The sequence below is a fragment of the Rhipicephalus sanguineus genome, chromosome 1 (genome assembly GCF_013339695.2).
Source record: "Rhipicephalus sanguineus isolate Rsan-2018 chromosome 1, BIME_Rsan_1.4, whole genome shotgun sequence".
NCBI classification, from domain to species: domain Eukaryota; kingdom Metazoa; phylum Arthropoda; class Arachnida; order Ixodida; family Ixodidae; genus Rhipicephalus; species Rhipicephalus sanguineus.
In genome coordinates this window covers 162991328-163063416 of record NC_051176.1, presented here as the reverse complement: position 1 = coordinate 163063416, position 72089 = coordinate 162991328, and the positions used below count along the sequence as shown (strand labels likewise).

At 46.9% G+C, this 72089-nt stretch overlaps 2 protein-coding genes across 4 annotated transcripts; both read right to left on the bottom strand.

Annotated features, from left to right (window-relative positions):
* Positions 1–1284: 1284 nt before the first annotated feature.
* LOC119387205 (uncharacterized) lies at positions 1285–4819 on the bottom strand. Its single transcript, XM_037654523.2, has 3 exons — positions 4576–4819; positions 3288–3480; positions 1285–1780 (listed from the first exon to the last, which is right to left on the bottom strand). Exons 1-3 carry the CDS (start codon positions 4776–4778, stop codon positions 1505–1507), a joined length of 672 nt encoding a protein of 223 aa, XP_037510451.1. The 5' UTR covers positions 4779–4819; the 3' UTR covers positions 1285–1504.
* Positions 4820–12889: 8070 nt separating this feature from the next.
* Positions 12890–42277, bottom strand: LOC119401479 (uncharacterized). Of its 3 annotated transcripts, XM_037668321.2 has the most exons (8): positions 42173–42271; positions 37260–37411; positions 32271–32439; positions 29499–29643; positions 24950–25047; positions 22174–22388; positions 15867–16048; positions 12890–13575 (listed from the first exon to the last, which is right to left on the bottom strand). In XM_037668321.2, the coding sequence occupies exons 1-8, from the start codon at positions 42220–42222 to the stop codon at positions 13162–13164; spliced, it is 1425 nt and encodes a 474-aa protein (XP_037524249.2). In that variant the 5' UTR covers positions 42223–42271; the 3' UTR covers positions 12890–13161. The 3 variants fall into 3 exon arrangements, with proteins under 3 accessions (XP_037524249.2, XP_049273397.1, XP_049273394.1); XM_049417440.1 differs by lacking the exon at positions 37260–37411 and having other exon boundaries at positions 42173–42277; XM_049417437.1 differs by lacking the exon at positions 42173–42271 and having other exon boundaries at positions 37328–37411.
* Positions 42278–72089: the final 29812 nt, after the last annotated feature.

Here is a 72089-nt window from a genome sequence, read left to right as displayed (position 1 = left end):
GTAATACCCACGTTGCATACGTAACCGTAAACAACTGGTTATATAACACATATGCGGCTCTGCAACATTATATATATATATATATATATATATATATATATATATATATATATATATATATATATATATGTGTGTGTGTGTGTGTGTGTGTGTGTGTGTGTGTGTGTGTGTGTGTGTGTGTGTGTGTGTGTGTGTGTGTGTGTGTGTGTGTGTGTGTGTGTATAAAATTTATACAAATCTTTAGCGTCATTTTGTAGCGTGTCGCTCAGTAAAAGAAAGTTACGCCACCGTCCCCTACCCGCCGCATGCTTCGCATAACATCGACTCCCATGGTACGTGGGATCTGCCGAATTTTTTCATGGTACGTTGTTTACACTATAATGAAAGCATACTATAGCATACCTATGCGTCAGCTTCATACCGGTTATTTTCATTCAGCGCATTAAACGATATTTCAAACAGGAACCACTCTCTATGCGCCTTCGCATTGCGTGTCGGACCGTAGCTGCTAAAATCCTCGTCAGGGTGCTCTATGTGTCCATCCGCTGGATCAGCTCCTTCCCTCTACACGAAGCATGGTCTTGGGCGAGTAAAAGGTTTTTACCACAGACTGCAGAACTGTGAGCTGACTTCAAGATTATGCACGTTATGCAACGAACAACCTCTTAGAAGCATGTATATTGATTATTGAAATAGACAATCTGTTTCTATCGGGAATCCAGCAGGAGGGTTAAACTTTTTCGAACAAAACAACGAAGTCGGCCATTTTTTCTGGCCCTTGGGGGGCCCCCTAAAACCGGAGGGCCCGGTTCATTTGAACCCTTTGAACCCTGGATAATCCGCCCCTGTTCTTATGTTTGGCCTCGCTTAATGTTTGGGTCGGATAACCCATAAAAACTGGCATTGCAATATAACGCAAGCCTCTGCAAAAAGGGCCAGTGGTCTTGAACCGCGAGATCTGCGACGAAAAGATAAAAGTCCACTAAGTCCGGTTCATGTGGAGTATTTGTTTCAATCTTGGTACCAGTAAGGCTATAATTTTTAAAAATTGCTCCTCCAAATGCATTAGTTGACTCAACTATAAGCATGCCAAAATTGATGACAATTTGCTAATCCTACAAATCGATGTTTTCGACGCCAATATACACGTTGATGAAGCGCACTGTTGCGACCCTTTATACCCTTCCATTTCGTCACCCTCACGGCCCAACATCGCACGCATGGGCTATTTGTCACTGCTACGGGAGAGCGTACTTCAATAAAAGCAGTAGTGAAGAGGCGCGAAATGGTGCTAACTGCGGCACCCACATCATGTATTCGTCTCGCCTACGCACATAAATAACGTTTTACTATGAAGTTTTATTTTACTGGATAAAACTGAAGTTGCACCGCCGCCTCCCCCTTTCCCTCGATGGTGAGCGTGTCGGACGAGTCCACGCGCTCGACCACCTCCCGTGCCGTTGGCGCCATGCCGGTCACCTCTTAACGCGGCGTGCCCAGTCTGTTACGGCGGGGCGTCGTCGTCGTCGTACGTCTCGACAAGCTCCTCTTCGTGCGTCTCGGCGTTCTCGGCCGTGGTGCTCGACTCGTCCACGTTGCGGCGGCAGTCGGTCTCCCCCGTGGGGGACGTCATGCTGCGCTCTTCTTCCTTGCGTGTCGTGGTCCGGTTGATGGTGGTCTTGCCCTGGATGGTGCGCTTCTTGGTCATCTTTACTCGCCGAAGTGAGCCCAACTGCAGGCGTGGCAACGCCGCACCCGTCCCTGGCACGTTCGTACTGTCCTGCAGCGTGTCATAGCCAGGATGAGGATACCCGTTCATAATACGGCCGGCCAACCCTTGCCCGACCAAAGTGAAACACCTACATTCATAGATGACCAATTTATCTTCATTTGGCCCTGCAGCACGAGCGGCCTACGAAACCCGCAGAAAATGGACAGGAGGAAAACGCAGCTACTCCACAGCGTACGCACTGATGTCGCGAAAGGATTACTCGTTCAAAACTTTTATGATACCTGGCAGAAGCAGTGTCTTCAACATAAGTAATGTATGGTGTCACGGTATTGCAGTGATTGCTCTTTGCTCATTAGTAGTGAACGATAAATTTACTCGTATTTTCTGGTAAAGAACTGATCAACTTCTTTTCAAATACGTTATGTTGAAAAAGTTGCTTTCTTTCGATTTCTTCAAACGGCCTGACTTTCAGCACCTCTTTACGATGTACATAAATTCGCAGCGCTACAAAGAGTGAGAAGGAAGCCCTTATTGAATAGCTGAACATGCAAGTATCTCCTTTAGACATTCGAGAGATAAAAATAATATTACAAACTTGGTCAGAAATGTCCTCTTAAGTGCTTTCTACAGCAGTGCAGAACTCATTGTTCGTCGTTAGTTTGAGCATTACTTTGGCGTAGGTCTTAACATTCACAACATTCATCCTTCATGAGCAAGACATTGGATGGCTGTGATTAACAAATTCAATAGTGTAAAAAGAGCCATATTTTGTTCTATCTTTTAACATGTTAGATTCGAACTTGTGCGACCAGGAAAATACCTTTATTGACAATTTCGGCATTGGTTACTAGGCTCTCATCAACAGTCTCGTGCAAAGTGAGAGTAAGCAGAAGCCTTATCAACAATAAGCTTTTAGCCGAAAGTACATTCCCAGAAACGTATTAGGTCGTTCCATATTTTTCGTCGCCTTTCATTTCATTTCACTTCATTTTATTATGCTGTCAGCCCCATTTGGGCTATAACAGGGGTGGAACAAACGTACATACACAAAAATAGGTACTTCCTACACAAACAACTATAGTACATAGGAATGAATGACAAGGATAGCCAAAGCACTTTGCTCTTGAGCACAGTAAATAAGCATAAAAAGAAGTATACATCTTTAAACACGACGTCATTTAGGTTTTCTTAAGAAAGAAGGTCTTGTAGAGGTTAGAACCAAACAATGTCAAGCAAGAAATTTTCAACTCCTCACACTATCACACAAAGCAACTGTGGCAACAGAAATATATCATTCGTCATAACCCGACGAATAAGGTCTGGATATTTTCAAAAGTATTAACCATGCATACTGTGAACGCTGAATTTGTCGCAGCAGGACATGCTAGTAGTGAGCAATCTATCGTCGATCATATCCCATCCGCCTCCAAGCATGAACTGCGAAATCCTGCTAGCTTCATGCTCCGTTACACTGTCTGTAAATGCGATTCTTTGCTGACCTATAAATATTAAAAAGCGACGCACACCGCACTGCATAATGTGGCACACCACTAACCTGGAAGGAGGATTTTTTACACTGACTCTCGGCAATGCGCTTCCGTTGTTCGTCGTCAATTTTCCGCGTGAAGGCATGCTCGTTGTCAATGGTTTCTTCTTCGAGCCGCTTCTCGATGCCAATCTTCACTTCGTTTACGTCGTCCAGGTCCAAGGAGCGATCCCCTGGTGTCCGCCTCAGCGTTGAAGGAAGTCTGTGCGTGGAAAAATGGAGGCGCTTTCTATACGCTATTTCTATTCGCACAACGCGTATGCCAATGATCATTCGGGAATGCGACAATTCTGTAAGCTCATGCGGTCTTGTACAAAATTCAGAGATGTACGTTTTTGAGAAAGGTCCTAAATGTTAGGCCTCAAGGCCAAGGGTCTCCTACCTCTTCGTGGTGGCATCGCAACCCACACCACCCGGACCTCCGGACGCAACAATACCACGTAGTTGCGATGCGTGTGCGTAAAGTGTATATAGACAACTATGGCGTGGCACTTCTAACTGCATCATTGCAGGTTCAATTCCCGGCAAGGGTATATGCCTGCGGGATAAAGCTGAACAATTCGGAATACATTAATTTTGCTTTTCTTTGCCGGTTCCTATTGTACGTTGTAAAACGGAAGCAGTTTCAATGTATTTAGCCTTAATTCAATCGAGTTAGCGCTTTCCATGAAGGCTAGCCAAGTGTATACATCACAACGGTTCGTTTAATAAGCGTGGAACGAGATATATTGCACATTGCATGTCAAAGAAGACAACGTCCTGCTTAAAAGTCATCACCTGCCACACGGAAAGTTTACACAGACTTCAAGAAAAACATTCAAGTTAGCTGCTTTCGTCATTTTTCTCTCCTAAGACGTCGAACTCCATTGTGCCTGCCTGTCTCACGTCATATGTCCGTGCAGTGAACGCGAGTACCACTACACTTCCATTGCTTTCTTTAACCATGTGCACATCAAGTATGTGCGTCAGTGCTGCAAGTTCACTCTGATAATGCAGGCATGGGAGCCTTACGTACGCGAGTCTGCCTTTTTTTTATGGAATGAACTTGAAGTATCTATAAAATATAATTACGTAACGAAAACTACATCATGATAGTTAAGGTTATGGGACCAGAATATACCCATGACAACATTTTAAAACTGCTCCCTGCTTTGGAACATACAGCTTACGGGCACGGTATGTTTACTGTGAGGTCATGTAACCTGTCACATGTGTGGATCACTTGAGCATGCAGTGCCCTGCATACGGACGAGCAATCACTATCCGTGAGCGTACACTCGCAGCGCGGAGAACTCACCTCTGCGGGGGACGCTTGAATTCGGGAAATGCAGTCTCGTACTGGCCGAGCAGCATGCGACTGTGGTCACCTTCCGGCGGCCGCGACCTGCTCACCGTGTCGATGAGTGCCCGCAGCTCGGCGTTCTCCTGGACGTACGTCATGTTGGGTTCGGATGCCACTTTGGCAACGTTCTTGGAGTCGTCGTCGTCAGCTTTAGCCATGAAGTCGCTCCTCTTTCGTGGGACCGCGCTGTCCGCACGGGAGCTTCAAGGCGGACGCCGACACCGCTCCTGCGGCTGCATGTCGTCGCCACTTCGTTGTCTTCGCCTCCCATGAACGTTCTTTTGCTCGCGAATTGCTTGTTCTGGCGATGTGACTGATGGGAACGCGTAGGCGGAGCTCACTGTTGAGTTTCAAAGACGACTCCGTGAGCAATATTAATTAGAACATTCACTCCAGGCTAAGCTCGTTTCTTCAAAAGCGAGCTTAGCGCTACACTGCTCCTGTACTATGCCAATGACATTCGTCTTCAGCATTATCTTTGTTGTTCTTGGCACTTTCTCTGCTGTGCAATATTGTTGTCCTTTACGAATGGCTCACACCCATTTCGGCGGATTGGCCAAGAATCAGGCGAGTTAAATAATTTGTAAGATCTGAACTGTACTGATAGTAAGCGATTTTGGATTGATGCAAATAAATGTAATGGAGCACTTTGACAATTTAGCGACAAAATCATTCACATTTGACTAAAACTTTTCAGGAGTTGCGCACTTACTCCTATGACAATGTCCTAAAAGGGAGATCTCTCGAAACTAGCTCGGGAAGCACGTTCACTTTCTATTACAGACTGCATTGCTAAAGTAGCTATACTGCGCGGCAGGCTTAAACGTCGCCAGGGTTTAGGTTAGGCCGCGTTACGCTCTCGCGAGACCTCGAACAAGCAGAAATGAAAGCGCATGATGGCTGCAGTGGGCAGCAGCGAAGCCGATCGTGTGTACTTCACATTGAACGACCATGGTACCATGCCGGTGGAGGTACAAACAAGCGACACGTTCCGGAGCCCCGATTAGTGGCAGGACATTGCCTCACATGTAAAAAAAAATCCTTAAAAACCATTCTGGACAGGTAGTGTGCGAGAACATGTCAATCTTTCCGTCAGAACACTCGGCAAATGACTCCCCTCACACCCACTCCACAAAAAAAAAAAAAGAAAAGAAAGAAAAGGAAGTAAGCTTGGTCGGTACTTTAATAGGCGTGGGAAAACAGGGGGCGGGGGGGGAGCTGTTGTGAGAAGCAAGTCATCACGTCATTTCACTTTTGCAGTCATTGCAGACTTTTTTTCTTTCCGACTCGACCAACGAGGGGCGGGGGGGGGTCATTGCTGTGGAACTTTGCCCCCCCCCCAAATGGGGAACCAGATACAAGTAGCTACTTGTAATTACTGTTTGTAGATGGCGAACTCTACAACACTAGAACGAGACTATAGTTCTACGCTAGAACGGACTATAGTATAGGGATAAACTCAGCCTCATCCACGGCCGCGCTGAATCGATAGAACGTTGCGTTCCATCCAGCGTGGCGGTGCTTCATCTAATGCCTTTCTTACATAGTTCGCGCAGCTTGAAACCTGTGTGCACACAGTAAAGCTGAACACACACGGCGAAGGTCAGCACGCGTAGCCAATGCACCGAAGAACGACGTTAATGCACACAGCCGACGCCGCGGCTCGACTTGCATGTTTGTGGCAGTTTTCGTGGCCACCGAGATTTCCGTCGCGCAGGTCACAGTTACTGGAACCCAGCATCCTTCTGACGTCGGTGGCGCTAGGAAGCATTCTAAAAACATCTCGCATAGGACATCTAGTTGACTGAAGCGTATCACGACGTTAAACTAAAAGTGTTGTTGCGAGCTTCGCCTGCAGCGCACGCAACGTATAGTGCACTGCGTACGCAAGTTCCGCGCACACCCTAATAATGGTGTCTATTGGCCGTCTTAACTATAGGTTTCTGTTTTCAATATTTACTAGAGTGAACACTGGTGCGGCGATCGTTCAACCAGCACGGGAATGATGGGTAGTACATGGATTTGCTTAGTCGATGTGCTTGCGGCTTCGTACACACTTGTGGCTTTTATTGTTTTGGCTTATGTTTCGGGTAAAAGAATGGCTCGTTGTTAACCTCGTGAGGTGATTTAAATTGGTCAGCCTGAAAGCCTCAAAGTGTTGAAGTGGGACTGCTCAACCTTTGCTGAACTTCGTCTTGCGACAAAGCGCCTGCAGGCCACGGGGAGCCGAAAGAAAAACTTAAAGGGACACTAAAGCCAAATATTAAGTCGACGTTGATTGTTGAAATAACTGTCCATAAACCTCGTAGTGCTACTTTTGTGCCAAGGAAGTGCTTATTTTGAAATAAAATCACGTTTTAGTGGTCCGCATCGCGTTGGCGAACTTCAAATCACCCGCCTGAAAGCGGTGTTTCTCACGCCATGGCTGCCGTGCCCAACGTTCCCCGCCTTTACTGCGCGGCGGCGCGCAATGGAGGCATGCGCCATTCGGGCATCCAGCAACGTCACATTCATGCGGCATTTTGTCGAACTTTTTGTCAGAGCGACTTTCACGAGCGTGCAAAACACACGCGGCAGTACGCGATATCGAAAACTAGAGCACTGCACGGGCCGATTTTTCCGGCCCGGGCCCGGCCCGGCCCGAAAACACCATGCTTCGGCCCGCCCGAGCCGGGCCCGGCGTTCTTAAATGTGGCCCGTACCCGGCCCGGGCCCGAAAGGTTTGGGCCCGGCCCGGCCCGGCCCGGTCAGTTTCGGCTAGTTATGCCTTGAGCATAAAGGAGGCACTGTCTAACCTTCGTATTGTGAAGATACCTGCCGCACACAAGACATTTTCTAGAGATTGTTTTAGGAACTTCTTTCAGTGTCACGACTTTCACTGGTACTGTGTATACTTTCGGTGAATTACGCGCGTAATACTCTTGCGAAATGATTGCAGGGCAATATAAAATATAATTGGAGTCATAGCTGGCTCTTTCATGTACGCACGCCGCGTGCTAACGACGCAATCTCATTTTTGCATTTAAAAGAACAACTACAAAAAAACGACAGGCCTGCGCTGAAACCGCAGCACAGTCACAGCGAAAGCTGGAAGAGCGGCGTTTCTAGAGCCCGTTCAAAGCTGCCTTGGGGCTACTAATACAAGTTCACTAGAAAGGTACCCACTACGCCATAAATCACAATTTTTGTGAACTTGGGAAGCAGCTGCTAAGCCGTTATTCGTCATTCTGCGGGGAAGCGGGGCACCAGGTACGCGTCTGTAAGGCATTATGTGCCCTTTGTTGACGCGACGACTGATGACGATGAAGAATTATGGCTCAGCCCTTTGTAATGGGTTGGAAGCTTTAAACGGCCAACCAGTTATGCAATTTGCATTGGGTGACGCCCGATCGCTATTTCCCTCTCCCGTCATACTGTATAACATACGTTGACGTGGGAGAGAGACGGGGGGGGGGGGGGGGGGGGGCGAAGAACTTTACTGAGACCCCGAGGAAATGGATCATGCGCTTATGGGCTTCCTTGGCAACCAATACAAGTGCACTTGCGAGGAACCCACTACGCTATAAATCATTGTAATTTTACTGAGACCCCGAGGAAATGGATCATGCGCTTATGGGCTTCCTTGGCAACCAATACAAGTGCACTTGCGAGGAACCCACTACGCTATAAATCATTCTAATTTTTTAGAAGGGCAGCAGGCACTGTGCCATTTTTCGTCATTCTACGGAGAGCCGTCGTACCTGCTAAATGCATGTAAGACATTATGCGCACTTTGTTGATGCTGTGCCTGATGACGATGAAGAATTATGGCAGAGCCTTTTGTAATGGGTTGGAAGCATTCAACAACCTACTCGTTGCGCAATTCGCATTGTGTGATGCCTTGTGACAGAATTCGCGTTGTGCGTCGTTTGATGCTTATTTTACTCTTCTATCACGCTATACTGCATATGCTAATGTGGTTCCTTCCCGACATGAAGCCTGTATAGGACCTTTTTGCAAGGCAGTTTCAAGCACCGGCATGGCTCAAAACATTGTCACGCCTCATCGGCTCGTAACTTGATGACCAAATAAAGGTAGCAAATATTCGGTGAAACTTCTGAATGTAAACCCTGGAACAATGTAGTATTTGCAGTACGTAGAATAATTTTGTTGCCAGGAATAGATTGCATGCTTTAGCTCTGCCAAAAATTGAGAGGTTATGGGGAATAAACGTCTGGGCGTAACGCTTTAGGCTGGGTACACGTTCTTTCCAATAATGTGCGCTTGACTTATATGCATCCAATGGAACGCCAAGGTATTTCGGTGGCTCACAAGACCATGAAATACCCTCGAAATTCGTTGGTTTATAAGCCCACGGGCCAAACCACAGTCCTAAACTTTTAGCAAAGTTCATTCGTGCACCAGAAATGGTTCCGAATTCCCGAATAGTGGACACCACTGTTTTTATACTGGAAATGTCTGTACAAAAGAACGCCAGGTCATCCGCATACGCTAATACTTTCACCTCAATTCCGTAAACACTGAAACCATGAACATTGCAAGATCGAATCACGCTTAAGCACAGTGGTTCCAAATAGAGGGCAAAAAGCAGTGGCGACAACGGACAGCCTTGCTTCACAGAAGAGTGAATCGACACAGGTTTTGACAGGTGGCCATTAACAATCAAACGAGTTGAACAATCACTGTAGCATAGTTTTATACCTTTGAATATAGTGGAACCAATGTTAGCATGGTCTAGAAGAGAAAATAGAAAGGAATGACGAACCCGATCAAACGCCTTTATCCGCTGCTTCGAACATTTTTACAAATGAATCTCGTCGATGTTTTACCAAGTTTAGTGGTATCTGCTAATTGTGCCTCGCCTCCCTATTTGCAAGGATTCATGCGTGAAGTGTATGAATCAGTGCGGTTTTTGACAGTAAGATTCTCTAACGACTATTTATTCTCTAGTTCACGAAAAGATCTATATAATGCCATATTAGATATGTTGTTTCCTGCACCTTTGTACCGCTCACTATATGCTGGATTGCCTGGACACGACGTGCTTGTGCGTGTGAAGAAAATGCCGATTTCACCAACATCCAAGACATTCTTCTACAAAGTGCATACACAGACGCTGCCTGTGATGACCTGGTTAAGCAGCAAAGGCATCTTTGTATCTTCAGTTAACTGTCGCCTCTGTGAAGTTCCGGAAACTATAGAACATTGCTTCATCAGCTGTAAAGACGCCATACTCTTCTGGGACGTTCTACAAAGGGCTTTTAAAAAACAACTCGATTTAAATTCGTATAGCATACGTTATCTCATGCCACCCAAAAGCCATTCTATGCCTGTTGACATGCTATTACTAATTGGTATGCATAGTTTATGGAAAACTCGCATGTTAGACAGGCATGCGGAACCCATGGTATCATCGCGGCTGCATCTCATTCAAATGGCTCTTCAGCTAAAAGACTTTTACGAACAGTTAGAGTTTCAACCGGACTGGTATCCACTCTTCATGAAATGTATAGCTTTAGTACCCTTTTAGGACTTCTGTGTAACGCTTGTACGCTGGTAGAGGCCGCCTTGAGTTTTTTGTTCGCTATGTATGCTAATTACACACATTTGTAATAAATACCATGAAAGAAAAAAAAAAGCACCGGCATGGCTCAGAGGTTGAATACTGGGCTCCCACGCAGAAGACCCAGGTTCGAACCTCGTTCCATCCTGGAATTTTTTTTCTTTCGTTTTTTTTTCTTATTTCGAGCGATAGTGGTTACGTACACCGGCGGCGGCGGCGGACAACTACGGCGCCGAAAACGGCCGGTGAAATGATCTCATAACAGCTTTCGCTGTAATATAATACCTGCATAAAGTGGAGAAAAAAAAGCATGACATACATTTTTAGGTTGAGTCTACATCAACTGCATACGAGCTAGGGCTGTTGAGTAAAAGTAGCAAGTCTCCTGCAAACTTCATCTATTGCACAATGTAATGGGAAAAAAAAAACGTTCTCTAGCTGCTTCTGGGAGGAATATACCAGGCTGGGCAGCGTTACATAAATTAAAGCTGTTGTGTTGACTCCTCGACAGGCAACTGCAACCAACCTACACTACGTTTTCGTGTTCGAAACAGCAAGGTTCTTTGTCCCACCCTTCTTCCCCGAGTCACCGCCACCGCAGTGCCATAGATCTGTCAAAGCGAGGCACACCCGTTAACGAGCGAGCCACCGTCCTCGTGTCAGACGTGCGTACGGTAACGGTGTGTTGAATAAAGGGTGGTTTAAATAAAACTAATTAGTCTGTGTGTTGGGTATTCCCAGAATCCCGGATCGCTTCTCTAGCCTCATCACTCCAGTTGTGAGCCACACTCGGGGAAACGAGTGTGTCTATGGGCTGGCGCCTCACCACTAGTAACGAGAAAATCAACAACGGCGTTCGCCCTGTGATAAGAGTCGCTCTGCATCTTGCACTTAAAATGCACGAAAAACAGCTCCTGAGATATTAATGACTCACAAGTCGCGTTGGCCAGTCTACGGGCATGTGAGCGTAGCTGCATACTCGAAATATTTCCCTAGATACAAACGCGCACATCTTATATACACTAATCAGGCAGTTTGCCGTTGCTTTCCTTACACGGTACCCAAGAACGTCTTTCACTCACTATAATGGCGGAAACTTATATTAGGCGCGTCTTGAAATCCCATGTACCATACCGTAGGAGCAAAATTGTAGACGTCTTGTACCATGCAATTTCTGTGCACGCCAATGCACTCCAGGTGGTTAAATTACCCGGAGCCCTCAACGACGGCGTCTCATATAGCCTGGGTCGCTTCGGGAAGTTAAACCCCACAAAACAACGAAAACAAAGCCACACAACGTACACACGCAATTATACATATACATATACGTATGAGACCCGTGCCTAATACGGGCCTGGCTCAGGCCCGAGCCCGACCCGCGCCCGAAGATCACGGGCCCGAGCCCGATCCAACAACCCCTTACCCGGCCCGGCCCGGGCAGTGCTCTTCGAAACTACCACTGAGACGCGACCGCGTGAGCGAAGCAGGGCGCCGGGCGAAGCGCAGTTAGGCGAAAACGAAACCTTTGAACCACGCGCGCCGTTCCCCATGGCAACGCCAAAAAGGTTCTTTTTTCCTGAATCAAACAGAAACGAACAAGAAGCATTTTATTACGTCTCTTGATGCACGGAAGGTTCTTTTTTATTGCAGCTAGTTTGATTGCGAGTGATTAATTGTAGTCGAACTCACGTCATCGGGATCATTTCCAAAATGTGCCGCTCGTGGCGCTCATCGTGTGATACATTTAGCTTAATTTCTCTGTAAGTAGGACACTGCTGTTGATAATATTGCCGTTTTTGGACGTTGTCATACATGAAGCTTTCGCTATGACAAATTATTTGTCTTTAGTGTCCCTTTAAATCTATGTAGTACCCATCATTCCATGCTGGCTGAAGTGCGATGCATTGCAGCTCCCATAGACACTGGCGCCAGATTTCCCTCTAGTGTACTATTACGAAACTATGCTTCAGCTCCCTTAGAATGACTACTACAGGTACAGTATCGAAGTGAGCACTGCGCCATTAATAAGTTTACGGAGTAATCATTTTGCTAATTGGAAAATTAAAAATAACAGTCCCTTTTGTAAATTATATATTTCAGCTCTGTCCATGTTTCAAGCTTCTGAAGGTGCCCTTCTCGCAGGCGTATCTCCACAAGAGAGACTAATAAGCGTTGGCGCCAAGCTTCACAATGCCTAATGGATACTGTACCACTTGCCAATGATCAAAATGCAGACATGCTCCGCATGCAAGTAGAAAATGAATGGGCACAACGGGTAGGCGAAGGAGGGCACAATGTTTAATAGGTGCAACAAATCAGTGCCTTTTCAGTGACATCCCTACATACGAGCGCGGACGGCAGGCTACTGTAGCATCAAAACGCTGAATTCTCGTTCATAACTGGCTTCAGTAGAAGTTTTGTAAGAAGCGCAATGACCGTTGAATGTTACGCTCCCGCTGGAAGCACTCGGCAAGTGTACAATTAAAAGCACGCTTCATATACAAGCCTCGAAAAGAGACACGGCAGTAAAAAAAATAGCTAAGAACGCGTAAGATAATGAAGGGGTGCAGCTGACCACATTATGGTGGCGACAAGGCGTTTGTCCTCATTACCCTGAGCAGCAGTGAGAAATTTGCTTATGAACGAAGCTTCAGGTACACTTCGTTGAGAGTGTTCGAAGAGAGATTGGCTATTTTGACGCTGACGGAAAGTCAAATTTGGTTTCAAAGGCGCACAATCCCACCATTGCAATAGTAATCGAAAAAAATTGTCTTGGAGGACGAACACAGTACACACTGTCACAGCACGCTGCACATTACAAAGTATACAGGACATGCACGTAAAATGGACTCACTGAGGTTTAAATCTACAAGAGTGATAAAAGTGGATGGCATGAAAAATAAAAGGGAGACAAGCTTCAGCTTTTGCCTGCGTCGCTATCACGCTTCTGCGAGAAGGCTCTAGAAAGATGACGGCGCTCAGAGGCTGTGCTCGCGCTTAAGCGCGGAATTAGTTGCAGCGCCTCTAGGAGGGGCAATTGCACCAGCGCTTCGCCGCACGCCGATTACCCGGTCGAACGAGGCTAACTCCATAGCAACTGATCTCTCTGTGTCCTCGGTGAGGCTGTCCCAATAAGCGTCAATGCCGACTGCACCCTCGCTGGTGCCCTCTTCGTTTGCTCTGTATGCAGCGTTATAGCGTGCCGCAGGGTCCCCGGTGCCGTTCGTGTCGTGTGCAGACAATCCGGATGTCCGCGAACTTTCTGAAGCCTCGACGTTGGCCACGAAATCCGGCAGCGGCCGGCCTTTGGTCTCTGGCCAGGAGATCAACACCACTGCCGCGACCAACATGGTGACCGCGTAGAAGATAGCATCCCAGGTTGCGTTGTTAAACTGCAAACGCCAGATCGTTGGTCGAAGGAACGTCAGAGAAAGCCGCTTTTTCTTGGCCATATGCATACGACAACGGCCCAGCTCTGAACATAAAGCCCTAGAAAGTGATGATAATCAGCTTAGACAGCGACATACATTCGCCAGATTATTTTCTTTTTTTTTAATATGCAAACGTTTCAAGTAGAACACTTGAAATCTGCCGCCTCTGCCTCAGTATACGTACAAATCGGTGTTACCGTCTTTTTTTTTTTTTTTTTTGGCAATGATATTTTGTGAGTATGAGAGTTTATTTCCCTAGTTTTTCGCAAAAGGGAAGCGCGAGGATTGGGTAAATTTTGTTCAAGTTTTCATTGGTGAAAGTCCACGGGTACTTCCCGCTGCGGTAACGTGCGACTGTCACGATTTGCATATTAGCTGGTTCAAGATTGCACGAGGAATACAGAATAGCCAGTTCAGTCGTTTTGACGCTGTGCCATATAGTCGAGCAAACGCAACTGTCTTATGCGTACCGGCTGTGCTTTTCTGCAAGGCTAGCACCGCTGATTTCGACATTACGGACATTCGAACTGCGTAGATCACGTCGCAGTGATCGTGTCTGCAAAGTGTTACATCGACTGACACCCACAAATACAGCTGAAACCTAGACGAAATATTTTCAAAGGAGCCATTAGGCCTGCGAGACATGTTCAATACGTTTTTAGCAAAAGTAGTCATCCCGGCTCGAATTTATAAACGGCGTAGTTCTGCACATTAGACCCCTCAGAACAGAGCACATTCACTTGCGCTGCACAAATTAGCGAGTTATATGCAACAAACTTTAGTTACGTTACAGACATACTCTGTCGGTCCTGATTTGGACCGAGAAAGGAGTGGCATTGCACAACTGCAAGCATTACAATAAACAGTGTTGGTTTTATAAAAATATACACAAGGTACAAACTGGCAACATGCAACTTAAAACTAACAATAGACTTACATTTGTTGCACCAAATTGGAAGTTCCGCACGGTAACTGAACATAATCAACACTGAGAGAACACTTCTCTATATTCACAACATTTCCTAGAATCGTAGTCTTACCCCGTTTTTCTACAAGTCTTAAGGTTGTTTGCTGCAACATGCGAAGCTGTTTATGTATTGGCTTCTGTTGATGCTTCTGTTAATGCATAGTTACATAACGTAATATGAAAGAATGAGCCATTCCTGCTTCCATCGTGATTCGAGAGGGGCTGGATTGGCTCTCTCTGATAAGTGTCGAGCGTATGCCGACGAGCGTGCGCTGAGTGAACATTGCATGCTTTCGATCACATTAGGCTGTTGCATTAGACTGTTTTAGGCCTTTTATCCTGCTTCGCGCGACAGACTCGTGTGATGACGTTTCTATTTACATATTTGGATTGTATAGGTCAGCTAGACAAACTTTAGTTGCACTTCGCCTAAAACAGTCATTCACCTTTCTTGCAGCTAAATTCGTCACCTTATTGTAGGACGACGCGCACGATGAAAGACTACCAGCCAGGGGCGTAGCCAGAAATTTTTTTCGGGTGGGGGGGGGGGGGGGTTCAACCATACCTTATGTATGTTCGTGCGTGCGTGCGTCTGTATGTGTGCGTGTATATATACGCAAGCAAAACTGAAAAATATCGGGGGGGGGGGATTGAACCCCCCCCCCCCCCCTTGGCTATGCCCCTGCTACCAGCGCACGTCCCCGCCCAAAAGCAAAAAAACTTACCATCTGATTTTTTTTTCTATTCAAATATGTTTGCTCTATTGTCGGCCCCTCTCCCCTCCAGTATTTCTCTTCGCACTGCCTCTCAAGCAGAGTAGCATGTCAGCGATTTCTATCGCCGGCTAAATACTCTGCCTTTCATCAGTTTCTCTCTCTCTCTCTTTCTCTGGGTAGTTTCTACGGTAGCAAGGGCACAGGTGGTTCTGCCTTCGCGCCATCCATGGCGAGTCAGAGCGAAGAAGCAGCAGCCGTTAAACCTTCGCTTGGTTATGTGGTACCGCAGCAGCGAGGCTCCGAGTAAACGCGGCTGCGACACCTCTCCACAGCGTCACCGAGATGCTGTGAATGACCTTGAGAAACTGAGCAGTACAGCTTTCTCTCTAAAAAGGCAAACTTTTTGCGGTAGGCACGAATCGTAGGCAAGTGAGCCCTCGCACTGTCGTCGTCTTTCCGTGCTATTTCTTGCTTGTTTTTTCGTTAAGATCACCAGATTACATGCCGTCTCTGTAGCCCATAACAAACAGTTTCCAATCGAAAGACTGATCTCCATTCAAAGTACTCACGGGGTGATTAACGTATGGCTGGATGACACCTCCGACTCCGAACACGGTCTGGGCGAATCCAGTGGCCAGGGCCCGGACACCGGTGGGAAACATCTCGCTTAGGTAGATTATGTTGATGTTAATCACATTCCCAATGCACAACCGTCCGGCAAGCATTGTTATACTTTCGGCCATCTTGAACTCTGGGCGAGAGACAGAACATATACTTCAAGCAAGGACAGCATACGAGAGAAGGAAACTGCAAGTGACTTTCCCAAAAAGTCTTAACGTTACTCGCTGTGCAAATTTTGCGCGTTGTCTCGTACAATGTGCTATATATACTTTGAAAATTTTGTGAACTACGCGTTAGCACGTTCAAACTTATTTTTATCGTGTTTGGTTGGGATGGTCCATATTTGCGATGTACTGTACCTAACAGACGAATAGCGGGTGTCACGATATCAACCTCTCCTACATACATTTAAATTCTAAAAAAGCAGTACACCGTAATCGTTATGGCAGAACACCTGTCGCGAAATTCTCTTCAGAAACAAGTGCGCAGACGGCAGATTAACCACACTCGTGTAAATAATGCGTATGTGATCTATTTTTCGATGGTGCACTCAAAGCAGTGATCTTAACTTCCGCAGTTTATGCCGCAAAACCACGATATGATGATGAGGCACCCCGTGGGGGATTCCGGATTAATTTTGAGGGTTCTGCAACACGCGCCTCCACAGGTGTTTTTTTTTTTTGTTTCTTTTTGCATTTCACCGTCAACGAAATGTGACCGCCGAGGCCAGGGATCGAACGAGCGCCCTTGAGCTTAGAGCAGCGTGGCATTCAACGAAATATAAACAAGACGAGTTCAGGCGATTTCGGAGGCTTGCAATGATGAGGAGTACTCGAATACAGAATGTGACTGGAGCCATCGTTTCAACAAGGGGGAAAAGGCCAGGTGCACTTGCCGAAACAATGGCTCCAGTGAGATCTCCTTTTCGACGTGTTGTATGTTCAACGAACAATTTAACGCCTAGAATATCATCCGTGGGAGTTAACCAGCCAAACTGCGGGTCACTGCAACGCCTTATGTTTCAACCTGGCTTCTTTGTTTTCTTTGCCTAGTCTTAATATAAATCGAACCGGACCACGGGTCTTCGCGCTGCGTGGGAATTGTCTGTGAAAAGCCCACATGTTCATCCAGGAGGGCTGGTTTACGAAGATCAAGATCGAAGTGATTTTGAACATGCATCGGAATACGCACTATAAAAACTTTATAAAAACTTGATCACTATACACTCTAAGCCGCAAAGGACGAAAAGGGGTCTGTGGTTCGTCCTTTTGGGGGGTAACTGCACTGCCACAACCATTACTCCCTAAAGGATGAACGATTCGTCCTTTAGGGAGTAACTGTCAGGGGACGAACTGTTAGTCCTCAGTTGTTTTGAGGGACGAAATGTCGGGGTGTAAAAGTTACCCCTTTTAGGGAGTAACTGATTTATTCCTCTTTTTGCATGGTAGCTGCGTAGGGACGAACTGTTACCCCTGATGGGACTAACAGTTGCTCCTTCTCGATAAAAAAAAATCAGTTTATTACAGTTCCTGGTTGAAATACCGAGAATTTGGAGGTTGATACACGCATTTGACGACATATACAATTAATAAACAGAAATAAATTCAGAAGTAAACTACAGAAAATTCACAACAAACACACAGGATTCGAACTCGTGACCATTGAATCAGCAGTCGCGTACGCTAACCACTATACCACACGCCAGTACGCAGCAGAGTGAATATTACCGGGGCTATATATGTACAGGCACCGTCTGGAAGCTGCGCGTTCTGCCATGTTAGTCAAAGTAGCAAGATTCCTTATATTAGACTTCAGCCTTCAGTGTTTCGCAAGCAACCATTCGGTGATCACGTTCATGAAAATGCAAAATGCGTTGGATTGGTTCTTTTGCGCGCGTGTTTCGAGCGAATTTGGGCGCTTGATGAATGTTTGTATATATAAACGTTCTCATGTACGCTCCCGTCGACGTGCCAAGCTTGCTCGCTTCTCACTGTGCAGAACACCGTTGCATGGTTATATCGTTCAGCGAAAATGTCTGTTTAATGACAAAAAAAAAAACGAAAACGTCTAAAGAAACAACCAAGTTTATTCAACGACTCGTGTCAATTCTGCAGCATCGTGCGTACACATAAATTGAACAACTTTGTTGAATACAGAAGATAGGATGGCTTCCCTGCATTATAGGAGAGACAATGAAAAGTGCAATGTTTTATCCGAATGGATGCTGTCCAGCCGACGTCAGGAAGTGCAACAGCATCATAGACAGCTGCTGAGAGCGTGTTCATAGCTGCAAGATGTTGAAGACGTTTCTCAGGAGGCGCAACGCTCTCATTCATCGATTTCCTGAAAAAGTAATTGCAGAAGCATTAATATTTCCGGCAGAACTGTTCGTGCACTTGCAGTTACGTCACAAGGCGTCTGTTAGAAATGCTACATGCGTAAAAATTAGACGAAAACTGCTCTTTCACAGAACCTGTCATATAGTGCAATGGAACAGTTCAGAATGTGTTATGAAGTTCGAAAAACCCGTCCTCGGAGTTTAACGTTGCACGCTTTCACAGCGACACGCTAGTGGGCCCACTTATTTATCAATAAAGCTTGCTATTCATTTGAGAGATAGAAAAATTAAATGATTCCTAGCATCGCTACAAACGAGCGAAATCAAATCGCCGATGCCGTCGCCGACTGCCCGTGTTAGCTGTGCTAAGCCTTTAGCTAGACATACTGTTTTAACAGCCAATCGTCACAGATGACTTGTTTACATTGCAATAGAAGATATTGTGCGGAGTTTACGTGAATTTTCTTTTTAAAAGTCGCGAATATTTCTGATAAACAACGCTTATTTGGGCAGCACTGAAAACAAAACTATTTTTCAAGAGCTTTGCTACCGCTGAGGTTACCGAGCCTTCACCGAGGTTACCATGTTTCGATGGCCCAACCATCATGCTTGTAATTCTATAGCAGGCGGGGCAGCAATCGCGACGCTGTATCGCGCGAGCTCATCAATCATGCGTGTTTTGTTCGCGCAGAACGTGAATGTTAAACAAGCGGTGATCATTACATATCAACTGCACACAGGTAAAATCACGCGGAATGATGGCAGCCTTGTTTACACTCACCTCTCAGGCGATGTCCCAGTCGACGCGTAGCATTTCGATAGGGTAGCACTTCATTCCAGTAGCAGATCACCTTTACCACAACGCGAAGATGATTCAGTGCACCACAAGTGACAGCAGTCGCAACCACGAAACGAGAACACATCCACAACACACCGCAAAACCGCCGAGTCTTAGCTTGCCGTGCATACGACGAGAACACCACGCCGCGCATTGATACAGCTTGGGCGCGAGCACATTTTTTTTTTGTGTGTGTGGGGGAGCTTTTTCACATTTGTTTATTATTATGCCATATGAACGATACTAATTTACTTCTGCCGCAGTTGCCGTAGTTGACAAGACCGTTTACCCTTAAATAAACTGTTAACAGTTCATTTCTTTAGCGGACTCTTTGAATACGCGCATGCTGACCATTCGTTCGAGGCCGCCACTGCGCCGGAAAGTTCCATGGGAGTAAACGTTGCTCCCTGTGGTCTAACATTTCCTCCCTCACTTTGCACACGGCACCCTCGTCTTGCAGTTAATCCCTCCGGGGACGAACTACCTGTTGCGGGGACGAAATGCAGCACTTACTCCCATTTCGCACCTTTGCGGCTTAGAGTGTAGGTACGTCACAATATAGAAAGAGACCAAGCTGAGCGTTAGCCTACCCCACCTTATGGAAACTTGCGCATGAATAGATATGCCGTTATACACGCAACACAATCGTGATATAACATTGTTTAGGGGGGAAAAATCAGCTTTTCTTTCCAGACAATAGTTGTTCCTAAAGAAGCTATATGGCGGCCAGGGAGCGTGATAGAAGAAACGAGGGCCCGAAGACACGTAGCGATCGACGATGACGCCGAAAAATTTCTTATTGGAGATCACATCACCTATAGTAGACATGCAGTGCACTACATGCTTGCATGTGAACACTACACACGCACATTCTTTCCCCTGAGGCTTCTAAGCACTTGCCTTGCCAAGTTTGCGCATAATACTGGTGCCACTTTATTACCACACACGATCCTTTATGTTTTCTGTTACCGGCCCATTGCACGTGTAGCTGCTGCCTTGCGCAAAGCGCGTCATAATGTCTGAGAAGATTCCAAATTGTAGTAGATCATTTTGTTAAGATTGCGCACATGATGCGAATAGTCAAGATTATTCCAGAGCTTGCGCGACCACCAGTGATAAGGCTGGAAAGTTCCATGCGTGACGTATAAAAGACGGCGCATCCCAGCGATGTTCAGTTTTTCGACGGCCGACGCTCTGTTCGCCGCTATCAGTGTACAGTGTGTATTGCTGTAGTTTGACTTTCGGTTTCCCGGCCGCGCATTTGACAACCGTATGCTACAGAACGCAGGAGAGAGGGGAGACCATGGGGAGACGCCCATGTCGTCTGCTCTGGTGTTCATTGGCTGCGGGTGCCGCGAACGCCATTTCCGCTTTGGTTGAAATTTTTCGCACGGTTGCCACGGCAATGGCTGACTGATCACCGGCGTATTCACAAAGGAAGTGTCTAGCGTTACGTGTAGACGTAACGATAGGAGCCGTTGCAGTTACGTCTGGACGTAAGAATAACGAGTCTTAAATGTTACCTCCAGCGTGACAATACAAATGCAGCCCGTTAGACCTACCGAACCGATTGGCCCTAGTGGCGCAGCGGTTAACGTGTCAGGTCGTTGGTCGTGTCAGGACGTTGGTTCGAACCTCGCTGCTGTCCCGTTTTTTTTTTCTTTTTTTTTCTCCCGGCAGGGTTCTGTTTGGTGTTGCATTAGTCTGTTGCCAGGCTGAGAGGCACGAAGCGGCTCGTGGGTTACGTTCGTCCCAGTGACACGGGCACACCACGGACGCTGGCACGGACGCGCGCCTGCCTCGAAGAGGCAGGCGTGCAGGCTAAACAGCGCGTGGCCGTGACAGCGGCCAGTAGCGCGTGACGGAGACCCAGCCAACCGGCCATTGAGCGTTAGCGAAATGGCCGCACTCGCGAAGCGAGGGCGAAGCCACGATTAGTTTTCCGCGCCGGCCTTGACTGAGCAACAGGAAAATTTCTTCGCGCTTCTCAGTCTGGCAACAGACTTCTGCGACACCAAACAGAACCCTGCCGTGGGTTACGGACGTAACGATAGCGGTGACTACAGTTACGTCTGGACGTAACCCTAGCCACACCCATTCACAAAACACCACACAACAGCGGCTCTCGTCAACCACCAACGTCGGCATGCCAGCCGCCTCGGCTGCTGGCAAAGCGTAAATGGCGTTCGCGGCACCGGCAGCCAATAAACGCCAGAGCAGACGACATGGGCGTCTCCCTCGGTCTCCCCTCTCTCTCCTGCATTGCGTACCATACGGTTGTCAAATACGCTTCCCGGCCACAAGTTCGACCAAATAAAGAGTTTCATCTTGCACCCGCCGACTGCTGCCTTCGTCGACGTCACGACCCCGTGACATTATAAAGTGTTCGACGCAGTGTTATGTCAACAGCCAAATGTAGTTGTCTGCGTTAGTTTGAGACGCTACTATCCATGTTAATTGCGCTAGTCGTACAAGGGTGAAGTTCGAAAGAGTGACTCAACCGGTAATTATACACGAAAATATTTTCTTGTTTTAATTTATCCAAAGAAGAGCAAGTTGACCTCTATAGAGTGACGCCATGCTGTGCTTAACGGAGAGCAGCCGACACTCCGCAGCGGAGGTTGACGCAACGCCTGTTACAGACTCCTCATGAACATAGGTTGGCCAAAAAAATTGGGAGCTCACTCAGACTCACTCAAAAAATATATTTTTCTGTGAGGGCTCACTCAGGCTCACCAAAATTTTCCTCAACTGGGCTCACTCGGACTCAGACTCACAACTTTTTCTCAACCTGACTCACTCGGACTCACACTCAACGCTTGACCTGAGTGAGTCGACTCAGAGTCCATCAGCGTAAAATTTGCTTTTTCGATCCTGGTGTCAATGCTCTTTAACGCCAATAAAACTCATAATCTGTGTTCTACGATACGCCTTTTGGTCTACCTTAAGTACGAGTTATCAGTGGCTTCAATCCAATAAGGACATTTTTATGAAATACACAACTCACTCGAGATATCTTTATCAAGAACTTGTCAGAGATTGCGAAGGAAGGTAAAAAAATGCAAAGCTTGAGACAAACCTTTTGGTAAGCAGGCGTGGACTAGATAAGTGGCCATGGTGAACACCAAAAAGAAGATGGTCGAGCTCTTGCGTGGCAGGTACAGCAGGATAAAGTGGCACATAGCTCCGCTCACCCCCTCGATGAGACCACCCACAAAGAAGTTCCAGTACGGATTTATTGGCAGCAGCTCAGTGTCCAGTGCCAGTTGGTACCGCACAAGAGCTGTGCACAACCTGCGAGAATAGCAAAATATCGTGGTTGCCAAAGCGGACTGCCAAAGGAAGACCTCCGTGTGGCGCAGCCGCCAATTCCAGTTACGTTGGGAAGATGTCATCCTTGTGAGCCGACCACACCCGTCTGGGTGTGTTAATGTACTGGGCTTTTTCTTACACGTGAAACACGGAGCACGCAGACACAGGCGACGCTTTCGGGTAATGAGTACTAGTCGAGGGCAGAACGTGATAACAGTGTCAGTTTCCCATATTAAGTGGACTGACGCAGCTTTTCTCGTGTTGGGAAACATGAAGGAAAAAAAAGACGACAAAATGGGGTGTACTGGTCATCTCTTTTGGGGAGCAACTGCTACAACTACTAGTCCTTTTGGGTAGAAACTGCGAGGAGGCGAACTGCTACTCACCAACTCGTTACTCCTTCCAGGAGTAACTTGCCTTTTTTTCAGGCGCTCCTCAAAGGAGGATTGGCTGCTCTTCACGGTGATCTCAAACGACCGTTTAACAAAAAGCCGTTCATACTGTAAATTAAAAAAAAAAAAGCTTTCGAAGAGCCAAAACATGGGTGATATTTACAGATTCTAAAGCAGCCCTACAAAGTATGTGGAACAGGCACAAGCATGGTAATCATCAAAGTGTAACATCTGATATCGCCTATGTTCATCACAAGGCTAAGATTGATGGACATTACATTAAGTTCCAATGGATACCTGACCATGCTGGTATTTCAGGAAACGAAAAAAGCGGATGAAGCAGCCCGAAATGGACTCCAGTACCGGAATTTCAGAAGAATATTTTTTACTAAAGTCGACGCCTCGAACATCGCAAAAAATATGCCTATCAAGAAAATGACCGCCTCTGGAATCTGCCGCTCCAAAAAGATAACTGTGCGTTGCATTGACCCAGAAGTGAGAGCGAAAATTTCCCCAACACTTCCTCGCCAACTTGAGACGCTGTACCATCGTCTTCGACTGGACGTGGCATACTGGACTGGACGTGGCAACAGTTATTTGTACCGCATAGGGCGCACCACTAGTCCCTGCTGTGATAACTGTGGCAGCATAGAGACAGTAGAGCACATATTACTGGACTGCTCCGCGTACCGCGATGAGAGAGCATTGAGAGACAAATGGACATGATTTGTCACGATCACTTAACGTTGCACAGCATATTAGGCCCAGTGTCCGGCCCTTCTCAACAGCGACGGGTTTTACAGTCCCTGTTTAATTACCTGTCAAAAATTGGCCTAGTAGCAAAGCTTTAATGATTGCATGATTATTTCATACAGCAAAGGCTTCACTTACCTGACACACTCGGTGTAAATATTTCTATCAGGTTCACTTGCGCATTTCATTTCTTTATATTCTTTCTTTTTATTATTATTTCCTTGCTTCTCTTCTTTAGTCTGTCAATCCCGTTCCCCATCCCTACACAGAGTAGCATGCCAGCGGTATACTGAGGCCGGCAAAAATCCGTTTTTCTAATAAAGAGTCTCTCTCTTCCGAAGAGTATAGTTCAAACTCGACCTCTTGATCTGAAGTCAGATGCTTTAGTTGTTACACCACGGCCGTTCGATCGGTTGTTGGGCCAATGTAGCGGAAGTATTTAGTGCAGCTCAACGCAGAAATACAATATGTACGCATTATTTCGCTTATTCTACGTGGCGAGAGGCTTGCTTTGCAGCCACATATGCGGCTACGAAATGAGAACTGTCCAATTCCTCTTGGCACGACTAAACCTGGGACAGTTGTAGATGTGCAGCATAAACACGGTACTTAATACAACAGAACACGCCCATTTTATGTGCCGCCTTTGCGTTACGCGTAGCTTAATGCAATACCATCTAGTTTATCCGTCTGTTTTGAGGCGCACGTATGTCCGCGTAAGAGCAGTGCATTGCGCTGCTAAGAGCGCATGTTCGATTCGCGGCCACGGTGGCCGCATTTAGGCGGGGGCTAAATGAAGAAACATGGGTGCACTTATATTTAGGTGCCGGGGTCTGACGCTACTGCGTGCCTCAATCATTTCGTATTTGGCACGTAAAGTCCCAGAATTACAGCTCAGGTGGGTACGAATGATTAACTTGAGTTCGCACATTGCATACACCAGGGGTATTGCATACAACACGCGGCTTCACAAGGAATAAAATGCTTGTGACTGCTAAATGGTACTCGCAATATTTAATCGCCCTATCAGATTATTAACGTTTTGTGCGGGTAAGCTACAAAGTCGGGACTGGTCTCGAGCATTTTGTTTTTTGTGAGGCACCCCGTGGGGTCACCATGAATTGAAACATAACCATGGAACAAAATCTTATTTCAGGATCAGCGTCCAGATTTGAGTCATTCTGTAGATAAGTATCTATATGTTTCTCGCATATTGAGGCCAAATCCCCTTAAAAAATTATCCATATATGAGATATGGGAAATGCACTTTCATTTTGCTCATGACATTATGCGGCACTACTCCTATACCACGCCTGCGTCAAATTTATGCGCTATCACGTGTATACCTGATGTAATTAGGTACGCGTGCGGAAGAACAGATCTGTTCGACATACTTACTGAAAGATGGCGTTGGTCGCTGTAAAGTTGATCATTGTTCTTGAATTGAACAGGGCCCGGATTCCAGCGCAGCCTTTCGCTTCTCGATTCCTATGTTGCTGCAGAGCAATTGCACACACGCAGCTGAATGAGCGTGAACTATTCTAGCGGTGATGCATTTCACATTAGTTCACACGTCTTATGTTGCTTCTTAACATATTATAATATTTTAAGCTTATGTCCTCGAGATAGGAATAGGGTTTTTTTTTTTTTTTTTTGACGCTGAGGCTGTACCCGAGATCCAACCTTACAGTCCTGAAGATATAAGAGCCTCTCGCTTTATGTGCAACTCAATCCTATTACTGGTTCTCTGAAGGTGGTTCAACTTGCTTTTAAGCTAATTTGCCTCATTCGAGCATGCACTTCACTTGCGAAGATTCTAAATTTATAGGTTTCACCACAAACAAAAGTCAATTTGAATAATAGGGGGTCTTGATGTCCCCCAAAATCTAAGTCTATGCACTCCTTAAAAAACCGCTGTATAACGCGTTTATAGTTAACATTCGTAAATGAACTTTTATTGTTCGTAATTGAACATTTATTAAGTATAGAAAATGTTGAAGTTATTTGGCCCGAGTTGCGAACTTCAATATAACGTTGGTATAAAGCAGTCGCACTATAACGAGCGATAGTTTGTGGTTGTGTTTACGCAGAAATGCTGCTTCCATAGGCATGAAACTTCAAATCGCTTGTAATTGAGAAACAAGTGGAAAGAATAACGGAGGACACCGTTTTACCAGATTGTCTAGTCATTAAGTGCAGAACATGTGCGTCACGCTTATTAATATTAAGGTGAGAGGGAGTACACTGCAAAGAGAAACGTGAGGATAAAATAGAATGCGGTGCAAAATAAAACAAACCGCTTAACACAAGTCTTGCGGAAAGATCGTGCATTTTACAGCCATTGTTTTTCGGGCACACTTCCAGGGAATACGTATGGATTTGTGTCGATACACACTGCCCAGGACTGCATATAAGTGAAACACGGCGAACAGAACATATGACTGGACAAGAAATATACGAAAAGCATGGCTGCGCGACAACCAATTCTAATCGAAGCCGCACAGAAATATCAGGCATACGAAAGGCATATGAAGCAGATATACTGCTGTGAAAAATATTTGAATGAATGAAAGATCGCACATGACATACGAATAACTTGTGCCTTAACCCTGAAATTGGGCAACTTCGCAATTAATTTAAATTAGAAGACTACACGCAAAAAAAAACGTATTGGCAGCTGAAGCGAAAAATATATCAGATTGCTTTATACAATTAAAAAAGTCGCTGATGGTATTCTGTTAACTTGCGGAAAACACTGCGTTGGCTAAAATTCGGAAAGTGGATTAAAGAGTGGATACGAGTAGCCGCAGTGGATAGCGAGGCTACATGTATGCATCACAGTCTGCAACATATGTGGTTCGCTAATATTTGATGACACACGGACAACTGTGGCGCTACATTCGGTGTACAAAATTCCTTTGAAAGGAGCAGCTTGCATAATTGCACCACCAGCGAATTAACCTATCAGCTTTTACAATTTTACTCTATCTGTTGTCCCTCGGACCATTGCCGTGCGTTCAGCCTTTATTTGTTAATTTCCTTTTGTGATAATACGGTTTGTCATGTTCGACTTCACTTATAGCCTCACATTTAGGGCTGGTTCATTTCCAGAGTTGTCCTAAATTGTTATTTCCAAGTATATTTGTAAGCCTTGTGCAGGCACGGCTTTTAACCCCGCGGAGCTGTTTGAGCTTTCCGTTGCGCCGGGTAGTGAGAACAGAAATTATGAACCGGCACGCGCTCTCGTCGTCCGATTCTTTATCTTCTCTGCTCCCACAACACGTGTGCAGATTTCTCCGGCGTGGGATGCGATAACTGATGGGTGAGAGAGCGAGTGCAAGCAGTGAGAAAGGAAGAGATAGAAAGAGAATGAGAAATTCTTGGCGAAAAAATTTCTTGGAGAGGCGAGGTTCGAACCTGCGTACCCACGATCCGAAGACGAGAGTCATAACCTCTCGAGTATCCAGGCACGACAGCAGAGCATAGCATCGTATAGTGTAATATAGCAAGAGGTGGGAAAGGTAATTGAGGGTGAAGAAGAGATTTTTACGGTGGGGTGGAAGGAAAGAAGGAGGTAGATAGCATAGAAAGAAAGAGAAAGAAACGGAGAGAGGAAAAGGAAGTACCATAGCCACACACAGTATTGTATAGCAAGTGGGTCGGAAAGGGAAGGGAGGGTGAGAAGTAGGAGAGAGGGCGAGGCATAGAATAATTAATAATTGTTGTGGTTTAACGTCCGAAAACCACGATACGATTATGAGAGACGCCGTAGTGGAGGGCTCCGGAAACTTCGCCCACCTGGGGTTCTTTAACGTGCACCTAAATTTAAGTACATGGGCCTCCAGCATTTTCGCCTCCAACGAAAATGCGGCCGCCGCGGCCGGGATTCGATGCAGCGGGCCGCGGGCCGCGGGTCAGCAGTCGAGCACCTTGACCACTAGACCATCGTGGCGGGTGAGACATAGAATAGCCATGTATAGTATATTATATGAATGGGTGAGAAAGGAGGCTGTGGAGGAGACAAAGGAGGAGGGTAACGGGCGAAGCATACCATAGCCATGTATAGGATATGTATGGGTGGGAAAGAAGTGAGGGTGAGAAGGAGTGACGTGACGATGAGGAGATGAGAAAGGAACGCCACCAGCTCCGCTGATTTCTCAGTCTTCGTACCACTAGTGTGTAGCTACCCCGATATTTCTTTGCGGCTCAGAATAAAAATCATCTGGTAGCACAGTTCCTGCTGGCGAGTCTCGACCTGTAGTCTCCACTGTTCGCCTTGTTGAACATGAGCAAGATAGCCAACCTTATAACTATAGAACCGTCGTACATGGTCGTGTATGCAGTGCAAAGTAACGCGCGAGTGCACTCCGCGAAGCACGCTGAAAATTTTAACACAACTACTGCGACTCAGAGAAGCGTCCACTCAAGCAGGCATTACAAACCTCGCCTACCGCGTGCAGTGTACAAATCTCCAGCAGCAACTTAGGCGAACAAGGTAGGTGCCTCATAAAACGCTGATCGGGTAAAAATCACCGTCGGTGATATTCCGCGCAGGGAGAAGAAAATCAAGATTGAAGGTGCGGATCGCGATGTAATGACTGTCATGCGTGTCCTCAGCACCGATGTGGGTGGAATGTCGCTTGTGTTGTCCGTGTATTCACATTTCCGGTGGAGCCTGGTGAAGTGTTAAACTTCGTGCGTCTGAATCTTACGTTAACAGCTAGTGAAGAGTTAGTAGACAGTTACAGTTTAGCGTAAGCGTGATAGCGGGGGTTAAGGGAATAGCGTTACCGTGCCGCAAACGTTGGTTGCGGAAAGCGTGTTTTAATTTATCGGGATAGCGTTTACGTGTTTACGTGCCCAAGCCGGGACGGTGGCGCCACCTAGCGAAGGGTGAATGCGTTAAAAAAGTGAAAAGAACACAACCGAGAATGCTCGCCTGTATAGACGAGTTGCAAAAAACAGCGCCATCTGTACATATGTACAAGAAGCAGCCAACGGCCGCCATTGTGCATGAGGAGTCCTGTGCGTTTGGCTGGACACGCATACCACCTGGATCACACAAAACGTTCACATCCAAGTGAAACGTTTATCTTACGTTCACACTTCTTTTCACTCGCACGAGCGCCTCGTTCTTGAGTGATTTTTATTTGTTTTCATGCACAATGGCGGCTCAGTCCAGTGTTGCCTGAACACTTTGGGGCTTTTTACAGTGTTGCTGGTATTTATGCAACTCGTCTATTCCCGCACGCAGCAATATTACTCCTTTTTTTAGTGACAGTAACAGTAAATAAATATGAACTACGCAACAAAAGCGAAAATTTTCATGTTGCAGACTTGTTTACACCGATCTTCTAGATAGGCCTACGTACGTTCGAAATGGGAAGCGATCTCAAAAACTACGCTAAGTTATCCGTAATACCGTGTCGTCGAAGCTACCTGAAGGCAAGCAAAGCCATTTCGCACAGTCGTTTGCTACGAAAGAAGTGGATCCGTTCACATCAACGCTAAATTCAGTTCGACGCGGGCGTCCAAAACCGCCGCCATGTTTTACGTACACTACGTTAACCACGCAAACACGCTAACGCTAAATCTGAAAAATAGCGTGCGTACGGTAAACGCTACGGGTCGTTTACGGTACTGCGCATGCGCACTTCGATCCCGCTTTTTCGGTAGGCCCGCTATTCCGTTAAACCCGCTTAACTATAACTGTCTAGTAATGCGTGGGAGGCAGCAGCTGCTAACTTTACTATTGCGGTTAATTTTGAAGGGCATGCAAATGCAACCTGAGAACAAGGGCTTCTGAGGCATATTACCATGTATTTTAACTATTACACAAAAAAGCAAACAAGAATACTGCATTCACTATTAAGAGGTATACCTCTTGAAGCACAGTTATCGAATGATTTTTCAGAGGAGGAATGAATTTGCAGAGTGTGAGCCATACCTCCTTGTACCGATTCTTCAGCCTATTCAGGTCTTCCTCGACAATGTCCTTGCGGCCATTCATCTTGGCGATCTTCCTGATGGCTTCATCGGCCTCCTTGTACTTTCCAACTGTCAAGAGCCATTTCGGAGACTCCACTATGTACCTGATATTTGCAGAAGAGGCGGAGGTGGGGAGGCTAGGACTTAGCAAAGTCTGATTAATAATATAATAATATCTGGTGTTTCATGAGCAAAAACCCCGATATGATTATGAGACACGCCGCAGTGGAGGGCTCCGGAAATTAGGACCATCTCGTGTTCTTTAACGTGCACCGACATCGCAAGTACACGAGCCTCTACCATTTCGCCTCCACCTAAATGCAACCGCCGCGGCCGGGATCGAACCCGCAACCTTCGGGTCAGCAGATGAGCAAAGTAACCACTGACCTACCGTGGCGGACGAAAGTGTGGTTAATACAGACCATGATATGCTGTAGCAAAAACCTTATGGTTGGTGGAATTAATCAACTGGTTGATTCTCCTTACGAAGAATTGACTTGTGTACGTGGACTTGGCGAATTTCTACCCTTATTAAAGGGTAGTAATGCCACTGAGATGCGCAAGTTTTTTAAAGTAAGTTATTTTCCTCATGGTTACGTACTATAAGGCCGTGCTAACTCATGTTCTTACATATGTAAATAATATCAGTTACGGAAGTTGGAAATAGGCAATTGGCCGCATCATCTGTCCTATAACGTCTAACTAACAAATTAAGGAGGTTCTCGTAATGCAAATTCAAGTAAGCTTGCGCTACCGCAATTTGTTTCACGCCTTGGACATCGCGCAAAATTATTTGCGGACTATTTACTTTTGCCTAGTATAAGGCTTCTAGGAACAGTGAGACCTTGACTTGTTGCAGCCCTTACAAAAAAAAAAAAAAACACTTTGACGGTCGATGGAGCAGTTGAAACACAAACACAGAATCGCCGATACGTTTATTCATTCCAGGAGCCATCAAACACTTACTTTAATTCCAATACATTGCTTAATAGTTATCGGTGCTTTACGTCCCAAAACTACGCTGATTATGAGAGGCGCCGTAGTGGAGAGCTGCGGAAATTTCGACCCCCTGGGGTTCTTTATTGGGCACCTAAATCTAAGCACACGGGCCTCTAGCATTCCATCGAAATGCGACCGCCGCGGCCGAGAATCGATCCCGCGACCTTCGGGTCAACAGTCAAGCACCATAACCACTGCGCGACCGCGGCGGGTACGGAACTACAAACATATCCTGACAATTATGACAAAGCGGAACAGCAGGAAAACGCAAAGTCACCTGCGGTAAGACATGCACACTGCCTTCGTGGTTAACATGCAACGTTACTCTGCCTTCAATATTTGATAAGCAGAAATTTGAAAGTTCGAACTCCTCACATTTAAGAGCGGATTAAGGGGTTACCGCCACCTTTAAAAGTTCGTACTGTATCGTATCTGATTATTGGAATATCTTCAGCAGCCTTCTACACACAAGTGCTGATTTATAAGAGGCGACGAGTATCTATAGTGTGCCCTCCCTGTCCACTTGAATTTGTATCAAATCGACACTAACGCAGCGACCATGAACTGCGTCATAAGCAAGTGACTTTAGTTATTCCTCCTTGAACATCTGATACAATTGGCCATTGAGTACTCCCATTCTGCCGCAAATAAACAACGTATAGCTTAATACAATTTTCTACGGGTATTCAACGCAGCACGTTTTCTTGCACTGCGTATGATCCATGATTGATTAATACAATTTTTGTTAGTATTCTAATTAAGTACATCTACTTCTTACACACTGGATGAAGGTCATGAAATGAAAAATAGTCACAATTAAAGGAATAAAGATCGGGGAAATGGAAGAAAAACATGGCTGATCCCTCCGTCATAGGAATCGGTATAACATGAAAATGAAACGTATCTACACAGAAGTAGTGCTTATTCTGTAATGATATGTGAGAGCTTGTACAATGTCTGTGTTTGGCAGCTATAGCACCGATTGGCGCGGATTAGGGTGCCTTGATGCCCGCGCGCTCCTCTAGCGTAGATGCACACATGCTGACGCCTAGTTCGTAGAGGTTCTTAGCTTGAGTCGCAAAAGCGTGCGTCCTGCAGGTCTGTCTCGCTCCACCGAGGCGCGACATTCGCCCGTAGAAATATATAGCATTTGCCAAGCTAGCTTATTTGGTTTAGCGTCGGGCGCTTACCGTCGCGGCCGCAGCGTCGTGGGTTCGATTCCCAGCGGCGGATGTTTTTCTTAGTTTTTTTTTCTTTCTCACCCGTTGGCGCCCATTTCATGAACGTCATATCCGGTAACGGAAGTACTTGGTGGACCCCGGCATACAAAACTTTCGCGTTAAAAGACATGTTTAAACCACTCAGGACCAATGTACCCATTCCCGAGTAATGTAGCTCAATCAGCTGCAACGTAATAGCGGCCAAACAAGCGTATATTAAATTGTGCATTAAATCAGGAGTCGGTCGCTGATCGAGTTTGTCGCTACGTTCACGAGTTTGCTCATGAACGTAGTTATAACGTGCTCATTCGAAGGCGTAGTAAATTTCTGAATATTCGAGAACTGTTGACGAAAAGTGGTTCGGCTTTAGCCTGCAGTCTTTTGAACCAAAGCGAGAGAGCTATGCAAGCTTTGTACTGCATTTAGAGTTCGAAGGTATGAATTGAGCCACGTGACTGCAGAGCTGAACCAATACTGTTTGGCCCGCGCATGACTGTTCATCGGTAGCTCACCTCCAGAGCAGCAGTGGCAACGCGTACATGGTGGCGAAGACTGCGAGCTGGGACTGCCATCTCGGCATCGCAGCAACAAGGCCAGCCAGCACAACTATGCCCACGCCCCAGAAGACGCCGTATGCAACCATGGCTCGTCCCCGATAGCCTGGGCCAATGCTTTCGACATCTGTTACAGAGGGCGTCGCAAAAAAAAAAAACAAAAAAAAACATGCACATGGTTAGCATATTCCTTGTGTCGTGGTCGTGTGGAACCATCTCATTTTTGCCCTCGGAATGCTAAATGACCAAAGTCAGGATTAACGCGTCAGTGACTTATGCGCCAATAAATTCTAAGCGCACAAACAGACGAGGACAAAGAGCACGTATGAGACAGAGGCGCTAGTGTGTCATACGCCTGTGTAGCGCCTGTGTGCCATACGTGTTCTTTGTCCTCGTCTGTTTGTGCGCTTAGAATTTGTTGGCCATGTCATACCAACACGCCCAAACCACCACAATTGTGAACTTATGCGCCGTTAACTAGAAAGTAAGCTGTATAAATATGCGGACTGCCCACACGACAATGGAGCCTGTGTCAGAGGGAAGAAAGTATTCCTTATATAAGACATAAGTGTAGCTGGTCTCATAAGGGAGTCAACAGGTAGCAAAAACAATGACCCACAAGCGGAAGGAACGCTTAGTGCGATGTTGACCATAAATTTGTTACAAAAATACGCCTGAGTTACCACACGCTCACTACATTCATTCAAGCGCAAATATCGACACGGTGACCCTCGCTATCTACGGCCACCTGTATTTCACTGCACAGCGCTGATTCCCCGGTCAACTTGTGGCTCGCTTTAAGAGCAAGCTTTAGCTTAGGAGCGACACTGCTTGCGATACGAGTTAAATGATTTTATGAGAACCGCCCTACACGCTCGTCAAACTGATTAAAAATATAAATTCTTGCGACTGCACGCAACAAAGTTCCCATTTCAAACATGTATTTTTTACGGAGGTTACTGAAACTGGATAGTCCCAGCATTTGAAGCACGAACTTTACACATACATCTAAAGCTGGAAATATCGATACATTAACTGACAGTCTATACAAAACTGCCGCGACGTTGACAAGGATTTTGCTAAAGTACTACTCGCAAATTCCGAGGTCTTGGTTAGGTCCTCACTCCCGGCGAGTTTCGTTGAGTTAATTTCACTTTATTAATAATTACATTTCAATTAAAAGCGTCAAATAATGCCCCCTATGCATGCTTTAATTGGCCTCATTGTCCGTTGGCTTCTTCAGGTTGTGCTTTTTAACACTGAATAAGAGATGTAAACATACTATCTGAGGGTCTCTTTAAATTCTGTAATTATCAGTAATTTTCGTAAAAAATGTTGCAGGAAACAGTACGGAAATTTCGTAAAAAATGTTGTAGGAAACAGTACGGAAATTCCTCGATATGCACACGACCTATTCGCAACTGCACTCCAATAACATGCGAAACTCCGGGGAAGATGCTAATAAAGCGTCGCTTTATCGCTCTTATACACATGCGCACCTCAGTTCTATGCAACGTGCCAACTGCTAATAACTCTGTTCGCGAACCGGTTCTCAGTTAAGTTGTACTAACACAATAGTGACTACGCGGGCGTCCTTATTAAAAAAAATTGCGGGAAGTTCACTCTAAGTTGCGCGAAGCTTGGCACAGCGAAGCTGGTTGATCCTCAGCTCGTCGTGCTGCAGCACGGGAATCACAACGCCGGCGGCGATTGAATCCAGCGTGCTTGGCCGAAGAAGCGGCAGCCAAGAGGCGGCGATGGGCGGATCCGGAGCATGCGCAATGCTTGCCACTCTGAATGTGCTGAAATCGCTGTCCCCTAGTCACGGTGAAAGAAACTGTGGCGGTTGCTATGGTGACGGCTCTGCGGTGGCTGCTCCTCGGACCGGCGGCGGCTTGACTATTTTAGATGCGAAGCAGCTTTTGCTCGGGGCTGTGTCCGGTGGTGGCGTCCGCGCTCCACTGCGCATGTGCCTACTCTCTCTCCCACTCTCCTCCTTTACGCAGGTGTTCGATCGCCTTCTCTCCTCTCCTCCCCCGCGCTACAGCTGCGGCGCAGTCTCTCCTCCCACGTGATGCAGCCGCGCCGCTGTGTGTGTGTGTGTGTGTGTGTGTGTGTGTGTGTGTGTGTGTGTGTGTGTGGCATAGCCATCTGAGCGCGCGCTCGCGCCAAGGAGGTCTTCCTCTTGTTCTTCGACCGCCTTGATGACGATACGTGCAGAGCACTTTAGGGGCCCGGGCTGCCGTATGCTGTCCTAGCTTGGCGTAACGCAGACAAAACCATGTGTGCTGGCACGCGCTAGCGCGTTCGGGCCTGTGTAGCCTGTGTAAGGGGCTGGGTAAGACGCTGTGACCTTTCCCCTTACACTCATCAATCATGTGATGGCGTCGGGAAACGAGATTCTGCAGACGCGCGATGAACCAACGCGTTGAACCCTAGTCAGAACGCGCTGGCGCGCGCTAGCGCGTTCGGGCCTGTGTAAGGGGCAGGGTAAGACGCTGTGGCCTCTCCCCCTTACATTCTCAGCAATCACGTGATGGCGAACAGCAACAGCAACTACAGTGTGCTCCACTTGCAAGGACGCGTTAACATTGGGCAAGGTGCCCGTGGTGAACGGAACTTAAGTCGACCCATGCGCTGCTTCGCATCCCCACATGGTTCCCTTTAGTGGGATGGGAGATGGTGTAATTTTAGATGCGGAGCAGCTCTTTGACTAGCCTGTGTAACGCTGTCCCTCCGTGCGTCCGTACGAACGCGCCGCAACGCGCTCCCCTCGCCGCAGGTGTTGGAGCGCTTCCAAGTAGGTCACGCCGCAGCTGGGCGTTGACGTCACGCTTCCCTCGCAGTGCGCGCTGACGTCACTCTCTCCCTCGCCTGCCGCGCGCTCGCCGCAGCGCCCGCAGCTGCCGCCTCGTCCGTTCGCCCGCAACACCTGCCGCTACCGGAACGCTACAACGTTCGGCGGCGGGAGGAGTCGCCGTTTACGCTCGGAGTCTGCGTGCGCTACGCGCGTTTAACGTCGACCTAGAAGAACGATCCGGCACCTCTCGAAGACGCTCCTGCTCCGAGTGCGTTGCCGTGCGCGTCGGCGACGTCGCGATCCTCGCGCTGTACCTCGCTCCCAACCTGCCGAAGGACCAGGTTCAGCGCTGTCTGGAGGAGACACGCTGACTGATTGGGGCGAGGCGTGTCGACGCGCGCCTCTTAAAGGGACACTAAAGGCAAATATTAAGTCGACGTTGATTGTTGAAATAGCGGTCCAGAAACCTCGTAGTGCTGCTTTTGTGCCAAGGAAGTGCTTATTTTGAAATAAAATCACGTTTTTAGTGGTCCGCATCGCGTTAGCGCGCTTCAAATCTCCCGCCTGAAAATACGACTCTCATACGTCACTGCTGCCGTGCCCAACGTTGCCCGCTTTTACTGCGCGGCCGCCGACACTAGTAGCAGCCGAGCGGAAGTAGCGGGACCCACAGTAGCAACAACGGCGCTGCGGCAAAGACTTGCTCGGATGGGCACATTCAAAGCCGTCACCAAGTTGCGGTTGGTCTCGTAATCCTCAGTACGAAAGTGCAGCGAGCACACACGCAGAGGTTTTGACTGTTTAGCACACTGGCGCAATGGCATGACACTAAGCCACTTCGAGCGTAAGGGTTCATTCCGCGGCACCCAGTGAAAAGACACACCGGTTTCCTTGCTGCAGCACTGGCGTTGTGCACCATTCGGGCATCCGGCAATATCACACGCACGCGGCATTTTGTCGAACTTTCTGTCAGAGCGACTTTCACGAGCGCGCAAAACACGCACGGCAGTACGCGATCCCGAAACTACCACTGAGACGGGCGAGGCACAGTTCGGCGAAAACGGAACCTTTGAACCATGTTTGAACCACGCGCGCCGTTCCCCATGGCAACGCCACGGAGGTTTTGTTTTCCATGAATCAAGCGGAAACGAACAAACAGCATTTTATTACGTCTTTTGTTGCTCGGAATGTTCTTTTTTTACTGCTGCTAGTTTGATTACTAACGATTTATTGTAGGCCGACTTCCCTACGTCATCGGGATCACTTCGAAAATGTCCCACTCGTGGCGCTCATCATGTGATACATTTAGCTTAATTTCTCGGTAAGTAGGGCACTGCTGTTGATAATATTGCCGTTTTAGAAGTTGTCATACATTGGGCTTTCACTCTGACATAAATTGTTATTTGCCTTTAGTGTCCCTTTAAGTCGCGGGGGACTTCAAGGTTGACGTCAGCGGAGGAAGAGGAGAATGGCTCGTCGATTACATGCGTGACGTGCACTCGCTGAAGTACGTGTGGGCGGAACGGAAACTACCCACCACGATAAGGGGAACGTGCATCGATCTGGTCTTTGCCAACTTCGACGTCGAATGTCTGCAGGAACCTCTCAGCGTGCACTTCACCGATCACAAGGCCGTGGTACAAGGCGAAACGCGCGCCAGCTCCGGTCCAGCGCCCGTGTCCACTCTGAAGAAACGACAAGACCTACGCCAACCATCGCTTCAAACGAATCTTCCAGCGCTCACCGCAGCACCCGCGTTAGCGCCGTTCAACCCGTGACGCCACCCGTGCGCAACGCTGCTGCTTCGCATCCCATCAGGGTTCCCTTTGGGAAGATGGTGTTAATTTTTTTTAGCACAGGCACGGCTCAGCAGGAGTTTGTTAGCGGACGTCTTACTGCCAGCTTTAACCGCTTCGCTGTTAAAAAATTAAGCATTTATCAGGTGATCTTGACTGCACCGACGACATCCATCGCAGTTTAACGCAAAGCCGGCGCAGGAACTCCTCTAATTGAGCGTAGTGTACAAAAATCGTAGCTCAAGACTATTGCACACCCGTGTTGCACAATATGCTGAAGTTTTACTTAGAAACCGCACGACAACCATTGAATTGGTGCCGTAGTCATTGTTTACAAGTACACGAACTTACAGAGGGCCAGGCTGTTGTTCGCCGCGGCTACAGCAATGGCGTTCAAAAAACGTAGCAGGCAGAATAACCAGAAAGAGGTGGTCACGGCCAGGACGTACTCCAGTATTATGTAGCTCGCAATGCCACACAGCATAACCGGCCGCCGGCCGTATCTGCAAAAAAAAAAACCGGCATGGTATACCGGGTACCCATAAGTCTCAGCGCGGCTTAAAACACATTTCTTAAGATGCATCAAAACTGACTGCCGCATAAAAAAACGTACCAGATGCTTCCGCTGTAGAGTACTCTGCGACCGTGCTGTCAATAGGGTGCCTCAATACACATCTCTCCGTTCAGGGCGTATACAGACACCGCAACGGCTGCTAGTATATTGGGTCAAACACGCAAGACTGCGCCAAGGCACGCGCTCAGATTGACACTTATTTTTGTGTAAGGACACCATTCTATTTTTGATTAATTTTTATGCTCGTACCTAAGCGCGAATTAAAACTTATTCCTGCATTAAACAATGACAAAACTACAACCATCAATTCCTTGCGTTCTTTGTCTGCATACTACCGTTGGGCAACTACGATATTTTGAAGATCAGAGTGAAAATTCCATCGAAGTTTCGTTGATGTCAGCGTACTTCCGTCATGCGCATCACTTATCCTATCGACGATAAGGCAGAAATAAGAGTTGCGTTGGTTCCGACGAGTTAGGTCTTCCCGTTGAATCGTTATTGAGAGCTTTTTTAACAGCGAAGCTGCTTAAAGGCCAACTCCGGTGATTTTTCGAGGTCGATGGATCTCAATGAAATTCGCTGGGTACGTTCCTTTGCACGTTTCCGTCATTTATGCCAAATTACAGGCTTGAGACATGCGCAGATTGTTTGCAAATGAATTTTAAAGATTGTCTGCAAACGCCCTCCTGGCTTCCCACAATTATTGGCAACATTGCGTCCGTGACGTCAGTATTGGTAAGGCGGCGGAAGTGACACAGCCGAGGGCACCGCTTACTTCGGCGCTTCGGCCGCTACAGCGAGAGTCTGCTGTGCACAAGGCGACAGACAGCGTTGGTTTGGCCGGCGCTTCGCTGGTCGTCCCGGCTGTCACAGTTTTCATACTCCGCGCCGGCGTCACCGGCATGCCTTGCACGACTTCCGGTTCGTTCGTAACAACGTCTACGTCATACGTAGACAGTACACTCGGTTGGGTTTCGGTTTCGGTGTTGCGCTTTTTTGCTTATTTAAAATTATTCTCCAATTTGCCGAGTATTTCTGCTATCGGGCCCGTAACAGGAGCGTCTCAGGAACATAAAAGCACCATTACTTTGACATGGCCAAAAAATCGCCGGAGTTGGCCTTTAAGCCGACCGTAAAAACTTTGGTGTGTACAATGTGAACAGAAAACCATCATCATGAACCGGCACGCGCTCTCTTCGTTCTCTTCACAACGAAGCTGTTTAAGCTATCCGTAACTTGTGCTCCGTCGTGCAAAACTCCTGAGGTGGGTATGCGCCGCAGGAATTGGACAAGTCCCACTACCGAGTACAGTAGGTGCGAGCGACCTAGAAGCAACCTAGAAAACACCACAGCTAACCCTTACAAAATCCATTCAGACAGTCTATAGACTGTCTAAACCCGTTTTTAGAGTGTCTATAGACTGTCTTTATATATTTATGAAAGGGAAGAGCCTAGCAGCTACGTAGAAGCAACCTAGCATCACCTAGCTAAAAGCCTAGCAACAACCAACAACCTAGTATCACCTAGCTAAAGCCTGGAAACAACCTAGAAACAACCTAGTATCACCTAGCCAAAGCCTACAAACAAAACCTAGAAACAACCTAGCATCACCGAGCCAAAGCCTAGCAGCAACCTACAAGCAATCATATTAGACTTCAAAATCGTCCAGCTTCACTGTTTGAAGCCTTGCGCGACTTAGTGCAAGCTTCGTTATTTTTTTTTAACGTAATATACCTTGAGCAAGCACTACTGCGCGAAAGTGGCGTAAAACTTGAATATAAAAACTAATAGAAAGAGCGAATATTTTGAGAACATATGTCAGCGTATGTGGTGCCTAATAAGTAAACTGCCGAACTTTCATTAACTTTCAACACGAGCTTCGATCATTGTATTACTAAAAATACAAGCAGCTGGCAAAGCAAAACGAACTGGTTACATCATGCACAGATAAAACAGGCTTTACAGCGGAGCCGGTAAGCTTTTCGTTAGGCTGGTTCGCGTCACCAAAAAACTCAAGCAGCTCCTAGCATAGCATAAAAAAAATCTTGGTTTGAAGCGGGAATCTAACCAATGCTGCCTGCATGGTAGGCAGGTGTTCTACTGCAGAACCACGCCAGTGCTTGAGAGTGCTTCGAAAAAAAAAAAAAAAAAAAAGACCTTATACATGCTTCCTGTAGTGCGAGGTGGGAAAGGGAAGTGAGGGTGAGGAGGAGTAATCAGAGGGGTAGAAGGAAGGATGTCCTCTTTGCTGTATATGGGTGCATTTTAGTGAAACGTGCATTTCGCTGTATATGTGCATCTTATATCTTCATTTTATTTGTCTTGTTTTGTGTAATACTTCTGCTATTTTAATTACCAAGTTATTCAAGTCATATCGCTCTATCTTTTTTTTTTCGGTAACTTTTTTTTTCTGTGACTATTTCGCTGCTGTCTGTACGGTCGCCCAGGTCCCTTTCAAGCTGTTTTTGACAGCTTTTTTGCCTGGGGGAATTTACGACTTCTTTGCGTTGGGAATGAAGTTCGAAGTTGAAGTTCAAGAAAGGAGGAGGTGAAAGGGACAGGAACGAGTGCGCGGCACAGGAAGCGGGTACGTGCCAAGTGGCTCATACCGTAGCGTAATGATGCGTAGTATATTATAGCAAGGGGGAGGGAAAGAAGTGAGGAGGGGGAGTGATGTAAGGGTGAGGAGGAATAAAGGAGGACGGGCCCACAGAAAGCGGGTATGTGCCACAAAGAAAGACTCATGAAAGAAAAGAAGACTAAGAAATCAATCTGCGTTCGCCAGGTGGTGGCGCCTGTTAAAAGGACACTAAAGGCAAATATTAAGTCGACGTTGATTGTTGAAATAGCGGTCCAGAAACCTCGTAGTGCTACTTTTATGCCAAGGAAGTGCTTATTTTGTAATAAAATCACGTTTTAGCGGTCCGCATCGCGTTAGCGCACTTCAAATCACCCGCCTGAAATCAGACTTTCATACGTCACTGCTGCCGTGCCCAACGTTGCCCGCCTTTACTGCGCGGCCGCCGACACTGGTAGCAGCAGAGCGAAAGTAGCGGGACCCACAGCAGCAACAACGGCCATCGAAGCTTGCCGCAATCGCGGCAATGGATGTGGACGGAGAACTTGACAACGAGACATTGGCTCGCGACGCTGGGCTCCAATTCAGCGACTGGAGCCCCGATGAACGCGGTATGCTGCTGAGGGCTCGTAGTGCCGGCGTCGTTGCATGCGGCATTTTGTCGAACTTTCTGTCAGAGCGACTTTCACTAGCGCGCAAAACACACGCGGCAGTACGCGATCCCGAAACTACCACTGAGACGCGACCGCGTGAGCGAAGCAGGGCGCCGGGAGAAGCGCAGTTTGGCGAAAACGGAACCTTTGAACCACGCGCGCCGTTCCCCATGGCAACGCCACAGAGGTTCTTTTTTCCATGAATCAAACGGAAACGAACAAACAGCATTTTATTACGTCTTTTGATGCACGCAAGGTTCTTTTTTTCATTCCTGCTAGTTTGATTACTAGTGATTTATTGTAGGCAGACTCTCATACGTCATCGGGATCGCTTCGAAAATGTCCCACTCGTGGCGCTCATCGTGTGATACATTTAGCTTAATTTCTCGGTAAGTAGGGCACTGCTGTTGATAATATTGCCGTTTTAGAAGTTGTCATACATTGAGCTTTCATTCTGACGTAAATTGTTATTTGCCTTTAGTGTCCCTTTAAGCCTACATTTTCTAAGGAGGGCGCCCACCTCCGCTATTTTTTAGGATTGGCACCGCTAGTGCGAAGTTGCCGTAATTTTTTTTATTGCACTGAGAACCTATTTCGTTCATAATTCGCTCCATTCCAAGGCTGTGAAATTCCAAATTTCTTAATCTACATTAAAAAACCCCCTTAGGTCTGATGCATTACTCATTGACTCAACTATGGTATACTCAACGGAGTTACCACTAAGGTAGGTTAAATTTTCTTTAAATTTGTCCATAAAAACATTAACACGAAGGTATACAAAAATGTCCACCAGATTTGGGGAACAAAACTTCTTTCTGCCTTCTTACACGGTCATTTACTTTAACGTCCATGAAAACGACAAGTCCCTTGCTAGCTTGAACGAAAAAAAGAAGGGAACTTGAAGGGCTCGTTTCTTTGTTCACACAATCTTAATGAAAACCAACAGGTAATGACGCCAAGGAAGGTATAGGAGACAGTTACTTGTACTAACTGTGTGTATATATATATATATATATCTATATATATCCAGCTAACTCAGTACAAGAGACGTCCCCTATACCTTCCCAGGCACAATTTTCTGTTGGTCTTCATTAAAGTTTCCAGCTTCATGCGTCTTAACATTTTCTAAGCACATCTCACTGCGATCGCAAATCCCTGCAGCTTGAGAAAGCATAGAAACGCACAAAAGGCAGTCTCGTTGTGAGCACAACTGATCTTACAGTAGAGGTGCGAAAGAGCGGGAAACACTTGTACATATTAGTGCCGGAGTCTACTTCAGTACTCTACAATCCGAGAGAAAAATACGCAACAAACATGTTACTCTAATAAAAGATTGCGCTGTTTCTGGTATCGCGACATCGTTTACACGTTCAGCTAAAACTCGTAAAAAACACACACAAACGAACGGACTGTTATGCACGTTTCGTCGTGCTTGCATAAAAGCAGCATTTTCGCTCACATGTCCGAAAATGGACCCATGGCGACAAAACCGGCTGTCAAGCCGGCCATGTAGATGCTCTGGGGCAGCGCGTTCAGCCAGGCAGAATCGCACACCAAGTTCCACTGCAAGAATTAAAGGCAATCATCAGGTCTCAGCAGATACAAACATTAAAGAAAGAATGCGATGGAGGCTAATTGAATATGCAATGTGCGAAGGCCGCTTAATAGGCTTTTAGTTACACCTTCTTTGAGCCTCGCAACGCCTTGCCGATGAATTGCGTTACGAAGTGATAATTTTGGAAATGTGGATGATGAATATGTTGTCACCCATTCTACAACATTAAGTTTTTTCAGTAATGAAAGGATGGCGCAAGGTAAAATGCATTTTTAGAGCGATTGTGCAGATTGTTACATTCCGCAGTGCAGCCATTTGCACAATAAAAACGTTCTAAAAAAAGAAAAAAAAATCACTTTTCGCAGGGTCGCCGAAAGTAGTCCAGCCCGGTTTTCAATAGTTGATAAAAACAAGAAAGTGATGAATAGCGCTCATGCAATTTTTTAACGTGATTTAGGCCCAGCCATTACAAAGCGCTCAGACATATTTAATCATCATCAGCTGCAAAAGCATCAACAAAGTGGGCAGTTGCGTAGGTTAGCGTGATGCCTTACGGACGTGTAGTGTGTCCTCCGCTGATTCGCAAAAGGAAGAATTACGCAGTAGTGGGCACTTAACTGTACTTGCAGTATAAAGGCATTCTAGGATAGTTTGAAACAGCCAATGTTACGCGCACAGTCGTTCGTTTCCCTACGGCATGGTTGAGGCATGCACCGAGAACCGAAGCTAGGCTAGCAATTCAGAAGGCGATGCGCACGGGGCCCGATTACATGGGGTCCGATTAAGCTATCGCGTTCTACTCTTGAAGGCGAAGCTCAAGCGTCTTCCAAGCTTTTCCAATAAGACGCACACACGCAAATTAATTTATTTTATTTTTATTTATTTATGCTGGAAATTATCTTGCGCTCTCAGTGCACAAGCATAGCTTCTTAGTGTTCCGAGATAGCGTTTATTATATGCTTGCACTGAGTTGCACCTGATTCTACTCGATGTGATTTGTCTCTAAAAACGATAGCACCAAAATAACCGTAAAAACAGGACATAAAAAATGAAGATAACAGTAAAACTATAGCCAATAAAAATCAGTGACAGCGATATAGTATTGCATTAACCTCGCTAAAGTGCAGTGAATAGTGAACTGCATAGCATTGCAGTGAATAAATATTACAATCATCCATGTTCACTATAGAATAACAGTGCGTTTCAGTACTCGATATCAGAAGGTATATAAAGTTCAGTTTCACCGCAATGAATGCGATGGCAACAAATTGCAATGTCATACGAAGAAAGGCTAAGCGTTTACTCCTTTAGCAAACACGGCTGCTGCAGCGAGCGAAGTGATCTTCGTTCGGTCTTTGGCTTCAATGCAAACTTTGCTATGAAAGCACGACTTGTGCAAGGCTGTGAGCCATTTGGTGAACCCCCTTCATGAGATAAGAGTGCGAGCACGGGCCACCACGCCCTGTTGGTCAAAATACAAATCCGGAGGCCCGCAGACCAAGAATTATAAATAGAGGAATATCCAAGTTTAGTGCGGTTGAAAGTTTCATAGGCTAGCAGGCGAACGGAAACAGGAGATATCTGCGAAGATCTTTTGAGAAGGCTTAGTGTTTTGGAGCAGTCGATACCCTGGGTTGTAATGCGTAAAGGTCACGTTACTTGAATAGATCTTGTAATACCAAAGTAACGATGTCAACCTGCGTCACAGCTGTAGAATTAAGCGCTGGTCGTTAATGATTTGACGCTTGCGGGATGACACAACCACTTGAACTTCTAATTGTTGGGTGTCGCTTACAAAATACATCAATTAGCTATTCTGCTTAAGTTACACGCGCAACCTATGCAATGAATCTAATATTCCATTCGAAAAACATTGGTCAAGCCATGCAGGAGGCCAAAGTGATTTTCCGGTTACAACCAACGTTGTCGCATTTCGCACGGCCGCAGTGACGAGAAAGCCGGCGTCAGATCAGGAGGATGGCGACAAAATAGTGCATTTAAGGCTACTCACGTTTTATGCAAGATCATTTTCACGAAGTCCACAATGCCCGGGTACCATTCGATACTGGCTGAAGTTGTTTCCGCAAGAGTAGTCAAGATACAGTCCATACAAAATGGTCCATACATCTATCAAACGATATCTAATATATGGTGAGGAGTACTGTAATTTAATGCGACTTAGTGGGTGCATGTTTAAAAAAAAACGCGTTCTTTTTGCCCTTGCTTCCTGAATCAAACGGAGACGCGCCCCCGCTGTCACAAAGACCGGGCACTACAGGACGAAGGTTACAAAAGCAACAATAGAATCGAATAAAGCCCTATGCGATGCTACTGACATACGCGAACAATCGTAATAACTACTGCTGTGAAGTAGTCCCTATAGACGTGCATATAGTTACATTCACTCGAATTACAGCTCGGAGTATATATTTCAATAACCTCCCACACGATTACTAAAGTTGAAAGGAGGTTACGTTAAGAAATTTGAAGTACAGACGGGGACACGTCTGTGTATAGCGCGCGAGCAGCCGGCCGCGCTCCGCGGGGCGACACCTTGCGGCAGTTGCGGCCTCTGACGTGGTGTGCCTAGGAGCATGCGCGGCCTTACAGACATGCAGACCTGCCTTTAGCGAGTGACAACGTTGAAAAATGCGCTTGTTTAACCGAAGACGCACGCTCACTCAGGGCGCTGTCAGCACCTCGATTCTAAAGTCCCTTAATAATAGAAAGTAGCGACACTCTCCTCCATATCCTCGTCAAAGTGTCCAACCCCCTCTCCCAAGTGTCCAAACCATATCTATATCCTCTCCCAAACGGCCACCGTGCGGGCGCCGGCCCTATAACCCGGCTTGCGCCACTTTTCTATCAAGAATGCTATGTCACGCTGATAACGCGCGCAACGTTGGTGACCGCGAAGTCGGGTTCGGCGAAAAATGAAAACGTAAGAAAAAAAAAAAGAAAGCGGTTCGCGCGTGTTTGCCGGGCGACGGCCCGTGAAGCGGTGAGGTGGAAGGCGGGAGAGGAGGGTGCTCGGCGTGGCGGCTCGGTTAAAAGAAAGACTGTACTTTCCCAAAAATATCCAGGGACTTTACTCGATTCCAAAAGATGACGCGTTGCGACTGATAACACGCGCCTCGATAACACCTTGCGATTGTTTCAGGCACGTGTTATCATTCGCAACGCATCATCTTTTGGAATCGAGGTGCCGAAAGCGCCCTGAGGGAGCGTGCATCTTCGGTTAAACAAGCGCACTCTTCAACGTTGCCACTCGTGCAAAGCAGGTCTGCATGTCTAACCCCCGTATTCACAAACGCTCCTCGACTCGAATTTCGTCCTTCACTTGAACAAGTCGTGCACAGCGCCGCTGTTCGACCGTAAATGACGCCGCGCTTCTCACGAATCGCTGCAGATAATCGCTGATATGCAGTGATTTGTTCCGCCTAGAAACGGCGCTCCCATCGACTTTCTCAATTCAAGGTGGAGCGTTGAGTGAAGGGACGTTCTTGAATACGGGGGTAAGACCGCGCGTGCTCCTAGGCACACGACGTCAGAGGACGCAACTGCCGCAAGGTGTCGCCCCTCAGAGCGCGGCCGGCTGCTCGCGCGCTATACACAGACGTCCTCGGCTGTACGTCATGCTTAATTGGATGCTTGTGTGAGTTGGTACGACATACTATAATCCAAAGCAGCGCAAGAGACCGAAGACCGTTAAAACGACAGACAACATTGTCAGTGCCCGTTTACTAGTCTTCAGTCTCTTGCGCATGTTATAAATTTTGGCATACAGCTTATGTAAAGGTCTATTAATGATAACGTTACGATGAAACCTTTCAGTGGCGCAAACACGAAAGTATCACGTTGTTTTCTGCATAAATGTTTTCTCATACTCCCCCTGTAAGGAATGCTTTTAAAGACGATAGTCTTTCTTGGGGAACTTAAACGCAGAAATTTTGGTCTGTCTGTCTGTCTTTCTGTTTGTCGGCACGTCCCTCGATTCAGCCACTCGGCCAAAGTTGAACCACTTGCACAAGGGCCAGCCATCGTGAACGGCTCACTAGGTTCATGCTTGTGTACATGGTTGATCAAAAAGCAAACATTACGCATATCTGAGGCACAACATCACTAGGTAACTATTAGGTGGTGTGTTCCTTTAATAGAAAATACATAGATACGTAATTTTAGAGACCCTAGTTTCTTAAGCTGCGCTGAAAATGCGACTGCGCCGAAACTTGGCTTCTTCCGTGTCTGCGCGAGCTCATTGTTGTGTTTCGGTTTTTACTTCGTCGTCGTCTAGTGAGCGCTGTTTCAACAAAGCTGAAAATGCGACTGCGCTGAAATTTGCCTTCCTCCGTGCCCTTCGCGCGAGCTCATTGTTGTGTTTCGGTTTCGGTTCTGTTGCACTGTACGAATGCCATGGGTTGGTGTTGAAAAACTTTAGTTTTGAGAAGGCCAAGAAGGTGAAAAAAAATATTTAAAAAATGAAAAAGCAGCGTTGTGGGCGGCCTTCAGGCTGCCGGTTGTGGGCGCCGCTCTGGCGTTCCTGTTTTACCCAGGCGACGTGTAAATAAAAGAGTGTATGGAGAGTACTCGTTGAGTGCGGACGTTTCTCTGCTTCAGCGCTTCGCGCCAAACCGCGTTTTCGGGCTGGCTGGCGTCCCCGCCGGTCGCGTTGGTCACCGCCGGTCTTCGCCTGCTGCTGCGCCGGGACTACCAGCACGCAGCACAGCACTCATGTTTCCCGACGTATTGCCAGATGGCGTCCATATCTCACACAGCGCCTCTTCTATCGTCTTTACACGACATTTGCAGCGAAGCACGCAGATACGCGGCCAATTTTTTCTTATGCAGTCTTCCAGTGCAGAGAAGCCGACCGTGCGAGACTTGCTTATCTGTGTCTAAGTAGGCACTCCTTCAGAGTAGGTAACCAATCAGAGCGTGCTGAACTGAACAGTCCATTCAATGTACACGTACAGAATACCACCCCTGCACCATGGCAAAGGATATAGGCGCTTTCTGGCTAAAAACGCAGACGAAAGATTGAAACCCATGATGGCGTCGTTTTAGGGGCGGGAAATTCCTAGGTACAGTCGAGCGCGATTTGAAGGTTATCGCGCGAGCGTCGACCAAGAACTACAACAGCGCCACGTCCCAGAATCCTCTTTCGAGGAGAGGGAGGTATCAGGCAAGCTTCACTCACTCTTTCTGCCCTTCCTCAAGCTGCGATCACTCCCGCCTGAGAAAGGCATATTGTCAATTCCTTTCCTTTGTTATGTTATGACGACGCGATATATTTTGTTCAACTTAGCAAGCCGTTCAAACGAAGCAGTGTCAAGCACCAGCTTTACCAGATCTTTCCAGGCAATTATGTTATCGTTCTCCGCAGAGATAAGAGCCAACTAAGAATACACTTGATCGCAACGAATGGAAAGCTGAAAATAGAGAGAAATAGAGAGAAAGGGTGTAGAGCTCGTCGTAGGAGCGAGTGTTGTAGCATGGAACAGCCAACGAGGGAGAGAGGAATGCATAATCTTGATTTTCACTGCTCCGAAATGTGCCGCTAGGCCCCTGGCACGCCAGGCCAGTCGACGCTCGCGCGATATCCTTCATATCGCGCTCGACTGTACGTAGTTAATCGTCGCCGTTCTTTCACCCACCATGAGCGCCTCGACGCATTTTAACCTATGTCTATAGGAACTTGGGCTTAATTCAGCCTGAATGTTACGAGGGGCGTTCAATAAAGATTTCCCCTGACTTACTTCTATTTATTGCAGGATGCTCAAACTGCGCATGTGTAATGGCATAAGTCACTGTAGGTCACGTGCCAATGTCCAACTCTAAACTAATAACGGTCTTTCTTTTAGAGGTGCTGAAGTGGTGTGAGGTGTGATAATGGATGCAGTGGAATACAGAGCAGCCGTCAAGTTCCTGTACTTGAAAGGCCGCGCTCCAAGGGAGACGTTCCATGAGATAAAAGAGGTTTATGGGGAAGATTCCCCATCATATGATGTAGCGAAGAACTGGCATCGTCAATTCGAATACGGTCTGATTTCGCTGGAAGCTGCTCCGATTGCAGGGCGACCCCACTCCGCTGTCGATGAACGCACCATCCAGCAAGTGGAGGCTGCCATTTTTTAAAATCGCCGCGTTATCGTACGAGACCTAGCCCAACATGTCAAGATTAGTGTGGAGTCCATGGAAAAAAATCATTCAGGACCGTCTTCATATGCGTAAAGTATCCGCTTGCTGGGTTCCCCGGCTGCTCACACCTTTCCAAAAGCAGGAACGAGTCGAATGCTCTCAGGCACTTTTGACCATGTGCCATGGAAACCAGCAGGACTTTTTCAACAGACTGATTACACAGGATGAATGCTGGATCCATCACCATGATCCGGAGACTAAAGTCCAGTCGATGCAATGGAACCACTTGGACTCACCGCCTTCAAAGAAGGCACGCACCCAGCCCTCAGTGGGCAAGGTCATGCTCACAGTCTTTTGGGACCAGCACGGAGTAGTCTTGATACATTTTCTAGCAGAGGGTGCCACGATTACTGGGGCATACTATGCTTCACTGCTGCGGAAATTGGGGGAGGCCATCAAAAACAAGAGACGTGGCATGCTCACCAAAGTTGTCCGCCTTCTGCAAGACAATGTCCCAGTTCACAACTCACATGTTGCCCACACGGAAGCACGCTCCTGCGGCTTTGAAATTGTGCCGCATTCCCCTTATTCACTCGACCTCGCACTATCAGACTTCCACCTCTTTCCAACAATGAAGTCATATTTGAAGGGCAAGCATTTTCCAGATGATGAGACTGATTTCTAAGGTTACAACATGGCTCTTGCAGCAACCTGTCGACTTCTACAAGCGAGGTGTTTACAGTTGCATAAAAAGATGGTAGAAATGTGTGTCCCTGGGTGGCACCTATGTAGAGAAGGACTAAGAAATCTGCAAAGTTTCGTTGCTCTCCGTCCCCTGGAAATGGGTCAGGGGAAATCTTTATTGAACGCCCCTCGTATTTAACACTAGTGAAATGAAAGCACTGAAGACAGGGCAGGAAACGCTGATGAGCTTGCCTAAAATATTTTAAGCTATTCCTTGATGAAAATCAGGCTGCATGCCCCGAGCCGCATACGAAAGTCTACCGTGAAGCTTTAAAGTCACGCGCAAAGGTACAGGTATAGCATCTTACGCGGCGCCAGTGCATATGTCTGAAAGGTAATAAGTACCAACGCTGGAGATGTAGTCAAACTGTCGATTTCATACGTACATTATTGCCACTATAACTGACTGATATGTTAAACATCGCGCTCGCGACATTAGCTCGGGCCTCCTGAGCTGCTAGAGTGTGCCTGCGACAAGAAGTCAAAAGTTGGAATATTTAAATTAACGCTTAACTATGGCCTTGATGCATCCCACACGCATGTCTTACGGTATGTGTTCTGTAATAACATGTCACGATTATCTTCCTGCCGGTGCAAAAGAACGTCATTGGTTTTCCAATCAAATCTAGACTCCCGTGATAACTGGTATTGTCGGAGTTAAATGTAGGATACAGTAGTAGAAAGGACTTGCCATTTCTGTACCGGAGGGCCAGAACTGGGAATGGTCATACTCCCACGAACTGCAGGAAACCACCGAATTGTTGTCAAACCCACCGTCGTCTGTAATGGCGTAGTGCGTGCACGAGTCGTGTCCGGTACCAGAACTTGTGAGAGGGATGGCAGCCGCTTTCCACTGCTCTGCGTCCCAGTGTGCGTAAGCCGGTGGCGGCGCACACCAGTGATCCACCTCGGGGAAGAGGAACGAAGCGCACAAGTTGTTGATTGCCAGCATTATGCCCCGGTACATGGAGAGCGCCAGCAACAGGTTCTGGTAGTTGCCAGTCTCGCCAATGAAGTCGGTCACCTCCATCGCACCACCTCTGTGACCAGGTTGAAAGGCTCAGTTCACTGCACAAATTGAACACGTGTCCTGTATCAACAGACGGAGCGTGACGCAACACTATACGGCGCAGTGCATGCTTTGCAATCCAGTTAATATTCTCAGTAGAACCTTTGAAAGTCGCACCAAATTTTGCATGCAAGCTCCTTCGTGCACATGTTTCAAATGACGGAGCCTACCTAAAATTTCACTTATAAACACCTGTTGATCAGCATTAGTTGGTGCGATTTGTCGGCAGTGTCGTACATTTCCAGCAACAGGAAAATTATCGTATAGAGTTACATAGAGTTACAGTGACTGCTACATCATAATTAGTGTAATTCATGGTCTAATACGATCGATTCAGCGGTAGCGTCCCAGTTGAGCCTCCGTTTTGTGTTTATTTTTCACAAATAAATGCGCATGCTCATGAATAAGGTTATTCAGAAAATTGAGTAATTATTTGCAATGTACAACGTGAAGTAATTCGTGAAGGATGGCATTTACCGGCTAACAAAAAAAAAATCCGGAGAGCGCCAGCAGCCGCCTTTTACCTTCAGGTCTTTATGGCGCGTTTTTAATGGATTTGTTTGATGCGTATTTTTATTGTACGCAAGCATACGCTGCAAAAGCTAGACATTAGAGGAGAGGTGAACACGGTGGACTGCGATTAACTTGATACAAATTCGAAAGTTCAAAAGACCGGCAATGCAGGACCTATCACACTGTCTTTTCTACTGCCCAACTGCTCAGCAGTCCAGCTCTTATCCTCCCCATTCCCTTTCCATCGCCTGGCTCGACAGGATCGGCGCCGAAGGAGAAGAACAGTGTCGTCTGGTCGCGCAGGCGGTCGAAATGCTCGGCCTCTAAATTTGGCTGAAGTCTACTACTACTACTACTACTATTACTATGAGAAGAATGTTCACACCTCGAGGGCGATGAGTGATTAAAAAAGACCAGAAATACTGCTCCTAAAATTTTTATCCCCGATTCGCACGTTACGGTGTTGATGCGAGACCTATACGTCACCAACTATATAGCTCGAACTATTTGAGAGACGCATATTGAATTGCATACTGAAGCCAAGCCTGCCCTATTGTTCACAATTCTCTGGGTTCCATCACTGTTGCGGTCATTTAAGTTAACTGCTTCAGTGTGTCAGAACCACGATCTGATTATGGAACATGCCGCAGTTGGGGGCTTCGGGCTAACTGACTACATACATTTGTTTTTGTTGCATACACCCAGTGTACGGTACACGAACGTCCTTGCCCTCTAGCACCATCAATATGCGGCCGCCACGGGTGTTTATATGGCGAATGCTTAATGGAATTTTACTCCCTATAACAAAAAAAAAAACTCAGTTTCGCCGCAAGGGCGAAGCAATGAATGCGGTAGCAAGAAACTAATGCTATACGAAGTGAGGCTCGCCAATGGATACTCTCAGTTTGAACAGCGCTCCTGTTGCAAAAGCGGCCGAAGCAGCGAAGGAAACTAGCGTGCTTCAAGTGTCGAGCTGTGACACTTGATAGTTCGCGCTCATCTTCTGTTTGTGCGTTTAGCAGCGTCCTCAGTGACGTTCGTACGCTCCGTAACATGAGCGCGGACATTACGGTGAAAGCTCGAAACATCCCTCTTCCCCTCACCTCGAGAAAACCGCGCGAGCAGACAGCGGAAGGGCAAGGTACTCCCCGCGCAAATATAAGAAGCGAGCGAGCTCGCCGACGACTTTTAAATCCGCCCGTCGTGCTCCTCGCGCCATCTCGCTGGTAATGAAGAAACGCTTATAAGCGCCTGCCGTCTCCGAGTCCTGCCAGCGGTCAAGGGTGTGTATATAACGCTCTTGGTTGCGCTACCTGAAGGACCTGCGCTTTCTGGCGTGTAGGTTAACGCCACGCGCTGCGGAACGAGAGGTCGCAGGTTCGATTCCGCGCTTCGGAAGCATCTTTCTTTGGGACTGATATATATATATATATATATATATATATATATATATACTTACATACACGGTGCATGACGGCGGCGACGGCAAAATCCAGCCGAGAATGTCCATATAATTGCTATCGCAATAAAATTACGAGCATCACTTCCTATAATCAAATATCTTTTCGTCCGTTAATTCCCTTCCCCCCCGCGTAGGATAGCAAACCGGACGCGCGTCTGGTTGACCTCCATGCCTTTCCTTCCTCCCTCCCTCGCTCGCTCGTCCTCAGATACCTTGCGATCTCTCAACGCTTTACAGAGAAGCTAATTTTTTTTTTCAACATAAATGTTCTATTCTGCATCTTTCTCACTGCGTGCCGTTCATGCACGATTCTCGAAACTATACGCTTGGAAAAATCGTTAGGAGGTTATTGATTACACACTAATGATTTGATTAGAGGGGAACGGGCTAGTTGCTTGCATTGCCTGTCTGTGAGGCCATCTTGACGAAATGTCACAAGAAACCTGCGCTAATATTCTTATCGCGGCTGCGAGATGAAGGACGCGCGTGCGCAGCACGCGGTCCTTTAACGCGATGCATGTGAGCCACCGTTACAGAACACATCGAGGCACTTTGACCGCCGCTATCGTGGTCTAGATTTTGACGACGGCACTAAAGGATCTAATATACTCCAGCGTAACGTCGACGCGCGCGTGCGCGCGTCACGGCGACGTTATGTCAGCAAAAAATAGCCCTCTATTGGCCGCGAGATCGAGCGGAGTCGCCGCCTGGCGTCTTCTGGCTGAACCGCGCCTAGTGTGGATTGCTCCATGCGTCGTCTGCTAGCCACGTTGTGTTTGCATGCGCGCGTACGTCATGCAGGTCTTCAAAAGGCAGTTTGTTCCGTTGCGTTAGTGCTACTCTAACCGCTCGTACGGATACCTAACACGATGTAAAGAAGGATTTGGCCTTGACCGGCTGTATATGTACTGTAATAAGATCTGTGAGTGCACTTGTCGAGAGTGTTGTGTGTGGTCGTCGTATCCTCCGTTCACGAGAGTCATATCAGTGTAGGTGCCGCTCTGTGGTCTAATCGCATTGCCAAGTGCACTTGGCGTTGTCCTAAAGATGAGAAGTATTAAATCTCATGTGAATATAGCCTTTTAACGGCTCGGTGGCAAAAAAAAAAAGGCTCTCATGCACTTGCGCGTTGTGGTTAGGTGTGTAACTTCGGCACTGTCGTTTATAGGTTACGCGACGAGCTTTAGTTGTGTACGGTCCTGGTCCCACTACAGAGAAATATTTGTCAAGTCACGTCTGACACTTGGATACTTAAATTGTCCCCTAAAAAGAACGGAAAATGTGATGACACGGAAACCACAAAACTGAGTTGCCTTGCGCAATTTTAACTTGTGGCGAAATTTATACAAAACACCCGTGTACTTAAGGTACGCGTTAAAGAGCCCTGATGGTCAAAATTAATCCAAACGGCGTACTTATTCATGTCATAGTAATTTCACGCGAAGCCACATCCTTTTTTTCTTTACATTATCTTGAGCGTTTGTGTTGCGTTGTTATAGATTGACGGAAGGCAGCGGACATTATTCGCATGAAAAAAACGTACTTTGGTCCCGTAAAATAACCGGGTCTTTGTTCCATTACTGTCGTGCAAGTAATCAATCGAATAAAGTTCCGTGCTTTACAATTACTTTTGCCTACTGTTACTGGAACAAAAACAAGCGTGTTCGTGTTAAGCTTCTCCGTAACGCTAAAGCACTGTCAGCCACGTAGCTTTCCTCAGTAAACCTATAAACTGTCCTACATTTCATGGAGAACTGAATAAGAAATGCGGATGAATATTTGAGCACGCAGGGCACAAACTGCTATTTGAACCCATCGTGAAGGAATACGGGCTTTTTGTTGGGGATATCCAGGTGAACAAGAAGCAAATACTTAATTCAGTCGCGCTACATCAGTGCGTAGTAGGTGGAACACAAGTTAAACATGTACAAATAAAACAACAAGAAAACGTCATCCATTGCGAAAACGCCGACTGTTGCCGAAGGAGAGCAACCCGTTCGTTGACAGAATGCGCTTCACGTGATAGTAACGTTCTGCGCGCTTCGTGCATTACTTCGGGAATGAAGAGCGCACATATTACCAGAAAGCTGCAGTCAACGCATTTAGTTTGCCGGAAATCGGGCCAGATCGCTCACAACGAAGCGCTGTTGTGTGCGTTTGTGTACGTGCCGGCAACCGCCTATCCACACTTGCGCGGCGACGGTGCTGCCACCTGTAGCCAGATTTCGCGGCGAATAGTCCGGCGTCGGCTGACCGCCGACGCAGCCGACGGCTTCTGGCGCGTTCGGGCGTCGCTCGGCTCCGAATAGATCCTGCTGCATTTCGCGCCGGACGCGCCGGACTCGCAAGTACCTGCTTTGCGGGCTGTTTCGTCGGTTCCCGAGAGGTGTCGCAGCGCGTTCTTCGCTTTACTGCGCATGCGCTCCTCGAAATGCGATCGCACCGGCGCGTTGGAGCCGGCTCGACTGTAGCGGAGACCGATTTGCGCCTGGCGTATACCGTCGCCGGCTCGACGTGACGAAACGCAACGTCCTCGGACGCACGCGTCGGGAAAGCCGGAGTATAACAGATGCTTAAGATACTACGGCGCCAAAGGATGAGCGTTTCAGTTAACTCGAACACTACGATGAAATCGAAGAACAACTACGAAGCAGTTGCTCGTAAATTTATTTAAACGAAGGGAAAGTTTTAATATAATTTAATATTTTTAATATAATTTAATATAACTAATAATTTAATATAACTGTTGGGTTTTAACGTCCCAAAGCCACGATATGATTATGAGACACGCCGTAGTGAAGGGCTCTGGAAATTTTGACCACCTGGGGTTCTTTAACGCGCACCTAAAATGCGGCCGCCGCGACCGGGATTCGATCCCGCGACCTTCGGGTCAGCAGTCGAGCACCATAAGCCCTAGACCACCGTGGCGAGTTCGCGTGGAACTTTTAGTACGGGATCCTATTTCGAAAAAGCTTGTAAATGGCTTTTTACACTCGCAAAAGACTTGGATTACAATGAAGAAAGTTCAAATGAACGAACTGGTTTCACACAGACTAATTACATTAACTGAATCACTTAGGTGTCCTCACAAGCAGCATAGAGTTAAGAAAAGATACGGCCTATGTGGAAAAGTATTGAAGCGGCGATACTCTACGTACGCGGCAGCAAGTTGCGCAAAAATTAAACATGGACACTTAAAAAAAAAAAATGCCTGCGCTCACGAGCACTTGAAAGAGGACGGACTTGCAGTTGTATTAGCAGGCAGTTGCAAACATTTTTCATGGTGCCCGACATGAAGCACACTGAACAGGAAGAACAAATACGAGCAAGGCTACTGAAAGCGAGGTATGCGTTTTTCGTGCCTCTTTCATCTCCTTTTGGTAACGCCAAGGTTTAAGCACACGTTTCATCTAGCTTAATACGTGCATGCAAAAAACATGCAACAAACCAGGACATACCGTGCTTCTGCCGGAGTAGAATTCTCGGGTGCTAACTGGGCCCACCTTCCAGCGCCGGAGCCCGTTGTAGTCGTGGAGGCTCAATCGGCTCAAGCCCGTCCGCCCATCGGTAACCGGGAAAAATTGTTAGCAGACAGCGCGGAGCGCCATCTGCTTCCGGCGTGACGGCATGATTCCCACTATCTTTCGATCAAACGGCCCGCTCACTAGACCTGGCGCAAATTTGATAACGCCATACAAAGCAGGTAGAACAAGGAATAACATACAGCGAAATGTGGTCCCTTCGTGTCCATCGAATGCAGTATATCTTAGCAATCTTCGACTTGCACCTCGGACGGATTAAAATAACTAATGCCACTTTCAAAGAATAACTGCAATGTCGCTTTCTTGATAGCCATAAAAAGAAAAAGAAAAACAGTTCGTCGATTACCGACTAAGAACTGAGTGTCACGAAAGCGCAGGCGCAGTAAAGCGGCGGCGTCGTTTTGGCACGAAACGTGGACTGTATCCACACCGTCTTTTTAAAGGCAGAGTACGCACTGTTTATGGCGTATCCACAATACGGATTCCTGCGCCCGTCCGGCTGCGAAGAGCATCCAGGCAACGGACGAGGCGAGCGGATGACCGCGCCAGAAAAGTAGACATGGAAGCAATGCCGTCCGCCTCGAATCTGGCAAGTCGTTGCAGTGCGACTGCGTGACCCGCAAGTTCCAAGCTGACACTTGTATTTTATTTGCTTTAGATTTGTGTCCCAATCTTTAACAGCAATTTACACGAAACATGTTGGCACCATTTCCGAGAGCGATGCTCACATTGTCTGGGCTGTAGGCTTAGCGAGAGATGGCTGCATTGGCAGAACATCGCCTCGTGTGTATATATATATATATATATATATATATATATATATATATATATATATATATATATATATATATATATATATATATATATATATATAGTCAACTGCCGATTTTTCGGACGCTGAAACTCTTCAGCATCCGATTTTTCGGCCTTTCTGCCCAAATCGCAGGTCCGAAAGGCTTTAATTGTAGCGCCCACCTATGCCGCGTCAATCATCTCTTAGGTTCGAACCAGCGCTTTCGCGACTCGATCTGTGTGCGACAGTAGGAGAGTACGAAAGTCAACTTTGCCGCAATGCCGAAGTGTGATGGGGTGAAGCAGACCATAAATTCAAAGGGGCCGCTGTCACGGCGATATCTTTACGGATAAGCAGCGGAAATGCACGGAAGCGTGATGGCGGCACGTGGCAAACGCGCCAGTACAGCTTAATCGCTGACAACCCTTACGATAAGCATCTTCAGTTAACTGCTCGGTAGTGATTGGGACCTAGCGCTGTTGCATGCGTACTGCACACACGAGAACATAAACGCACCGCGCCGCCATTCGTGCTGCCGCTTTGTGCGAGACCGCAAAGTGCGCCGCACAGACGCGTCATCCCGAACCCTTTCATGACAAATGCAACAGTACATTGTCGTTGTCAGCTTAGTTGGCGATGAGCTGCACAGAACTGGAAACGATCGGCTTCACACGGCAGCAAATCCTGCGTATCGGCGGAGATTCGGCGATGTGTGTGCGCATCGTTTACGTGCGCACACGCATCAGGGAAAGCCGGACGAGTCGTCCGCTTTTCCGCCACAGTCTTTTGTTCCACGTCATCGCTTCCAAACGCTCCATGCGACAGAGCCGTAATCTATTCCGCGCTTTGCTGGTATCAGCGGCGCTCATCACAAGACGCAAATTTGCAAGTGGCAGTTGGCACGTAGTTAAGCATGGTTCGCGGCAGGTACCGAATGTATATGCGAGAGGCTGGGCGCAGTTTAAAATGCCTGATAAGTGTACTGGGAGGCATTAAAGATATTTTGTACCTGGCTGTGGCGATTTGACCGCTTGAGCTAAATAAAAAAGCATGAATTCGGACTGCCCGATATTTCGGACGATTTTGCGGTCCGTAGGGAGTCCGAAAAATCGGACGTTGACTGTGTGTGTGTCTATATATATATATATATATATATATCTATATATATATATATATATATATATATATATATATATATATATATATATATATATATACGCGCGGCAGGCGACGGGTGCGGCAGAAAATACGGTTGGCCGCCATCAGCCGGCGATGATAGCTGCTATTTTGCGACGATTGCGCCAGTGGGAATGATATGAACTCTGACGCAGCAGGGGCACAAAAGACCCATTTGTGAAAACAAAGCTTATTGTCAGACTGACCAAGCACTCCAAGCTAAATATGCAGCTTGCAAGCGCCAATATCCGGATGTGAAAAGCAGCTTGGCGCTCTCCGTCCGTGAGGGTCGCGATTGACGTACGGACGGTACGAATCTTCGACGCGTAATCACGTGATCCGCTGTCCTTCGCGAAAAACGCTGATTTAGTCGTGATGTTTGATCAAGCAGCGCAATTAATGCGGACAAAACAAAAGCCATGATTTTTCGTCCTAAAGGCAAAACTGTACTCTGCTCTCACTCTTTAAGTTATGGATCCTAAAACATAGAAATTGTTCCAGCTTTCAAAACCCTTGGTGTTTGGTTTAATGAAAAGTTACTGTGGGATGTCCATGTCAATCACGTATATGCTTAGCTGCCTCACGCTTTATTGGTCTTTTATATCGTAATACTTATGTCCTCCTGACTAAAATCAAACTGATGCTTTTCAAATCTCTGTTTATGTCACAGGTGAATTTTTGCCAGCTCGTATGGGGCACTACCACGCTAACAAATTTAGAAAAAGTCTATCTTTTGCAAAAGAAAGCTTTACGCCTTATTTACGACTTACCCAGAGATCATCCTTCTGCACAGCTCTTCGAAGCTGCTGCTATTCAGAAGGTATTTAGTTTGTATAAATTACGCCTAGTTCTCCGATATAAATATGAAATAAAAATAATATATCGATGCTTAACGAAATAGCAGAACTAGCCGAATCCGTTTCCATGTACCCATTTCGGCTTATGGAAAATTTCAGAGTAAAATCCTCACGCACGAATTACGGTGCCCAAATGTTAAGAGTTACTCTACCCTCTGTTTTAAATGTTTTAGAATGAAATGGTGCTCATATTGACATATGTATAGTATAGTATAGGTCTGAGGTTCAAGCGTTTTTCTCATGAGGCTCATATCTGCAAACGTGGAGCGGTCATGATAAAGTAACATGAGTGCTTATTTTGTTTCATATGTTGATGACTATGCTCATATAATGAATGTTTTATTTTTGTTGTTGTTGTTTTTGTTTGCACAAAGTGTGTGTACTGCCACTGCGTGGCGCTGACCTGTAACGGGCTGGGAAGCCTAGTCAAGCTCTGATGAGTTTTTTCTTCCCATGCCCTCTGCTCTGTGAAGTGGTAAATAAATAAAATGAAATGAAATGAAAAAAGGACAGAATTATACGCACATAAAATGACGCAAACACGTGGCTCACTAACTAGCCTGTCAGTACGTATTAAGCGATTTAGTCAGTCGCGCGGATCCACTATTACTGAAACTATAATGAAGCCGCAAGTCTACAGATACTTTCTGACTTCCTTACAATCACTGCTAAATGCTGTTATGAGATCCACAGTTATCGATACATATTTTAATCCAAAAAGAACTGCCAAGAAATGCAGGAAGGCATAGGTGGAGAGTACGGGGGGGGGGGGGGGGGGGCGGGGGGGCTTGCCCCCCCCCACCGAACTGCCTCATGGGGGGCAGAGCCCCCCCCCCCCCCCTGGCGCCGGCCCAGGATATTTTTAAGAGCTTGGCTTAGGTCCCCGTCCATTAACAACATACTGTTGGCCGTCCTGCCTGGCAGCTATTTCACAGGAGGCTGTTTATGCCCGCTTCTTTTTCATTTCAGCCATTTAAAGTTCGGCTCATGGGCCAGTGACAAGTCAAACACTCAGTGGAAAATGCCCCTCAAACGGATTTGTACGTGCAGAATATGTTGTGTTGATCAACAACTGAAGCGACGACTTAAGCTATGACAAATTAAAAAAATCACCGACGATTACGATGCAGCCTAATACGCTGAGCGCAGCTTCGTGTTCGGGCCACGCCAGCTGTGTTTGAAGTTTTGACTATCCGCAGTTGTAGCAATGTAACATTCGTTACATATTGCCACAGAAACAGCCAGCGCTCGAGTGCTACGCACACTACTCTGTGCATTGCAGATGTCGCAAACCAAGTGAAACGCCGACAGCTCCGTTACGACAAGCGAAGCCAGCCGCAGTGCACGTGCCAGCCCTACGTGCGCACGAGTTCCGACTGAGGGGCCAGCGCGCGCGACGGAGGAAGAAAGCGAGTTTAGAGGTCACTATCTCGTGATATCGCCAGATTCCGGGTTCGCTCTCTTTCGTCCACATTCACGCTATCGGTTACGCCGCCGACGCCAATGGCGATGCCGCTCAACGCAGGAACTGACGCCTAAGAGCTGCGCTCTAATTGTCTTGAACCCCATAGCGAATGGTTTTGAGAACACAAAAATGCTACTGAGAATACAAAGCAATCCCGACACAGTCAGTCAGTGAATGCTTCCGCACAATCTTACTCGCCAATAAAAAACGGGTAATTTCTTGATTGCCTACAAATTGGTACCCTTCGACATACCTGCCTGTAAAAGTGCCCAGAAAAGATGGTACGCATTTTTGATTTATCAGTAAAGGGTTTTACTAAAAGTTCGGTCACCAATGAGCAACTCCATTACTCATCCAGAAAACAAACTTTGACAGAAAGATTCGTAACCGCAGCTTCGCACAAGGTGTAGTGATAGCAAATGGTATTTGCTACCGTCTGAGAATTACTTTCGGCTATCTTGAATTGAATTCACTGGCACAATTACAGCTTCCCGTGCAAGCGTTAGCCTACTCTCTCCTGTCTGGTACATGTTTTACCAAAGTAAAGCCTATTAATAAAAAAAAGTCGGCAGACCCACGCACTGCCGAAATCGATTTTACGCGATGCAGTCAACGAGTAGCAGCCTACGCGACCTTTTTCGCTTTGAGCCAAGAGTTACGAGGTGGATCGATGTGTTTGTGTAAATTGAAAAATAAATTTAAAGCCTCCCACTTACAGATCATCATTATGATATCGCGGTGTCGGCACCTAAGAGACTAAAGGTTACATTAAATTCTTTAATTTGGAAGTTGGACCCCACCCTCCTCTCTCTCTCTCTCTCTCTCTCTCTCTCTCTCTCTCTCTCTATATATATATATATATATATATATATATATATATATATATATATATATATATATATTCCCCTTCGGTAAAATGAAAAACTCTCCGCCTATGCAGGAAGGCATTATGGGACTGCCTGTGCCACTTGAAAAAGCCCAGACAGCGCTAAAAGTCTCCCGCCGCAACCATGCAGCACGTTTGCAGCATGTGCGGTGTCATCGATTGGCAAATAACTAATTTATTGAAAACACGCACAGTAACCATTGTAAGTACTTATCGAGGCCACTTTTCATGAGATGGCCTGGTAAGTTTGTTTCTTTCATTTTCTTGCGTAGGTTGCTTCACAATAGAATGAACATTGGCGCAAAGAAAGAGCGCGGAGCAGTGCACGCGTATCAACGCTGCGGACACCGTGTCTCGATTAATTCTAGGTTGTCTACAGGAGGAAAGCCCGCCGGCGATTCCCGGCGCCCATTGCACATACGCCTTATTAACCTCCACGAAGCACCTTCGAAGCTCTCGCGTACACTGGTATTTCGCATTAAATATATTGCACGGAAATTAGAGTTAGGCGTAGTGTCCACTTTATGCTTAAAGTCACGTGATCACACGTTTGGTACCACTTGTACGGTGTGCCTTCTCAGATGTCTTTAGTTTACGTCGCGCCGCAGCGGCCTCAACGTGATGAACGCAGTTCTTCTGTTCGCAGGTAAAAAAAAAAAAAGACATAACTTCCATTTACAAAGTGCACGAAATATTCCAGGTTAAATTTACGCTGTATGCATCGGGTGTTACGAACAGCGAACTTCTGGGAATGCGTGGTTTGTTGGCACGGCGATCTTACGGGTAGCCACGCCCGTGAATGGGTATCTCCACATCGCGTAATTATCTTGCGGCTGCTTCTAAGGTATATGTAAACTAGTAGCGAATGTTCTATACAAACTCATACGCCAAGATAAACTGCGGCTCATTGCAACCGTCGCCATCTCTTTGTCGAGGGGCAACTTCAGCCAAACAACACATATTTTAAAGATAGAACGTCTCATCCGCAACTGTCGTCGTGATGTTATACGCACTGGCACGTATGTTTGAATATATTCAGGTCCCCTATATGGACTACTACTACAACAAGTGTTATTTTTCTCTGCTCTGAGATTGCACCTAGAACAAGCATGCATAGGACAAGCATCTCTTTATATTTGCTCGTCAGTGGCGTAGCCAGGGGGGGGGGGGCGCACCGGGCCCGTGCCCCCCACCCCCCACCCCGAATTTTTGTTTTGCCGTGGCATACAGAGCTTAAAATGACACTCGATCGCATTTGCCTGCCCGAACCCCACTTCAGATCAAGGAGGTGCACCCCCCCCCCCCCCAAAAAAAAAGAATTCTGGCTGCGCCCCTGTTGCTCGTGTGCTTTCATTTTAGAACTTGGGACAAAAATAAAACGGATGAATGACAGGGCGACAGAAATCTCAAGACCCATTTTATTGCCTCAGTGATACGTGATACGCCCAGCTTAGATGACCGATCCAAGTAATTATATTGCAATATATGAAAGGTTTTATCCTATTGCAGTCTCAGGGAACATAATGTAACAATCCATGCGAAACATATAATTATCTACTAACTTACAACTTTACACTCTTATGCCTACTTAACAAACTATAGTGTTGCACCATATTATCAAGTGAAAGTATCTTAACGTAGCATTTACTCTGCCTCTAGTGTGATGAGTTTTCTTTTTTTTTCTTCTTTTTTTTTGTTTAAGTGGAGTGAGCACAGCTCGATGTTTGTTCGCGTAGCAGTCTGTTTCCATCATCACAGCGGGAGATGGCACGTCGGACGCAGAAGCGCCCAGACGCACGATAACGAGCAATGTGAAGTCGTACCACAGTTTACAGAGAAAGGTGTGAATCACACGCCTCGATTGAATAAACACGCAAGCAATTCGTAAACGTGAGACCAAAACACTGCGCAAAAGTGAGCAATTTCATTTCGCACGACGAACAAACTGTGCATACGTTTGCCCGTACACATGTCCGCTATTTCTTTAAAATGGGGAGACTTGTAGGCTAAGATTGGTTGCATGTCTATGTTGACAGTAAAAAAAAAGAGAGAGAAAGAAAAGAAAACTTATGCTTGGCACTCATCCCTGCTGACATGCTTGGTCTTTTAACACCCCGGCAAGCGGCATCGTAAATGAACTTAATTAGTGTCTTGGTGGTGTTGGCGCCTGCGCACGGCTTCTTGGGCGCGAAATGCTAGGTCTTGTTTATATAGCTTTGCGCATGTGCTATAGGAAACCTTTCTTAATGGTAATTATCCAAGATATGCGTATCATGATGTTCGTTAGCCTACTTCTGCTGCTGTTTAGACTGCTTCGTACATACGTTGCGGAAGAGTGATATGGTATTACACAACTTATAAACTACACATGTACACTCGTGAAGTCTTGTATTTCACGTTCTGCATTTGCTATACACGTAATCATTTTTCTCTGCTGTGTGCGTCTTGTACTTCCGCGTGTTTCCTCCCGTACATCCTAGCAGTTTTTTTTTAATAATATATTGCCAGAGGCGCGGACGCGAGTATACGGTAGATTCTAATATCGGCGAGAAGCAACGAGCGATACGACGGTCGGCGTCACTCTGGCTTTCTGAACCCATGATCGTACAGATAAGGCTGATAGCGTTTATGCATCTATCAGCAGACAGCGTAGCAGACGGCGCTCGCACGTGAGTGCGCTCTCTGCGCTTGCGCATCACGCAGGAAATCGCGTTACTTCTCACCTATACTAGGCACTGCCATGTCCAGGGGTCAACACTCGCGCGATATTATTAAAATATTGCAAGGGTACACGTGTTTGGTCCCAATATACTAAGTACGGGTCCATGGGTGCTATAGGTGTGACGCGTAATTATGCTTCATTACAGTGTCATACCTGCCCGCCGCCGTCAAGCGCGCATGCCCCATCATCTACTCTTGTATTGGAAAAGGGGTGAATACCGGGCCGCAGGTACAGGCCCGGCATTGCACAACTGGAAGCCTGCTTTACATTCGCCTCAGGTCGACCCGGTGTAGCGCTATCTCCAGGATCGGCCAACATATTGAGTTGATGGACGACAACGGACAACGACACGAAAAATATCGACCCACGTACCAAACACAACGTCGCCGAAAAAAGAAAAAGGCCGATACAATAATTTCCTCGAACGTACTTGAAGCAGTGCCGTACTGAAACGTTTTATTTGAATTATATGCCAGACATTAGATGCTTGAAATAATTTTTAATTTGAAATTACTCTCTTTTTTACTCGGTGTGCTTAAGTGTAACCAAACCTTCATGTAGCCTCATGGTATGCGACGTGGACGTACTGTGACTTGCAGACGAATGCAACGTTTCGCGAATTGTAAAGGAACCATTGTGAGCGGACGTCTGTGTACAACTTAGTACTTGTGACTTACCGCATGATGCGTTGTTATGGTCATTAATTCTCTTAATTTATATCTGTTAAAGGGGCCCTGCAACACCTTTCTTAGTTATATTGGAATAGTCTCATTATTGACGTATGACTCTTCACGAGTCATATGCCGCAAAAATTTTTTGAATCCGTCAAGTCTAAGTGGTGTTACCAAATTATAGAGATCACGTTCCGCAGCTTTCTCCCTCAACTCAACGCAGCGAGCGCGCGGAGAGCTAGGCAGCGACTCGAGGGAGGGAGCGCAGACGAGCGAGGCTCCGCCCAAGAGCACCGGCGGAAATTTTTTCTTCATTTTTTTCTCTCTGACGTCTGGGCGCAACCACGTGGTCTGTGCCGCCACTTCCGGTCGGCTTGCGTCGTTCTCGTCGAGCGGAGCCGATGTGTATCGCGCGTGCTTGAAAACTGCGCGTCGGTTTGGTAATGTTGGGTGTGCACCTCGAACGCCGTAGTGTTTTCATCGCTCTGCCAACCATGGAAGCAAACCTGCGCGCTCGTTTGGAACGAATGACAGCTGAGATCGGTTTCGGCCCATACTCCGATACATACACCGCCTCGTAAGACGACACTGGCAGACGACCCCGAAGCGCCGCCATTACCGGACGCCAGCATTGTTATCGGAGACATGCTGCACGGCTGCCTCGGTCGGTCGTGAGAACGTGCCGACGATGCAGTTCCCAGCTGACGAGGCAACACTCGAACGGCTGCCACTCTCAACGGCAACCGGCGATGGTCAAAAGCACAGAAATATTCACGTTTTCGGCACTGCGCATGGCGAAGAAAACGGAACCACGCAACTACGAGCAGACGAGCTGTCGGTGAGACCGGAAGTGCTAATATTAATGTTTGTTCGGTGTTTTTAACGCGATAACAGAATATAAACATACATATTATCTACTTATTGAACTCAAAATTAAGAACGAAAGTAATAATGAGGGTGTTATCGTGATTATAACATCAGCCAATGGTGGAACTGCCGACAATCGCGTCATATTTTGCGGACTAATACATCATTTGTCGAGAGAAGAGGGAGCGATTTTCAGCTGACTTTGAGAATTTATTGTAAATTCCAGGCCGTGCGCATCGCTATAATATTTGGCTCGCGTGTTCTCGGGAGCCTCGACTACCGATCGGCAGCGCTTTTTGAGCATGCTCGAAAAGTGTTGCAGGGCCCCTTTAAAGTATGGAAGGCAAAAATCACACATTGTGTTACAAAAAAAAAAATCGGGGAGAAACAGGGTTATTTTTCGAAGGCAGCCCGAAATTCTGGATTTTCCTGATAGCTTTTCTGACAAGCGATAAACACACGAAAATGACACCTTTCGAGGGACAAAATTAATTTGTATAACGAAATCGCCACGATAAACATAATGAGAAAGAGAGCTGTTCACAAGTCGCGTGGCGACGATATCTAAACAGATCCTCGTTGGTGGGCGTCGTTTGTACATATTAAAGAAATCAAACCAGCATAAACGACAAAGAGAGGCAATATAGGCAATCTTTCGTTTACATGTTTATCTGCGTTTTCTTAACATGGAAAACAAAATCTAAATAGTAAATCACGAGAACATGCTCCGCACGAGGTGTGATACTTCAAGTACTATCTAACGTGAATTATTATTTGCATTTCGAGCATTTCTGAGTCCATCCTAGATTCACGGGTCTTTGAAAGTACCTTGAGTGGGAAAATATTCTCACACAGCGGCCGTTCACAATGCGCAGCATCGTTGGCGTTCCGTTCGCGTTCCGTTTAAGCAAAAGTGACGTGAGTGCCGGCGACACATCAGGAAATGAGCTACCCTTTAGACGCCAGTGTAATCAACGTACCTAGGAAGCCCACTAAGGAGCAAAGCAGTTTTCTGAGCCAGTCCCTCACCTCCTCTCGAAAGAGTAGGTCGGCGTTGTGCCCCTCTCGGTGGGCAATTGTCAGCCTGCTCCCTCCATATTTCTTTTTGTCATATGTGTATGTGTCTGTGTGGACATGTTTTTGTTTCAAATAGTAATGTGATAACGTGCATGACATGCTGCAGTGCAGATATCAGCGCATGTGTGACGTCACACCTGGCTATCAAATGTATGCGCTTTGCGAATAATGTACTTAGATTTAATAATAATAACATCTGGGGCTTAACGTCCCAAAACCACGATATGATTATGAGAGACGCCGTAGTGGAGGGCTCCGGAAATTTCGTCCACTTGGGGTTCTTTAACGTGCACCCAAATCTATGTACACGGGCCTCAAACATTTTCGCCTCCATCGAAAATGCAGCCGCCGCGGCCGGGATTCGATCCCGTGAACTTCGGGTCAGCAGTCGAGCGCCATAACCACTAGACCACCGTGGCGGGGCGTACTTGGATTTAGGTGCACGTTGAAGAACACCAGATCGTCAAAATTTCCGGAGCCCTCCACTACGGCGTCCCTCATAATCATATCATGGTTTTGGGGCGGAAAACCCCAGATATTATTATTATTTGCGAATAAAGAGGTCGTTGTTTGTGGCCACTGGTTGGGGCTTTATCACTGGCGACGAGGAAGATCGAACCCGCTAGGCAAATGCGGCGAAGGAACCACATGGCGAAAAAGTAGGCTTATTTGAAAAAGTCATCCGGTCATGTACTACGTGCTCCCGGAGTACGACACCGCAGCTTGCCACGCGCAGCAGGCAGCAACGCCCCCGGAGCAACGCCCCCCGCCAAAGCGTATCAACGTGGTGCAGCTAGCGGAGCATCACGCTGAAGGGCTACGGAGTACAACTCGAGCGGAGGACGGAGCAACGAGACTGCAGAGAGGTGACTCTACGTTTCCTGCTCACCGACAGGAATGTCGCGCTTGGGGAAGATCGCTGAGTTTGATCCTAAGTCACAGAATTTCGATTCTTACTTGGAGCGATTTGAACTATTTGTGCAAGCGAACGAGGAAAAGAAGCTACCGGTGTTTCTTACTGTAATAGGAGCCGAAGCTTATGGAATCTTGAAGAACCTTATACTGCCGGCTTCCCCACGCGAGAAAACCTACGATGAAGCAAAGCAGTTGTTCAAAGAACATAACAGCCTACGGAGTTCGGTGATATAGCTGAACGCTGCAGGCTCAGCACGAGGGGGGAAGCGTAGAAAATTTTATAGTCGAGCTAAAGCACTTGGCCAAGAGATGTATCTATGGCGACTTCCTACAAGATGCGCGCCGCGACTGGCTAGTAGCAGGTGTGCGCAATGAAAAGACGCAGCGAGCTTTGTTCGCGGAAGAAAACTTAACCTTTGAACGCGCTTGCAAGATTGCCTTGGACCGAGAAATGGCGGCAAGAGAGGCAGGGCTTATGAAAGAAAAGGTTAAAGAGGAGTCGTTAAACGCGTTTAGGAGTCAGCCGAAGAAATGGATGAAAAATACTCAAAGGAGTCACGTTCCCAGGAAAAAGCGATGTGAAAGATGCGGCAGAGGGCATTCTTCAAGCGTATGCTGGTACAGAAACTCTGTATGCCGTAACTGCTCTAAAGTAGGACACTTGAGAAAAATGTGCACAGCAGCGCGTAGTCAAAGAGAGCAAATGCCTTAGAATGTTCTGAGGAGGACTCTGAGCACGAAGTATACCATTTCATAAATGTGACACACTCGTCTTGTGACGTCAACATTCAGGTAGAGGGTAAACCGCTGAACATGCAAATTGACACAGGAGCGGCTGTGACTGTAGTGCCAGAGTATGTGTACGATTCACATTTCGCTCACGTTACGTGTCAGCCCACCAAAGTGACACTTCACACGTACACAGGCGAGCAAATGTCACTTAAAGGGCAGTGTGAGATATCAGTCGCTTACAAAGGTCAGAGCATGATTGCTCCCATAAAGTGAGCGATGCAAACAATAATCGAGGGTCATTTCTTGATGATCGCACGTCGTGTCTGCACTACTGAAGGTGCAAGATGTCGTTTTGAGGTGCACTTTAGTCTACTTCATAAAAACATTTCCATCGACCTTGAGTGTGCGGCGTGCTTCCACGCGTGGGAACGCGAAAAAAAAAGCCTGTGTACAGAACGCTCAGACGCACTATATGTAATGGTTTTTGTTGGCTTAAAGACGGTAGTTTGAGGTGCAGATATAGTACGGTGGCTTCCAGAATGTACGCGGTAGTCACTGAAGTTGGACACGCCTCGCCGGTAAAGTGAAAAAAGCTCTAGACTTTCGACGGCGCGCGTTGTTGCGGCCGCCGGCGTGCACGCTTTCTTTTCCCTCGTTTCTGTTTGCTGTTTTCGTGGTTTGCATACACTGCGATGACTTTGGGCGCTATAACAGAATCGAGTGAGTGTACGTGATTGTGGGAGTTATGTGCGCTAATTCTGGCATATGACATGTCTGATCTCGACGTAGACGGCGTACGCACGCGCTGGGTGTCGTTCGGGCCCTAGTACTCGCATCTGTTTATCTCAGTATTTAAGGATGGGTTACGTTTGTAAAACGTACGGTCAATAACCGTTCACGGCATGCCCCTGGCTGCCGGAGGATGTGCTTTGTTGTTTTGTTGTTAGCCTTTATTATGTCTGTGTGAACCACTTATGGTGTAGGTTTTGCAAACTTTTACTGCAATTTCATTTTCTCATCATAATATCACGTTCTGCTTTTCAAATACCGTTTTTTGTGGTGCTCACGCTGGACAGGAGCGACAACCTAGCAAGCCACAAGTCTGATGCCTCAAGCCGTCACCACTTTTTTATTTATTCTTAATCACAAGGAATAAATATGGAAACATGATGGCGATTTCTGCTGTTCATTTAGCACCATATGACACTGTGCACATCACAGTCACACATTTTAGTTGGCTATACTCATAGAAGCATGTAAATGAGGAATACCCAAACTTCTTAATTGGAAATCACAGACCATCTTTTCGCGCTTTCTATATAACTTTGTTGGAAAATATGTGTTGTTTTGACGAGTTTTATTAAAATAATGCTAAAACTGAACTACTCTTTTTTTACAGTCGCTGGGCAGAACGGCAAGTATTATTCGACTTGCTTAAAATGAATACTCCACTATTTTCAACAGTAGTCGCGCAAAAGTAGAGCAAGGATCAAATGAGTAGCTTAAAATATTTATGGAGTCTCTTGATTCTTCGGTGTGGGTCCCTTGACTCCTCTAGGAGCGTTACCGGCAAGAGTCGTCTGACTCCCTATGAGTGGTAACGTGATCCTCCCGATGAGAGTCTTTGCACTCTTCCTAGAGGGTCAGGGGACTCTCCTAGAGCGAGCCGACCCTGGCCCACCAAGAGAGTCACCGTGACTATTTAAAGAGAGTCCTATACGTGGCAAGTCAGAACTCTTCGAAAAGAGTCACGCATACTCTTTTTTTTCTTAGAGTGTAGTTAAGGATAACGGAAGGAAACTGCCTGCATTGCTAGGACGGAATTGGCTTGAGCGTCTCAAGCTAGACTGGAGCGAAATAAGTTTAGTAACTACGGAGGACAGAGCCATGTTACTGAAGAAAAAATACCCCGCAGTCTTTTCACAAACATTGGGGACTGTAAAAAATTTTGAGGCAAAAATACCCCTGAATGCAGATGCTGTGCCAGCATTTTGTCGTGCCAGGTCTGTTCCATTCGCACTTAAAGAAAAAAGTGTAAGAACAGCTCCGCGAGATGGTAAAAACAGGCATGCTGCAGCAAGTACCGCATAGCGACTGGGCAACACCACTTGTGGTAGTCCAGAAAAAAGATGGCAGCCTTAGGCTTTGCGGTGACTACAAAGTTACACTTAATCCGGTCCTAAAAACAGACCATTATCCGCTGCCCAGGCCAGAAGACCTCAGACCTGTATTCAGCAATTACAGGCGGGAAGGTGTTCTGCGTTCTCAACCTATCTGCGGCGTATCAGCAGGTACTACTGAATCCCGAGTCACCCGAGTCACGACCATTTTTGACGGTGAACACCAGTTTGGTGTTTCAGTTTCAGCGCCTCCCATATGGTGTGGCTAGCAGTGTTGCGGAATGGGTGCCTCCATTCCATTCCAATACCATACCGGGGAATTAGAACTTGCCGCAATTCCATTCCATTCAATTCCTCGGAATGAAAAAAACAGCCCATTCCTTCTTCGCGAATGGCCGGGCAGTTCAATTCCATTCCTGCAATTCCTCAACGTAGGGAAGGCATCTTGATAGGTTTTAGAGCTGTGCACGGGCCGTATTTCCGAGCCCGAGCCCGGCCCGGGCCCGCTGACTTTGTCGAAGGCCCGCTCGAGCCCGACGGCAAAGGGCTGCGAGCCCGCCCGGCCCGGCCCGACGTACGAAAACACAATCCCGGGCCCGGCCCGGCCCGGCCCGGCTTTTTGAACGACATTTGAACGAGCAGGTAATGCATTTCTATATTGAGCGATTTTTTCACAGAATTAAGGGAATTTTTTATTGTACTTTTTACCAGGTTTGGCTGGCGGAGGAAAAACGGAACGCGAGACAGCCGGCGAGTCACATCCACTCTTCTTGCGTGCTGACAGAGTTCGCGTAGAGTAGTTACGAGTAAAGGCCGAACCCCATATGCGCCAAAATGCACGCGACAGCGACAAGCGACGAAACGGGCCGTTCGCGCGATGTATCGCGTGGTTGAAATCGCGCGATCGCTCGGTTTTTTCACGTCTGGAAACCGTCGCTCATCACCAGGAAGTCACAAAACACCCGAACCCGATGTAGATTAGCGACGTACTAAGCACATCAGCTGTACACCAACAAATAACGTAATAATTATGCACGTGCATATAAAAAATACTGCGAGACAACGGTAAACGTTCTACGTACCAACATGTAACAAATATTTTATTTGCATTGCATACCTGCGACAGCGCGGTACTTTTGCTATACAAGTAGACGGCCTCATGCCAGCTACGATGGAGTTCGCTCGCCAAAGCCGTCACGTGTATGGGGTATGCCCATGCAAGCGTCAGCTTGCACGAAGGCGATCTACGTCGGGTCGCTCGTCGCTGTCGCGTGCATTTTCACTCATGGGATTTGGCCTTAAATCTAACGCGAACAGTCGCGTGGCGCCGCCACGAGCTCAGGTGGTGTTACTTCTCTGTTTGTCGGAGTGCAACAGAGGCAGTGCTTTACCTGCTCCCCTTTTGTTTAAAGTAGCGAATGGAAAGGAAAAGCGGTAAAGGGCGGTCGCGGAAAGGGCGCTGTATGCGTGCTGGAGAACAATTCCCGCTCATATTCTCTATATTTCGGGCTTGAGTCGGGCTTTGCGCCGGGCCCGAGCCCGGCCCGATAAAACTCCAAGTGGCCGGAGCCCGGCCCGGGCCCGAGGTGAAAATACGTCGGCCCGCCCGAGCCCGGCCCGCGGGCCGGGTCGGGCTCGGGCTTTCGGGCTACCCGGAGCCCGTGCACACCTCTAATAGGTTTATCGATTTAAGAATGAACGCCCCATAAGTTGATGTCATCAGATGCATTAAGAACTGCTAAAGTACGCAAAAAACGTTACCGAGGCCGAAGGATAGTAGCTTGGTGACATATCTCGTGCAGTACAACTACCCTTCCAATTTCCAACTACCCTTCCAATTTCCATTTTCCCGCTACCTATAGTATTTGCATGGTCAGCATATTTGAACGAATGGTGATGTTTTATTATTGTTTAAGCTTGAATGTGTTAATGCTGTAGTGAGGAAGAGAAAGAAGAGCTTCCGCTTCTGTTGTTGCTGTGCGCGCGATCTACCTTCGTGTTCTGCGAGTGCTACCTCGACTGTCTAAGACGTTGCTGTCTCATAATAAATCGTCGTACGACATCTGGTGGAG

Coding starts and splice junctions, on each gene's coding strand:
- LOC119387205 (XM_037654523.2), bottom strand. CDS start 4,778: ATGGCTAAAGCTGACGACGACGACTCCAAGAACGTTGCCAAAGTGGCA. Junction 3,481..4,575: donor TTCAAGCGTCCCCCGCAGAG/GTGAGTTCTCCG, acceptor TTCCACGCACAG/ACTTCCTTCAACGCTGAGGC. Junction 1,781..3,287: donor GTAAAAAATCCTCCTTCCAG/GTTAGTGGTGTG, acceptor GACACGCTGCAG/GACAGTACGAACGTGCCAGG.
- LOC119401479 (XM_037668321.2), bottom strand. CDS start 42,222: ATGGCCGGCTTGACAGCCGGTTTTGTCGCCATGGGTCCATTTTCGGAC. Junction 37,412..42,172: donor ATGGGTCCATTTTCGGACAT/GTGAGCGAAAAT, acceptor TTTTTTTTGCAG/ATACGGCCGGCGGCCGGTTA. Junction 32,440..37,259: donor GAACAACAGCCTGGCCCTCT/GTAAGTTCGTGT, acceptor CCTCTGTAACAG/ATGTCGAAAGCATTGGCCCA.